Here is a 72,089-nt window from a genome sequence, read left to right on the forward strand (position 1 = left end):
GGACCTCCAACATTCTTAAGCCACTATGTGGGTAGAGTTCCATTCCTTGGGCCAGAGGATATCCACTCCTCAAACCCCACAAGAAGGCCAACCACCTCAGGGAGAGATTGAAAGGTCAACCCTTGTTCCACCTCAAAACCAAGGTCCACTTCTCAATCAAGAGCAAAGGGCATAACCACAGCCCAATGTGCCTTAAGCATCCCCATATCTAACTAGGAAGGATGTTGCAGTTATTAGAGGGTACAATTCTGATCTTCGATTCAATGAGTTTGATCTTTTTTTTCAACGGTTGAAGACAAGAGAAGAGTAGGGGCAATCAAAGCCAGCACCACAGGTAGATTAACAAACAAGATGGGGAGGCTACCCTCTTATACAAGAGTGGGTCTAATTCTGATCTAAAACTGAACCAATAATTATTGCTAAGACAACGGGGTGGGTAAGCCTACCGCCACCTTAAGCCAAGGGCTGCAAATAGCCAGGCTTAGTTGATAAATCTCATGCCAAAGGTTACACCTATCCATAGTCGAACCTCTCTTCTCGGCGAACTTTTGCTTGAGGCCAGAAAAGCAAAGAGTTGTGCTTACTTTGATATGAGATCTCCCAATGTTGAGGAGATGGCTTGAAAGCCTTATCCTATTAACTACACCCTCCCATTTTTCCAAAAGATGATGGTATGATTGGGAATGCCAGAGACCATATCAGGAGGTATATAGATGCTCTAATTACTCACTCTTATGACCAAGAGTTGAGACTTAGGGAGTTTTTTAAGTCCATGGAAGGTCAAGCTTTTACTTGGTATACTAGCCTTTTACCAGGTTCATTTCTTAGTTGGAATGATATGGTTATTCGGTTTATGAAAAAATTCTCTACTTTGGATGAAAGGCTACTAGATCTGCAGCAAGAGAGGCAGAGAGTCTCTGAGGGGTTACTGGATTACATTCATAGGCTCACAGACCTCTCGTTGATATACTATGATCCTGTGGAGGAAGAAAGATTTTTGGATATTTGTATTGTTGGTATGTCGTTTGAATACGACCCTTATTTGGATAACTTGCAAATCCCTATCTTCACAAGACTAGTGGAGGATGCTAGAAGAACCAGTATGTCAGTGAAGAAACCTTCCAAGGGCTTGACTTCACAAACCACAGTTGCTCCTAAACAATCTTGGAAGAAGGAGAGCAAAAAGATAGAGGCAACTATGGTAGAAGAGACAAAGAAGGTTACCAAAGGCAGGAAAAGGGAAAGAAGCAGTATTCGTCCTCCTTTTTCTATCTCAGCAAAAGAGCTATATAGCATCCTAGATGCCTGGGTGAAGGATGGTGTGGTGGTCTTGCTTGAATGTAAACATGAGTCAACAGAGGAGGAAAAGCGAGGTGCGCTTTACTGTAGGTATCATAGAAGGAGTGACCACCACACCATGAATTTCTATGCTCTAAGAAATATATTCCATGAGAAGGTGGCTAAGGGTGGTTTAGTCATCAAAAATGGAAAGCGTATAGGCCAAAGGATGCACATACCTGAGATAGCTATGATATCTTTCATAGGCTATGAAGACCTTATGGAAGACGAAGCTGTGAGCACAACTAGTAGTAATTCTGCACCTTCACCTATGTAGGATGAAGAGATGGCATTGAGAATCTAGCAAAATGATAAAGTTCATTCCTTTCTTGAAAGGATAGGCCTCAAAGCATAAGCTAGGAGAGAAGCAGCACAAACCTTGCCTTGGGTGGTAGAGAGAAGCCAGGGAATGGCTACTTCTGAAGAAAGTGTATTGTAGATAGCTTATCAAGAAACCAAGAAGTCAGTGACTTTCTCCTCAAAGGACTTTGCCAACCAAGCTATTGATGGCAACAGACCCTTATAGTTACCAGCTTCCTAGGAGCCTCCCAAATCAAAAGGGCCTTAGTGGATACTAGTGCTTCAACCAACATTTTTCCCCTCCCAACGCTGGATGCCCTGGGTATTCCGTGAGAGAAGATCATTCTAAAGCTGCTCCAGGTGTGAAGGATAAGAGCATCACAGTAGCACACCTTGAGGCATGCGTCCTTGAATTTGAGGGTAAGGCTTATCAGGGCACGTACTCTTATGCATGTGATGAATGGTGATACTTCTTACCATCTCATTTTGGGCTGCCCTTGGCTCAAGGCACACAAAGCTGTAGCATCCACATATCATCAATGTGTGAAGGTTATTTGGAAAGGCAGTCCTATGACCATCGAGGTTACTAAAATTCCTTATGATAGAGCAGAACTTCACCATGCAGAGGCAGCCCTATATTAGGAGTTCAAACCTGAGGAAGAAAACATGATCCTTCCTTTCAATGCCGCTGTATTAAAGAGGGAGGAGGAAGATGATGGTGAAGTTGTGGAACCTGATAGGCCTCCTAATATAAGAAAGATCACCAAGCCTGATGGCAAGGTGGTCTACGAGTTCTAAAGGTTAAAGGAAAGGGTTTGGGAGAATGGCAAGCCTAACCCCTTTGACCATACTCAATAGCCAAAAAGGGTGCATGTAGTTAGAGAACCCTTGAGAGAAGCCCCTAAATGTATGAACAACATTGTTAGGAACGTTCAAGAAGAACTCGTTGAGGTCAATCTCAACAATGAAGGAGAAGAAATGATGGTCAAGATAAGCAAAATTCTACCAAAGGAAGAAAAGAGAAGGTTGATAGCTTTGTTGAAGGAATACAAAGATGTTTTTGCTTGGAAGTATGAAGAAATGCCAAGTTTGGACCCCAAGCTGGTAACACATAAACTGAATGTCGATCTCAAGGCCAAGCTTGTGAAACAACTAGCCAGGAAGTATAGCTTAGATTTTGAAGAAAAGATCAAGGTCAAAGTGGGCAAGCTTTTAAAAGTAGGGTTTATAGAAGAAATCAAATGCCCAAAATGGTTAGCCGATATAGTTCTTGTGAAGAATAAAGGTGGGCAAATAAGGATTTGTGTGGACTTCAAAGATCTTAACAAGACTTGCTCTAAAGATGAGTTCCCGCTACCCAAGGATTTGTGTGGTTTTCATGGTTTTCATATTTGTTTATAACTCTAACATTCGATTTTTGCCCTTCAAGTATTACCCAAAATTCCTTGTTTGTCATGGAGGTTTGCGTTGGCTTCTTGGCCAAGCTATGGAGCTTCGTCTCCTTCCTGCCATTTTTCTTTTTGCTCTTCGTCCTTGGCCTCCATTAAGGTATCTATTATTTAAAACCTTTGATTTTCTTAATTTCTCTATCTTTTTGGTTGCTTTGGTTCAGTAGTAATTCACATACCCAATAGTTTTGTATGTGAAGTTGTGAACTGATGCAATAGAAGCTTATACCAGTATGTCTATGTAGGATTAGGTGTGGTCTAGTTTGGTTTAGGGGAAAAAACTGACTTTATTAAGTGGGGTAAAAAACTTGAGAATTTTTCCAAAAAGTATAAAGTGTTAGAAAAATGTAAATTTAATCTTTTTTTTTTTTAATTTAATGTGGGAAACGGAGACTTGAACTTTAAATGTCTTCTTTGCAAATTGTAGGAGGTGCTAACCATTTAAGTTGCAAAGATTTTGGCTGAATTTAATCATTTTAATGTAACAGATATAAACAAACATAATTAATTACCACATAATTACCACATAATTAATATATATACAAAAGAACCTTCTCTGCTAAAATATGCATATGCAAACACGCACACGTGTTATTAGAAAAGATATAACAAATAGAGAACACATAGAACTAACTTGATCCATAATGCACAGTGGAATCTCCTCGACTCCAGCTTTATAACTTTATTACAGTACATCCATTGAAATTACAGTACACTCACTGAAAGATTAAATACAACAAAATACTTAACTAAAAGTAGGATTAAGGTTGTCCTGCTTGTACTCCCAAGTAAAATAAGGATAATTTTACTTGCAGGTTTATTTTGCTTACATTCATGGTAAGAGTTGGATAACAAAATTTCCTAACTTGTTCTTTATTTTGCTTACACTCAAGGTAAGAGTAGGACAACAAAATTTCCTAAATTAATGAGGGTAATTTTGGAAACTTATATTTTATTTTTACAGGAAAAACTTGTACATTTCTAACTAAAAATCAATACATTAAATGGATTTCTTTTAAAAAGTTGAATTTTCTAAATATAACAAATAGTATGAGATGGGAGGGAGGTAATACGATTTTGAATTCCCTAATAATATGGAAAGCAAAATATACATTAGACTTCATATAATACTATAGTAATGTCCATTTTTTCACAACTGCTGAAATTGTCTGTTGTGATTCACCTTGGTCTACCACCTAAGTTAATGGACATCCCCATGTATCAACTATAACAATTTATATCAACATATGTGAAAACTATTGTAAATAAAATAGATATATCCGACATTATCTTGGACACCTCAAAACAATTAGCACCTCTCAAACCCTCTTTCACCTCTCACGAGATCAATGATAGTGTCACTTGTTTGATTATCATTACCAGGCAACCAGAGAAATAATCTTGTTTTTATATATATATATATATATATATATATATATAGCTTATACATTATGTTGGACACCTTATAACAACTAGCAAGTGTCAAATCCTTTGAAATCCTCACATCATCAATGACAGGCAATTATTTGATTGTCGTTGAATAATGTTAGAGACAAACCCAACTACAAACCCGAAATCACAACATTCCCAAGTGTCATGCCCTTAAATTTTTTTTCCAGCAAGTTATCAGGCATTTGAGAAGTATTTTCCTTGAGACAGAACTTGAATGTGAAGCAGCTCTTGAGAGGGAATTTTCCGTCGCAACGAACGGCACCACCTCTCTTATTGATGTAGCCCGGGTAGTCAACCGCATTAAAATCCACCTTCTCTTTCAAATATAGATCTGCTCTCTCTGCAAGCTCCTCGATCTTCCACCTATTATATGGACAATCATCTCTGTGCGCAACATGCACTTCCCCACCTCTGGTTAGCATATGACGGGCGCTGTTGAAAAATGCTTGTAACAGATTTCTGTGCATTCTACATCAATTGAAACCCAAAATCCCAAAGACAACCTATTAAATTTATCAATGGTAGAATATGAATATTTCACACTATGGTCACCACAAAAATAAGAAAATGATTTATTAAAATTAAATTAAATCCCAAATGCCACTGCACCATTTTGGTTCATCTGTTAGAAAAAAGTGGAACAATAACTCAAAAACTGTGCAGATTTAAGAACTCTTGAATAAAAGAGTGACAACTAATAAGATTATGTACATTGCAAATATAATTCCTGATGGATAAAGAATTGAAGATGGACAACTAACTTGTGTAAGAGAGGAAATTGGGTGTATATAGAAAAAAAGTATGTTGTATTTTCACACTTACTCTATAAGCAAATAGTCTGTTTCATTTAGCCCACAATGGCCTGCATGAGGAAAGTTGAAGATGATCACATCAAATTTCTTGGACATTAAGCTGGGATTTTGGTTCATGTCATATACATTAATTTCATACAGCACCAAACACCCTCTTCTATTCAATTCCGCCAAATGCGGTCCAGAGCTCTGATGCTTTCTCCTTAAAGCATCTGAAAGATTCAAATTAAAACAAATAAATTAGTATTATTTATACATATTAGCTAGAAGATCAGTACTATGAGGCAGATTAAGTGGACTTAATCTTCATCCATGCATCAGCATGCTTTCTCAGGATTCAAATTAAAACTAATGTCGGTTTTACCTTTAGAATGAAGACAAGTTGCAACCATGTTTCTGGCAGAGCCAAATGCTTTAGCTAAACATGCAGAAAATGAAAAGTTTCCTTCACCAACCAACAATATTTTCTGAGAGCTGGAGTAGTGCTGTATCTTTTTTTCTTTTTTCTTACCCATTGTATAATTGTATCAATCTCTCCCTCCCTCTGTAAATTTGCTTATACTTATAATCCATGGATAATGTGTATGTGCCCATTACCGATGAAAATGGTACAGAATCCTGTGCAAAACCAGATATCAAGGATGGAATATGAAGAGTCAATTAGACGTTCAATTTTGGTATTTATTATAGTAATTGGAGAGTAATTAATTACTACTATACTAATACAGTACGGAAACCCAAAACTCCAAGTACGGACCTTCCTGAATTGCTTGATTTACAGCGTTTGAATTGCACGAAGCTACCTTTAAAGTGAAGTTTTATTATTATTATTTTGATAAATATGGTAAAATTTGAATTTATAGGATTCTTTACCTGTAGAATGAAATGATCAATTGATTTTTTAGTGTGTGCTGGATTTGATCCTTATAACTCTATTTAATAATAATAGACTTTACTAATTGATCTAACTGAAAGTGAAGTTGTTACTAGTTGACAATGTGATAGTCCCACAGAAAATTGGTTGTCTCCATTTTCATTTTAAATTGAAAAACTCTATTTCACGTCTAAAATTTTGTTTATAGTCAACAGGAATTGGTTGGAGAGAATCCTAATACATATTCTAAATATTAGTTTTTTTTTTTTTTCATTCTAAAATAAAAAAATAAAAAAAATTATACAACGACAATAGACTTCACTAAATGATCTAACTGAAAGTAATGTTATTACTAATTGACAATGTGAGTCCCATAGAAAATTGGTTGTCTCCATTTTCATTTTAAATTGAAAAACTCTATTTCACGTCTAAAATTTTGTTTATAGTCAACATGAATTGGATGGAGAGAATCCTAACACATATTCTAAATATTAGTCTTTTTTTTTCATTCTCAAAAAAAAAAAAAATTAGTCTTTTTTTTCCTTTATCTTTTTTCGTATAGAAGATTATGGTCATTTTATAGCATCTTAATTATGTCATTCAATGCTTTATTTAAGACAAATTTAACACTTTTATCATTGTGGTGTCAGGTATGCTTTCTAGTCAAATAAAGTCTTTTGTGAAAAATAATACTTCTAATAACTTTAGTTAAAGTGACAGCACATTTTAAATATTCAGGAAAATATATTCCAAAAGTTCTACGACTTGATGAAAGTTAATCAAATTAGGCGAAATCTAGAAGTTGTATTACTATATATAAGGTTTGACAAGTTTGACCATAAATTCCAACCATCCGATCGAAGAAAATGTTGGACCAATGCATAGGTTTTTCAATTTACTTTAAAATGTGTATTCATTTGCAAAGACTAGTTCTAAAAGAAAGTGAGATACCACGAAAATATGAAAAATTTCACAGCTTGAAACTTTTTTTCCCCTCCAAAGTATTGGAAAGATTGACAGTGGTAAAATAATGTTGTATTTCCATGAGTCAAGTATGATTAGAAAAAAGAAGACACATCTCACCTCGCTGACTCATTGTATTCTCTCTCGTCTATCACTGCTGTGTCTTATTCGTCGACCATGGTTGTTTCTTCTTGGTTGGCCTTTACTGTGTCCTCTTGGTCAACCACCTGTTTCTTCGTTAACTGCATATCATCTTCTTCGTGAGCTGCTAGTGCTACTGCTGCTACTTCTTTTTCTTTTTGTCAAGCTTTAACTTTTAGACTTTTGTTTCCAAACCTTGGGTTGGTTCCAGCACCTTTGATTGACATTTCTTACTTTTTTATGTCACTTTACTTCTTTTGTTTGCTTGAGTTAGCCAGATAAGATGGGTAGGTCAGGTCATAGAGTAAATACTAGGTGTGAATATTTTTTTTAGTACTATTTTTACTTTTTTAACTCATCTTTTTGTGGTTCTAAAGTGTACACCAATCCGTGTAATATTTTATTCTCTAATGCATGTTTGTTTTGGTGATGTTTTTAAACTATATCCATTATTATTTTTATTTGTTAGATTAAGAGCATTTATGTTGGTGGGGTTATTTTTTTTTAACTATTTACAACTACAAAAAGTTATTTTATTTATTTTATTTATTCATTTTACATAACATCCAGCATCAGTGGATTTATTTTAACTTTCAACACAATAAAATAATATATCTACTATAATAGTAATGTGAACGCACAAATAAAAAAATAATATATAAGAAAAGAAAAAATATAAGAATAAAAGAACAATTACGTGAACGCACAAATAATATATAGCAATGTGAACACTATAAAAAAAGAAAAAAAATGAGAAAAAAAAGTGTGAATGCACAAACAATAGTAGTATGAACGCAAAAGAAGAGAAATAAGAATAAAAGAAAGAATAAAAATGAGTAAAATAATCAAAAGCAGTGTAAACGCACAAAAAAAAATTACCTTTCAGCTACCTTGTACATCCAAAAGTAGCTATGCACTGTAACTGTGGAACAAAAAAATATAGTTTTGCCTCCACCATTGTAAGGCACATTTTGGTATTTGGTAGTGCTAAAAATAGCCATATAGCTAATTAGTACCACCAATGTAGATGCTCTAATGGGTCAATGTAAACAGTTTTTTTTTAAATAAATATGATTAAGATTTAATGAAGAAGTAATTAAGGGTTTATTCACATTAAAAAAAAAATTAATGAAGGGTTTATTTTTAAAAAAAATCTTAATAATTTATTATGATTTTCTAATTGAATATATATATAGTGGTAATTTCAAAATGGTACACCAGTATTGACCGATACATCCATGCAAAAAAAAAAAAAATAAATAACAAATGCCTAAAGCATGTTTACCTAACAAGTAAGCAAACTTAGGATTTGTTTGAGATCTACTTATTTTGTTGAAACTTAAAATTTTTTGCTGGAAGTATTGTAGATAAAAGTAAAAGTTAGCTGAAATAGTATAACAGAACTCATGAATAGTACCAAAAAGTGCAATGGAGCCATGAATAGTAGCAAAAATAAACTGAATAGTAAAATAAGTTAGCAAAATTATTTTTTGCCAAACACACACTTATTGTCATTCCTAAGAAGATGAGAAAATACAACATTGCAGAACTAATAGGAAGCAGCTTGCACCCCATAAATCAAAATGATAAATTTGGTTTTGATGGGATAAACAAGAGGTAAAACTCCAAGGAATAAGACCTCCATGAAATTGAAGTGATTATGGTCAAGTTAAAGCACAACCAAAAACTTGATGTTGAATGATTTCCAAAAACACCTCATTCACGCAATTAATCTTGGGAACACCTCAAAGTAAGTGCAAGAATATGGAAAGTATATTGTTCTTAAAGTGAACCAATCGGGATGCTCACTTTGAGCACAATGTTACCAAAATCCACGAATAATTGATCCGAAATGTGGGAACTTTTTAAAACTACAAAAAAAAAAAAAAAAAAAAAAAAAAAAAAAAAAAAAAAAAAAAAAAAAAAAAAGGATCCTTTTGGTAATATTGTTCTAATAATGTTATTTGTATTTTTTAGAAATACATATGGGTGAAAAAGTGTGTGAAAATACGTATAATGTTATTTAAACAACGGTAACAAATAGACCCTCAATTTTGGTAGACTAGTCTAACTTCTGTTTCTTTACTTTTACTTTGTTCGTACAGAGGATAGGATGCTAAAGTAATGAGAGAAGCCAGCCACAACCTCTTTGCAATCCAACCTTTTCGTACAGAGGAAATGGAGGTTCCTGTTGGGTTCTTTGGCAAGCAATAGAGCTTCCTTTCTTTCCTCCCCTTTTTCCTTTTGTTCTTCGTCCTTGACCTTCTCATAGGTATCCACTACGTAAAACCTTTGCTTTTCTTAATTCTCTTTTCACTGTTTTTTCTTTTTCTTTCTTTTTGGTCGCTTTGGTGTACGTGATTGCATGAACTTCGGTTTCTTTAGCTTTGTATGTGAACTGATGCATTAGAAGTATAGGATAAAACTTAGAAAAAATACCTTAAGTGTTGTTCCTTAGGTTCTCCTTTTAAGATTCATCCATGTGGCCGCTTAACTAAAAAATACACTTTCATTCCATGAGAAAAAATCTACATAACATAATCTTAAGAAGTAAACCTAAGGAACAGTACTTAAATATTGTACCTAAGTCTTGTCCAAAAGTATATCCTAATATATATACCACTATGTCTAATGTAGGACTTCGTTTGGTATAAGCTATAAGCAAATAGAATCAATCACAACGTAAGAGCATTTGCAGTAGTGTAGCTATATTGCTATATTGCTATAATATAGCTACACTACTGCTAAAATGTTACTCCAGCAGTGGAGCTAAATCTAAAAATTTTAGCTCCACTGCTACAGTGCACATCTAAAAATAGATGTGCACTATTCATGAGGAGGAAAAAAAAAATATATATATATATATATATATTATTTTAATCCCCGGTGAGATTAAAATAATAACTCTCATTCTCTCTCTCTCTCTCTCTCTCTCTCTCTCTCTCTCTGAAAATTACTCTCTCTCACTGTGGTCTCCACTCTCTCACTCCGGCCTCTCACTCTCTCATTCCGATCTCTCACTCCGGCCTCTCACTCTCTCATTTCGATCTCTCACTCCAACCTCCCACTCTCTCACTTCGACCTCTCACTCTCTCATTCCGATCTCTCACTTCGGCCTCTCACTCTCTCAACTCCGGTCTGCCGCCGATCCACCCTTTCTGCCGACCCAACTCGCCGACGTGATTGAAGTGCTTGCTTGTGGTGGGTTTTTTTTTTTTTTTTTTTTTCTGTTGTGGATTGGTGTGTGGTGGTGTGGTGGTTGTGGTGGTGGTGGTGGTTGTGGCTGTGGTTGTGACCATGGCTGAGGAAAAAATGGAGATTTGGGTTTTTTTTTTTTTTTCCCCTACTGTGGACTGCTAGTGCTAGTGTTGGTGGTGTTGGTGGTGGTTGTGGCAGTGGAAAAAGATTGGTGATTTGGTTTTTATTTTTTTTACTTCCTGGTGGTGGTGGTAGTGGTGGTGGTTGTGGCAGTGCTGATGGTAGAGGTCGTTGTGGTTGGTTTTTTTGGGTAGTGGAATTTATTATTTTATTGTAGTAGTTATAATATTTTATTGTGGTGTTTATATTATTTTATTGTGTTGAAAGCTAAAATAAATCCACTGCTGCAGTATATGTATAGGTAAAATAGATAAAGTGACTTTTTGTGTAGCTAAATAGTTAAAATTTTGCCACCATTGCTGTGAATGCTCTAATTAAATATACAAAAGAGCTTTCGGTGCTGAAATGTGCATCTGCAATTACACATACATTAGTAGGGACACAAGTCGTGTGCATTAGTTTCAACTTAATACACGTTATAACTTTTTGTCTAGATTTGTATGTCTGTCTTTGCATTGTCAAAAAGGCACATTATATGACTTATTCTCATACTATGTATTAGTTATTAGTAATCAAATTCAATTGAATTTAGCATTGGTCTTTTTTGCCACAAACTGAAATTAAGAAATTAAAGTAGATTCTTATTTTTCTTATTAATGTTTATATTTGACCAAATTTTGTGTATCCATTTTCAACATTTATTCTGAATTAGAATTCTTGATTTCATTGAACATAATGAACATTATTTTACTTTTCCTTATCTATATTAATAGTTAACATGATTTTTGCCTTAGTAATAAAAATAATTTAGGATTTTCAAAATCCTAGTAGTAACACTACGCAGACAAACTAACCTCAACTCATTGAAACCCAAACATAACACAAAACACACCCTTAAGCTCGATCCTCTATTGACAATGCTAAAAAAGAAAACAAGAATGTTGTCATAGACAATAACAACCAATCTAGGTAAGAGCATCCACATACTAATCAAACACTAGGGTCTCGAAGAAAGACATCGTGGAAGGATCTAGAAGGTCGTGTCATTATGAACACCACTAGAGATAGTGTTGGGTCTTACCAAAGAGAAACACTTGCTAATGGTCAGTTGGAATTAAATGTAGAGCCCACCTTGTCCATATTTTGTGACAAATGCAGCAGATCAACTTAGTATTTTTATTTGTGTTTGTGGCCAGCGCATGGGCCTGCTCATGGAACATTAAAAGTGTTCCAACTCATTATGTAAACCCAAGTTTTGGGTCCATGGCTAACCCCAAATAGGTCCATTCTTTACCCTCTGAACCACTCATTCAATTTCCCAAACGAATATCCTTAATAAGCCTAATAAATCTTACGGGCCAGTTTAAAAACCAAATTGACCAAGTGTTTGGTCGAATATTTGATTTTGTGATATCTTAATCGAATCAAATATCCTTTTAATACGTGATCTTCAAAATGAAGGTAATTTTTACCTTCTTTAAGATGGATCCACATTTGAAATTCTTATGATTTGAAGTAATAAACTTAATCAACTTAATTTGTATCAACTTAAGCAAACTAGGTGTAAAAAGATAATTTTTTATAATCCCCGTATTACAATTCAATTGGCAATTAGGGAAGATAAAATGGGATGTCAACAAGAGTGTAATGTTCATCTATCAAATGATTTCAAATCGAACATCATATCTTTCTTGACTCCATCTAAGTATCTAACATCACAATACAAAGAATAGATAGAATAATAAAGTACATGACAAATCAATATATTTCAATATAATATTCAACACCCACGAGACAATGGATTTGGGTTCAAAATACCCAAATTGACATAACTTTCATGACTCAAATATACGGTAATATAAAATTAGGTATCACAGTATCCCTACGCAATATTATTATACACCTTAAAACAACACGATTTAAAATGAGCGACACTTGAAGTTTTCCATATATCAACTCTATGTTTTGGACCACTATGTCTTGGACCAATCCTGAGATTCCTCCAATTGTATCTGAAACCATACCACACCTAGTATGACATACAACTCAATCAATAGACTGAATATAAGAATTAAAAAAAAAAAAAAAATGTAGAAGAACATGTTCTACAATGATAAGTAGATGGTCAATTGTAAATGATGTATGTGATAATTGCTTAAAATTACACTATTGTCAATTTTTTTTTTTTTTGGGTATTATCACATCTATTTTATATTTATTTTTACAATTACAGTTAAACATGTTAGTTTGAAATTTTTCTTTGAAATATACTCATTACATGTATTTTTCTATTTTAGGATATTAAAACTGATCAGTTAATCATGTAGACATGCAGCCAATAGAGTCTGAGGGTCAAGATCAATCGAGGCATGGATTTTGAAGCATTACACAAGTCAAAAGGTGTGTGAAAATAAAAACAGCAAGAAAAAAATTCGTAAAATCCAAAATTGAAAAATGTCAGATTGATCTGATTCTTGTGGCCATGGAAAACATACTCGAAAAAATACAACTTTGTAGTTCACCACAAATTCAAAAATATCATTTTGGAGGTCAAAATTTATCTAGAAGTAGACAATAAAAAAACAAACTCTAAAAATTAAGGGATTTCCCCTTTTTTCTTGAGAGGGGGGTTGAGTTTTTAGAGGCACAAAAACCCTAGAACTTTTTACATCTTTTTTTTTTGGTTTTTAGCATTGTTTTATGGATTTATTTTGCATAACTATGTGTAGCTAAATCCCTAACTAGGGCTAGAGGTGAAGCCTAATATTTTTAACATGTGTTCTTGTGATTGTCTATGTGCTTTCTATGAATTGATGATTGATTTTTGAGATTGATTTTACTATTTTGAACCATTGCATGTTGACAATTTCTTAAGATTTAATCTGATTTTTACATATATCGAATGTTTTTGAACTCATTGATTCATTATGTTTTAAAAATATATCAAATACTTAATCTCCCTCAAAGCATGCCAATTGAATTATTTGCTCAATCACTCATATTCAATCTATTCTACACCTTGTTTGAGTGCTTAATTATTTTACCTTTCGATTAGGCGAGTTGACTCTCTACCCTAATTGAGTTAAAAATAATCCAAGGTCATATGATAAAACATTAGGTGGTGGATCTTTGAATCCCCAGTGTTTTTCTCCATTAATTTCTCTCGAATTTATTTTACTATTTTCAATTGTATGATCATTCTCCAACATAATATCCAAACCTTAGTCCAGGCAGGTAATGGCATAATCTTAGGCTAATGTTTAAGATGGGTCCAAACCGAATGAGTGTATCCATGAAAAGGTACTGGTTGCTCAAAAACAATTTTTTTTCATGCCTGTGCATATACTTATCTAAAGAAATATAGATAAAGGGTTTATAAAATTATTTACCTTATAAAAAATTGGAGCTAGATCATAGATTCAGTATATGAGCGACAACTAAATTTTTTTCATACCATTGAAGAAGACAGTCTCGAAAATCAAACTTATTATCCATATGCTTATAAATGCAAAATAGTATCGCATCTTCAGTCTGTCTTGAGGAAACCTCTCATGCATGCAATCTTAAAAATTCCTAGTAACACACCCTACACTTCCTATAGGGTTTACTTCTAGCATTTTTTTACATCTTTCAATTATTTCTTCAATGCAAGCAGACAATGTCATTTGGACCTTACGAAGTTTAAAAGAATAAGGGAGTGAGATTGAATGGGAAGAGGGAAGGAATGTGGTAGGGGCCAAATCTCTAGCATGAACTGGAACAAGTATAAGGATAACCAAATCCATTATCACTATGATAAATTTCCAAACCATCATTCTTCTCACACTTTAGAATTTACTTATTTATTTATTTGAAAATAAAAATAAAAATAACAAGTAGAACTTAAACCCTTGTGCCCTTTTTATACAATCTATGAATGAATTCTTAAAAAAAAATTATTCAAATAAGTGATGTTCAAGAATTGTGATTTTTAAATTTATAAACATTTTAAAGTTATTTGACTTCCAGTTTAAGTAATCCATTTTTTTTTTTTTTTCTTTTGGAAGTAAAAATTGTAGCCTATGGCCTTTGGATCATGTTTAAGTTAATTAATTGGCTTCCAGTTAAGTATTGTATTTTTCTAAGGGTCGTAAGTTATCAGAATAGTTTTTAGGTTAAAATGTATCATTTTTTCAAAGTAAACTCGTAATAATGCATAATTAAATGAACATATGAGAAGGCATGACTCACAAATCAAAAAACAAATTGCGTCAAGACACCCATTTTAAATTTAGAAAAATATATTGGTTCGGAAAGCACAATAAACAAGTTATATTTATAATTTTTCAACCATCTACCCTTTTTTTTATGGTTTAGATGGTTTTATTAAACCATCTACCTAATCCTCATTTAAAGGATAATCTATATGGCTAAAGTTATATGTTGTAGTAAGGATGTGTTTGGATAGTTTATTTTTTGCTAACTTATTTTACTATTCAGCTTATTTTTATTACTATTCATAAGCCCCACTGCACTTTTTGGTACTATTCATAAGTCCTCCTATACTATTTCAGCTAACTTTTACCTTTATTTACAATATTTTCAGTAAAAAGTTTTCAGTTTCAGCAAAATAAGCGAATCTCAAATAAGCCCTAACTATTCAATAACTTATGTTTATGGTGAAAGAAAACATTTTAAAATGAGTTGTGAAAATTATGATGTGACATTTAATTAGTAGGCAATAAAATAAACAAAGTCCATCAAATTATAATATATTTTTTTTTATATGGAAAATTTTAAAATATGAGTGCTGGTGGAGAAAGATATAATAAATCAAATGTGAATGCTTGAAAATGTGTGAAAACACGAGCTATTTAGACCTCCCAAATAAAAGTTACAACTCAATTGATTTTACTCTAACTTAATACTAAGTGTGAAATAGGGTAAATGCGAGCGGATAAACAAACAAGCTCCTTTAACCCATAAACATTATAACTCAACAGTAAAATGAAAGGTAAAAGAGTAGGGAAAAAGAATACAAACACAAAATAACACGCTAACGTGTTATCGAAGAGGAAACCGAAGAACTCGGCGAAAAACCTCTCCGCCGCCCTCCAAGCGGTAATCGATCCACTAGACAATCAATTGGGATACATGGGTTGGCAAGAGACCCTTCAAGCCTAATCTACCCGATGTACCTAAGCCCTCCAAGCTCCTACTCCAACAAGGCTTTTCGGAACCGTGTCTTGTCTAGCTCTTTGGATCCCGTAACAAGCTCCATGTTGCATCTACCATCCTTGGCTTCTTCCAATGCTTCCCAGCAATACCAAAACTTCACTGAACACTCTGAAAGGGTGTGGTAAGTGTTTGGTTATCAACCTCTCAATGATATGAAAATGGAGAGGTAGGAGTTGAGGAAAATCCACAAGCAATTGTGTAAAGGATTGTGGGTATAACAATCTCTAACTCTCAAGGTTTGTGGCTAGGGTTTTCTCTCTGAAGCACTCCTCAACTTTTGTGGATAATATGGGTATATATAGTGTGGGTACAGAAAATGTGTATCAAATAGCATAGTTTGGTACAACAAAATGTTTTGCAAGTGTCTCGCGGGAAGGCCTTACCCGCGAGCTACTCGCGAAACGTAGCTGTCTCCATCTGTCTTAACTCTTCGCATTCTAGTCATGTACAGGGCACATGCATCATTTTGCGGGATGCTTAGTCGCGAGCTACCCACGAAAACTCTTCTATCTTCAATTGCTTGAGTCTTCACACACTCTCTCTCTATCACACAACCCTTACAATTAAATCCCAAAATAAATACAGGGTACAAAAGATTGAATAGAATTACAATCAAATTTGGCATGGAATAAAAGCCAACAAAACACATAGTTGCAAATTACAACTTTACAAAGTGGCTTTCCATAGTAAAATAATGTCTATTGGTTACTATTTTTAGATAGTGATTACATCATTAGTTGATAATTTTGAGCAAGATCAACAAAAATATTAGTTCATTTTTAATATCTATGATAAAATTTAATTTTCTACAATCATCATCCTAATTCGTGTTCTACCTCACTTTCCTCTCATGAAAGAAAATTATTACTTGAACATAAAAACTGAGGAAACCCTAATTTAAATTGAAAAGTGAATCGGGACCAACTAAACCTTCCAAGCACCTTAAGGGTCTATTTGGGATCTGCTTATTTTGCTAAAACTAAAAACTTTTTGCTGAATTTATAATTAAATCCCACAATAAATATAGGGTACAAAAGATTGAATAGAATTACAATCAAATTTAGTACAGAATAAAAGCGAACAAAACACATAGTTGTAATTACAACTTTACAAAGTGGCTTTCCATAGTAAAATATTGTCTATTGGTTACTATTTTTAGATAGTGATTACATCATTAGTTGATAATTTTGAGCAAGATCAACAAAAATATAAGTTAATTTTTAATATCTATGATAAACTTTAATTTTCTACAATCATCATCCTAATTTGTGTTCTACCTCATTTTCCTCTCATGAAAGAAAATTATTACTTGAACATAAAAACTGAGGAAATCCTAATTTAAATTGAAAAGTGAATCGGGACCAACTAAACCTTCCAAGCACCTTAAGGGTCTGTTTGGGATCCGCTTATTTTTCTAAAACTGAAAACTTTTTGCTGAAAGTACTGTAGATAAAGGTAAAAGTTAGTTGAAATAATACAGTGGAACCCATGAATAGTATCAAAAAGTGCTTTGGAGCCCATAAATAGCAGCAAAAATAAGCTGAATAGTAAAATAAACTGGCAAAAATAATCATGCCAAACGGACACTAAATTGACTAAATTTAGACATTCATCTCATAATATGAATAGCCATCTCTATGTGCAACATGCACTTCCCCATCTTCAGAATCTTACAAGTGTTGTTGAAGAATGCCTATACCAACTCTTTGTGCATCCTATATCAATAGAAACTCTAAAATACAAATATAATATATTAAATTTAAGTTAAATCTTATTACACACTCCTTATTGCAAATTACCGTACGCACACCCTATGGAAACATGATTTCAGTTATAATTGTTTAATGGTGAAATCGTATTTTTAGAAAACAATTTTACAATTTTAACTGAAATCATTCTTGTACAAACACAGTGTTTAATTATAACTATTCTTAAACAAAAACTAAGATTTCATCTTTGGGAGAAGTAGGAGTATGAAGAAAACAAATCATTATTTAAGATTGAGAAATCAACAAAGATTCAAAAATAACAATAATACATAAAAAAAAAAAAATAATAATAACAATAATGTATGGTCAATGTTAACAACAAAATATAAATAAGAGAAAGGACATAACAATTGTTTCTTAACACATTTCAACATAATCATTTATTAAAAATATCTCGAAATTTTTTAAATCCTAAAACTCATTTATAAGTTATTCTATATTAATTTCATCTATCCATCGTGGACAAGTGGAACTTTTAGATATAGCATACTAGACACTTTGAGAGAGAGAGAGAGAGAGAGTTACATGCCTAGTTTTTCTTTAAATTTATTAAGTTGGGTAATTAGATAATGATAGGATAGATTGTTAGTTTAGTATTTGAATAAATATTATCTACTTATACTAGATAAATATTAGGTTTCTTTTGAATTTAAATCTTGGCTTATATAAATATTAGGCTTCTTTTGAATTTAAATGTTAGCTTTATCTTGTAAAAGCATCTATTTATATGGCTTGATGTTGATTAATAAAGTAACCTAAAAAATATTATTATTGAGTTAGTATTCACTTTGAAGATTTGGACTCTCTCGAAGTAGTTCATTTATCAATTAAGAGGTCTAAACCATCTTTAACCTGATTTAAAAGTTGTTGCATGCTTGAATTGTGTGAAGGTGAAATGGTTTGATTTTGTGGAGCTCCCATTGCTGCCCGAGTTTGCATTGCCCATCACTTTCCTTAATTAACTTCTCTTGTTCATAGAGAGCCAAATTCCTCTCTTCGAGTGCGCATTGCCCACCACCCTCTTTAGTTGGTGTCTCTTGTTCATATTTAGCCAAATGCAAGGATTTGCATATAACTTGCATTTTCTTGATAACTTTTCATTTGATCAACTGCTAAAGATTATATCTCTTTCAATTTCTCCATGCATTCCAACAATTGTTCCTTCATGCCTAGCTCTAATACCAAATGTTAGGAACTCATAGGTAGAACTCACCCTTGAAAATTGGCTTACAACAGGAGAGTGCCCAAAAACTTATAAATGCATGGTTAAGCTTACACTTAATCCATGTAGAACACTAATGTAGGACACAATTTACTATTTAATTACTGTAATTTATTAATTTTGGTATTTAATTTGTAATTTTCATTATTTTAGGTTTAGGGTATTATTTCCTTATTTTTAGGTTCTTTTAATGCTTTTTAGGTCAAATTTGGTTATTGTTATGGTTAGGTATTAATTAGGAGTTATTTTAATGCTTTTAATGTGTTTTTTAAATAATTATTCAATCAATAAATTCATACTTTTTTCTTTCTATTTTCTAGTAGATTCTAGACCCTTTCTCCTTGTGGATTCAAGGACCCTTATTTATTCAAGGAATCCTCGTGGATTCGAGGTTATTTTCAGAAGCAAATGTGTTTTGCTTCTTGTTTTCTAGAAGTAGACGTGTTCTACTTCTTGACGCTTCCACATCTCACATCAAACACTAAGATCATAATAAAGAGGCAACTATATTTTCTTTTCCTTGAAGCTATCTCCCTAAGTAGAATAGCAATTTCCCTAAACTCTAAAGCTAGAGACTATCACAAACTCTTTTATGTAAACAAAATTATGTTGTAATATCTCATCTAACACCTAATTTCAAATATATATATATATATATATATATATATAATAACTAATAGTCAAAACGTTTGACTTTTTATTGATCACTCCTCATTGCGCCACATGGCTACACAAATTACTGCCACGTAAACATTTAAAAACACAGAACAGTTGTGTGGCTTGATTCTTAGACCTTTTCACTATTTAACAAAAAATAATCGACTAAAAAAAAAACTGCCCAAACTAAATAGATGAATGAAATGAAAAACAAGGAGCGGAAAGAAAACAAACCCACGAAGAAAACAAGGACACACACTCCACTGGACCATATTAGAAGAGTAAAAGAAAATTTAACGTTGGCTTCAACTATGGAACAAAGAAAATTGTTAGGGGTTGTTTGGTACATGTTTTCAAACAACAATTTTCAGTTTTAAGTGCATGTACCAAACACCCCTTTAAAGTGGCAGACAAAAGTGGAATGGTAATAAAAAAGTTAGAACTAAAAAAATATTTTGAAAAAAAAAAAAGAAGAAGAAGAAAGAAAGCTAGTCCACTCAGCAATAGAATTTTGACCAGTTAAAGCCTCATTTCATTTTGTGGAATGACCGTTAAAGAGTCTTGAGTAGGAACATCAATGTGACGACGGGATGGTTTCAACAATTTCCTCCATATACTTCGACTCCGGATTGCAATTACAAGGGTAGCCACAATTATTTATTTATTTATTTTTCAAAATTGAAGTTATTGATCAACTAATCATACAATTAAGAGGAAACGAGTTATGAAAATTGAATGAAATGCCAAAAATCTAATTGGATAATTAATCTATATATAAAATAATAGGTGAAGTAGAGAGAGTGTGAAATTGAATTCCAAATTAGAACTCTAATTTTGTGCCATGTGTCTAGAATCTGAAATTGAAGTTGAATTTTGCATCATGTGGCTAAATGTATGTGGGCTCATTCTCATTAAAAACACTTCTATGTATCGGGTCAAGTGAGTTACTGTGCTAATTAAGTTTTTTCTTGATTTTGTAGTCAAACGTGAAAACCAAAGAGATTAATATCAGTGATAAGAACTTGGTTTGGGTACGTTGCATAATTTCCAAAAAGCTAGCAAAGCCAGAGTTTGCATCTTTGTTATAAATTGCTTACAAAGTTTGCATCTTTACATTTGTACTAAGTTTCGGATTAAAGTGCTTTCTTCTTGGTTCTGACACTGAGTTTTGTTTACTATTCACTTATAAAGTTTGCATCTTTACATTTGTTATAAATTGCTAATAGGTGATTAGATGCACATTATGCCTAAAATTCACTATTCTTATATTTGGCTTTTTGTTCAGGTTTGGCACCTATAACAATGAAGAAAGCACTACTGTGGACCGATGGATGATACTTTTTGCAAGCTGCAAAGGAACTTAGTGATCAATGGAATCTCACGCGAATTGGAGAGGACCCAACTGTAGATGTCTGGATGGCAGATGTGAGTCACTATGTTTTTAAAATGTTCAGTGAAGGAAAAGGTTATGAACAATGTAAATTTTTCGGAGAGAAATTTATTATTCTATATTTACGCAAGTTTGGTCGCCTTCTTGGAGTGGATCACTCCACCCTGTCTTTTAACTGGAATTTTTTATTCAGATTGTTACAATTTAATTCGAAATTTTATTTGAATTTTCCTATTGTTGTTACTATCATATATTATCATTCCAATTGTTCAATTAGAATCTGAAATTGGAGTCCAATTTTACTATACACGTGTAAAATCTAATTATTTTTAATTTTGCTGTCATGTGCAGAAGCCAATGAAATGAAATTAATAATACATTAAACACTCATACTTTGGGAATCGGTAGTACCAATCTAAATCCATTGAACCTGCTTCGTGATAATACAATTATAAAGGATGTATAAAAACATGCACAAACCCCTCTCTCTATAAAAAGAGATTGGAGAGAATTTCTTTTATCAGTCATGGAACTTCAGAGGTTTTTTCTTCACATAAATGCCCATCATGTTACAAAATGACCCATTGTAAAACTACAAAATGAGTACAACTCTGAGGGTTTTTTTTTTTTTTTTTTTTTTTTTTTTACTTTTAAATTTTGTAAGCTGCAAAAATTTCAATCACCAATAGAGATTGAAGATTCCAAAGCGTGAATGGATCTTTTGGATAAACATTGTCACCAAAGTTCATCTTTCTGTGTAAAATATATATACTACTAAGTTTTGTTAATGAAATTTTCTGGCTAATAATAGGAATTTAGACTTAACTGAGCCTTTTAAACATGAATAAACTCATGATTAATAATATATTCATTCCCGTGCGGTAGCACGGGGCTACATACTAGTTTCTATGGAAACGAACGAATGAACTACTTCAAAGTAACAGCCACATATACAATCAAGTTTATTGGGTTTTATAAATAGCAATTTTGGAAAAGATTCACGGGTTTTTTTGTATTTTTAAGAAAGATGAAAGAGGAGAAATTGGGAAGAAGTTACCAAATGAATATGAACCACTATTTATAACCAAAACATTATGACCCTTCAATAAGCACATTTTCATTAAATATGCACTTTTTTGGTTAGTAGACACATTTTCATTCAACAGGCACATTTTTGGTCAATAGGTACCTTTTGATTCAATAGACATTTCATTCAATAGGCACCTTTCATATATATATATATATATATATATATATCCAATATGAAGAGTTATGACCTTTCAATAGACACTTTTTGGTATATCCAATATGAAGGGCTATGACATTCCAATAGGCACATTTTAGCATATCTAATTTGAAAGGTTATGACCTTTCAATAGACACCTATTGCCATATATACTAAAACTTACCTTGTATATATCTATATATATGACACAAACTAAACTAGAGACACAAGATTCTATCTCTTATTCCTTCTCACAAAAAACTAATAAATAAATAACATTGCTTTCTTCTGCCTAACTAATAAAACTATGTGCTATTTCTTTCAATATATATATATATATATATTTTATGCATTTTTGCTTACTACTCCAACTCAAAAATAATGGCTTTTTCTTTTCCTAAAACTCATCTAGTAGCTATTCCCATGCATCGCACAGATTAGCGACTAGTGTATATATATATATATATATATATATATGGTTGGATTCAAGTTACACCTGGTGTAATTTTAAATAATGTTACATTACTCGATATTTTTTAATTTAATGAATTTTGACAAATCCACCGTTAGATTACATTATCTTCGTATATCTCCATACTTGCAAAATTTCAAGGTGATCAAAGATTAATAGCCACATCAATCAATTGTTTAAATTCAAGTTTTTGTAGTTTAAAATAATGCACAAAAGATGAGTTTATGGAATAAATGATAAATAATATCCAATTGACATGAAAATTTGTATGAATGTTAAGAACATATAAAACATGTATTTCAAGGATGAGATTTTCAAAATATGAATTCTAAATAAGTTATTGGGTGATGTAACATTGCTTAGAGTTATATCATGTGTAACTTGAACCCAACCTATATATGTGTGTGTGTGTGTGTGTGGGCACCACGCGTGGTTTGGGGAGTACGCCTCAACTGAATGGACCGAGGCAGAGAAAATAAGTCACCACCTAGTTTTATGGTCTAGGAACTATGAATACAACGTCCTTACGTGGAAGGACTTGATCTTACTATGAAAATATGAGTTCGGAGTTTAGGTACGGTCTTGGGAAGGTGTTAGGCATCCAAAACAGCCAGACTCATGGGTCGATTTCCACTCATTGTGTCTTACGTCTTAATACTATTAAAGGCACACTCAACATTGCATCTTAAACACACACACACTAGCATACATCTAAGCATACAACATGGCATTTCATCCCAAACTCTAACATACATCTATCATGGCAAGCATATCAAACCTAGCATACATCTACCATACATATCATCACATCACATCCAAGGCAGGGACATGCATATATCAAAACAAAAACAAAGGCAGCAAACAAATCGTTTTATCATTTAAAGCATGGCATATACATATTCATCAAAGGGAGATAAAGCTTTTATAACAAACAAATGTATGTTCATGTGAATTCATGACTTACCTTACTTACCTCATTGCATCTCAGCACCTATGCATCAATGAAAGGTCATGTGAATGCATGTTCATGGTATTAATGCAAGAAAATAAAAGAAAACCCTAATATAGCATGTTAAAAGCAAACAAACATTTAAACAAAGGAACAAAGATTTAGAAAGCATAAAAAGGAACAAAACAGTGGCATATGATATAGAAGAAACAAAGAAATAGAAGCAGAAAAACTCAGATTAGAGTTTTTAAGCACGAGTATGTGTGCGCATACATAGGCCTGCATACACAGGCCAATTGTATGCGTATGCATGCAGAAGCATGCGCACACAAACATGCCCTAAAGAACCCTAACCCAAAAATCAAGAACAGAAACTATAAATAAAAAAATTAAAAAAATATCTAGCAACCTAGCATGCTTTAACACATAAAACAACTAAAACCTAAACTAAGCAAACATAAACAAAGCAAGGAAGCAAAACTAAAACGAGATTAAAACCAGAAAATGAAGGAAAAGAGGTTAGAACATATACCTCACAACAAAAAGCTCTTTGGTTTGATTTTGATCATTTCCCTCAGTCAAATCTATTCGCAACTAAACAAAAATTATTAGTAAACTTCAAAACTCGAGGATCAAGACCAGAAAAGGTCTCAATCAAAATAAAATTGACTTGAGAATGTTTTGTGAAAAATTATGAGGATGTTTTGTGAAAAACTATCTCTTTGATTTACTATTTCTAGTAAATCTTAGGTTTTCCCTTAGGATTTTCTGTATGTGTTCAAAATGTGCCATGTATGGCTTTATATAGTGGGAAAATAGGGGTTTGGAACAACTCCCAAACAATATGGGATTCGTTCCAAACCTCAACATTAATGCATAAAAACTTGTCTTTTATAGTTTCTGGAACCCTAACTGCATGCGTAGGTTCGTGCCTGCTGCGTACGCGTGCATCAGACCTACGTAGGCAGGTCCTTGCTTGCATACGCAGGCTGAGGGTTTCCTTGGCCTTTTATTTTCCAAAAATAGATTTATTTTCTCATAAAAAGTTATATTTTCCATTTTAACATCTCCCAAGTCAATTTGTAACCAGATTGGACCCTAAACCAACCTTGGGCCTTAGATTTTTAGCATCATTGGGGAGCTGGGGCTCGAGTCGTAAGAAGTACAAAATGTGGTTTCTACAATATGTACATTTTATTTACCAAAAATTAAAAATTTTAAAACAAAAACAAAAACAAAAAAGGAGAAAATTTTGATAGCGTAATTTGTTTCTATTTTCTTAACTATACTAGTCGTAAACCTGTGCTACGCACGGGAACCTACATGTTTATGTGGTAGAATAAAATAATTTTTTTTTAGAAAATCTTAAATTGATTATGAAACTACAACATTTTATGACTTTCTTTTGTCTTACTTCAATTTGTGTTATAATTTAATGAAGAAGTCATTGCTTGAACGTACAATGACTTACAAAAAAAAAAATTGCTTGGCAGTTTCAAATATTGCAAAAAATAACTCAAAAATTCAAATATTAAAACTTTTTAAAAAATAACACGTGTACTAATAATATTTCCTTCATAAAATATTTCATATGCGCTGTCATATTATTCAAATATTGTGCTAGTCATATGCATAAAGTTTGGTGGTTCATGGTTGTATAAAAGAGTGTACCAAGATCATTTTTTTACTTTATCACCCAAAAAAAAAAAAAAAACTTTTTTTTAAAGTACATGAAAAACTATAAAACAAACTTTTTTTTTTTTTTTTCCCCTCACATTACTGAACAGCAAAAAAATATATAAAAAAGATATGTTACCCTCAAAAGAATAATTGAAGACTATAATCATTGAAGCTTGTCTATGGTTTCAAATATTGCAAAAAATTAAATTACTTATTAATCTTCAATTTGAACAAATTGGTAACACGGATTTTGAATTTGTCAGACTTGTGAAGATAATGTTCAAGGATTGTGTCTTTCATCATAAGGTGTGGCCCGTGAGTTGTTGACTACCATTACCTAAAACTGTTTACGTGTATGATTAAGAATATCGCCGTCCCATGTGCACCTATGAACCGGCAAGGGACTTACCTCCTCTTCCTCCCCCTCCTTCTCCTTCGTCCCATGTGAATTCTGACATAGATGGCCTTTGGTGTTGGCTGCAGTCTTTTTAATGGAAGAGACTGCGTGAGTATAGAGATTGGGGGAAGCTTAGAGATTTTAGAGAGAGAGAAGAAGAAGTTTTTCTGCATGAGGGAGTGATTTAGATTTTGTTTGAGACTTCAAACTAAATAATAATTTATTGGAGTGTTTGGCTGGGTGGATTAGTAGAAGGAAAATTGGTAGGGCCGATTGAGTGTTTTTTTCTTCAACCCACCAAAATGTTTCTTCCCGAATTGAAAAGAAAACTGAATAAGAAGACCAAGAAAAATAAATTTTTTAAGGTTTTTAATGGATTTTAGGCCACTGAAACTTATTGAAGCAATTGTCTCAAATAGTGTACTCAATCACTGGCATTTTATCTCACTACAATAGTGTACTCAATAACTCTCTAATTGTCGCATCGTGTGCTACACAAGTTGTACACTCTACACTGTACTTCACTGCTTGTGCTGATACATAATGTAATACAAATACAAATACAAATACAAATACATTCCTATGAATGTTCTTTTATGCTCACTGTGTACATAGTAATTACTCTCCAGCTGCTATAATAAATATGAAACTTGAACGTATGAGACTGCCTATACATATTCCATCCTTGATATCTGGTTTTGCATAGGATTCTGTACCATTTTCATCTATAATGGCCACATTATCCTTGGCATTTAAGCAAATCTACAGAGGGAGGGAGAGATTCATATAAGTGTACAATGGTTAAGAAGAAAGAGAAAAAGATTCAGCACTACTCCAGCTCTCAGAAGATATTGTTGGTTGGTGAGGGAGACTTTTCATTTTCCGCTTGTTTGGCTAGAGCATTTCGCTCTGCCGCTGTACAATGGGTAAGAAGAAAGAGAAAAAGATTCAGCACTACTCCAGCTCTCAGAAGATATTGTTGGTTGGTGAGGGAGACTTTTCATTTTCTGCTTGTTTAGCTAGAGCATTTCGCTCTGCCGCTAACATGGTTGCAACTTCTCTTGATTCTAAAGGTACAAACAGAGTTACAGAAAGCCTTAATTTGCCTCATAGTACTGATCTTCTTGCTGTTTTTATGAATAATACTAATTTATTAGTTTTAATTTGAATCTTTCAGATACTTTATTGACAAAGCATCGCAGTTGTGTACCACACTTGGAGGACTTGAAGAGAAGAGGGTGCTTGGTGCTTCATGAAGTTGATGTATATGACATGAAACAACATCCCACCTTAATGTCCATGAAATTTGATGTTATCATCTTCAATTTCCCTCATGCAGGCCATTTTTCTTGGCTATGTGAAAGAGACGAAGAGCTTAAAGAGTAAGTATATAAAGTGATTCCTTGGCTGTCCATTTGGTTAAGAAGGAGAAGGAATAATAATAAAAAAAACACACCTGTTTCTCTGCCTTTCTTTGTCTCAATGTTTTTACTCTGTCAGATTCCTATCCCATGATTGTATTAGAGATCGATGCTACTCATCAGGGGGTCCTCATTAACACATTTTAGTGTTAAATTCATTCACCATTAATTATTGCAATGCACATACTTGTGTTATTTGATACTCTTCAATTCAAGAGTTGTCTAATAAATCTGCACAATTTGATGAGAATGTTGCACTTTTCTTTAACAGTAAAACAAAATGGGGGAATTGGGTAGTTAATTATTATTATTTTTTTTTTAAATAAATCAAATTCTTAGTGTTGTGGTGTGCACTGTGCAGACAGTTTATTTTTATTATTTTCTGGTGGGAGAGGGGGAAGTAGGGTTCAAACCACAAAAGTTAGCCACATAAATGATATTATTATCACTGGATTATCATTTGAATCCCTTGATAAGTATAGAGTAAAAAATGCTACTATGGATAAATTTAAAGAGTGGTAACAATTACACACCATATATATGAGAATGATTTTAGTTAAAATTATAAAAATTGTGATTTCAAAATATGATTTCACCATTAAACAATTATAACTGAAATCGTTCTTTCACGGGGTGTTTGTACAGTAAAGTGCAATAAGGAAGTGTGTAACAAGATTTAACTTAATTTTAATATGTTGTATTTGTGTTTCGGGGTTTCCATTGATATAGGATGCACAAAGAGTTGGTACAAGCATTTTTCAACAGCGCCCGTAAGATGCTGAACAGAGATGGGGAAGTACATGTTGCACATAGAGACGACTATCCATATTATGAGTGGAAGATTGAGGAACTTTCTAAAAGAGCAGGTCTATATTTGAAAGAGAAAGTGGAATTTTATAAGGTTGACTACCCGGGCTACCACAATAAGAGAGGTGGTGACATCGAGTGCAACAAAACATTCCCTCTCAAAAGCTGTTTCACCTTCAAGTTCTCTCTCCAGAAAAAATACCGCTCAAATGCCTGATAATGATAATCAAACAAGTGCCAAGTAACACAGTCGTTGTTGATTATATGACAAGTGCAAATTGTTCAGAGGAAATTGTCCAACATAGTGTATAAGCTAATAATGTTATTTAAAAAAACATTGTTTATTTTGCTTTCCGTATTTTCAGGTTTTTTGGAAAAAAGACTTGGGCAATTTTTTAGGAGAGCAAAGTTCCAACTAATATTGTCAACGACGTGAGAATTTATCAACACATAGGTAATAGAAGTTAACTACAACAAATACCAAAAATAAGCTAGCTAGCAAGATACATAACATAGAATCTAAGAGACAAATCATCAAACACATTGGAGACATATATAAACTGCACGCAAGACTGATGTGGTTCAGCACTACGCTTAGATTCACGGTCTAACTCCAAACAATTCATTTTAATAAACAAGTTATAATGCACTTATACTCAAGTTTTTTCACACAACTTGACCCTACACATCAAAGTCGGTGAAATACAAGATTATCTTACGGAGTCTTTACAAAACCCAACTTCACTGCCATGAAAATTTTCAAACAATTTGTTTAAATATTTATCACCCAGAGGTGAGTGATTCTCTTTTCTTTTCTTTTCTTTTTTCATAAGAAGAATGAAAGCCATTATTTGTTAGTGATTTAGAATTAGATCTCAAAAGATTGATGAGATATAGAGGAATGTTACAGACATAAACTATTTTATAATATTTTTACAAATTATTGATATGTCCAACTTCTTATTAATTTTCATATAAGTCCACCATTAACATTACTTTTTCATTTATTTATAATCATGTTTTCTTATGGAATTAGATCTCAAAAAATTGATGAAATATAGAATAATATTACAGGTACAAACTATTTTACAACATTTTTACAAACTATTGATGTATCCAACTTTTTATTGATTTTCATATAGGCCTACCATTAACATCACTTTTTCATATATCTATAATCACTCACCACATTAGAAATTTGTAAAAAAATTTATTAAAAAAGTTTGTATATCTAGTATTACTCATGAGATATATATTGCATTCACTTTGTTATATGTTTTTTTTTTTCCCCTTCAATTTTGTCAAAGGAGATCCCTTCAATATTGCATTCGATTTGGAATTGAGAAATGGCTTGTTGTCCTCAATTCCATCCCACAAAACCTTGATTGAGTGAAGTACTGTAATGGAAAGACTCTTGGTCCATTAATTCCCTTGGAAAGTATAAATAAGTACCGTATAAAAAAGGTGAAGATGTAATCTTCAGAGTAAATTTTTTTAACTTATAACTTTTAAGGCTTTGTTTTTCCTCAAAAAAAAAAAAAAAAAAAAAAAAAAACTTTAAAGGCTTTGTTAATCCAATATCTTGATTTACCCTAATAGGCTGGGCCTCCTAATAGCCTAAAAGGAAGGAAAACAAAAAAAAAAAAAAATAAAAAATAAAAAAAAGTTTCAAGAAAAATGGCATATATAACTTGTGTTCTTATTTTATATATATATATATATATATAATTTTTATTTTAAGAATCTAATTTATAAGTGGGCAAAGTAATTTGAAAATTAACAGGAGAATGAACCTATTTTTTAGCCAATGTTTTAATGGAAGTTAAAATTGTATTTTTATCGGACTGTTTTTTAGTTTTGTCTCTCCTTAAATATAGGGATGTAAGAATATTTAAAAAAAAAAATGATAATTTTAAACATAAAAAATCCCTTAAATAATAGTAGAATAAATGAATACTAATTTTTAAGTACTTTTTAGAGCGGTATACGGTACTTCTTTTTTCCCGTATTTACGGTGAAATCCACACATAAAATTTATGGTAAAGCCCGTGATAAGAGAAAATACTATTTTGCTGCAAAATTACCTAAATATTTTCCTCTAGTAAGAATCCCGAGGGCTGCATATGTCTTTGTCTCATCTGTCTTTGGGACAGTTTTCAGTGTTCACGAACTACGACACCCATGTCCGCCACGTGTCAAACTGGGTGTCCATGTCTTGCCACGTGACTCTGCTTTTTCTTTTTTCGTTATGGAAAAACTTAAACTGCTTGCTTTGTTTCTTTTACTTTTGCTTTTGTTTGTAGGATAGGATCATAGTCATAGGATGCCAAAGTAAAAAAGAGAAAAAGCAATCACAACAAATTTCACTTGCAATCTTCTCGTACATATGGAGGTTCCTGTTGGGTTCTTGCGCAATCTATGGAGCTTCCTCTCTTTTCTCCCCTTTTTCCTTTTGCTCCTCCTCCTTGGCCTCCTCAAAGGTACATATATATAAAACCTTTTGCTTTTTCTTAATCCTCTTTCACTGTTTCTTTTTTTCTTTTTCTTTTTGCTTTTTGGTTGCTTTGGTGTGTAGCTTAATCTGTAACTAGTAGTTCTACGCGATTGCATGAACTTCGTTTCTTTAGTGTTGTATATTATGAACTGATGCAATAGAAGCATATATACCAGTCTATATATATGTCTGACTTTATATGTTGGTGTAGCCCTGTTTGGTATAAGCAAACACAATCAATCATCACATGATTAAGTAAATGTTCATCTGCAATTACACATATACATGAGTATTATTATAGAAAACATAAAACATATGAGCCAATTCGAAGACAAGGCTAGCTATAATAACATAATAAAATTGTTGAAAGAGAGAACACATAGAATTAAAGTGATTTGGAGTTTAGAGGTCCACATCCACATAAGAAGGCATTAACAATTACATCTTTAGGATTAAACTCTATATTACAATTAATCCATTGAACATTATTTATAGTATAGTACATCCTAGACTAACAATAGTTGAGCTACAAGTAAGATTAGGATTATTTTAATTGTATTCCAAATAAGATTAAGATTACTTTACTTGCATTCAAAGTAGGATAAGATACAATGAACATGGATAGTAGACTTGGACCTTGACTAGGATTGGATCTTGATTTCTTTAATAAATATAATAGATAGTTCATGGGCTAATAAATAATATGGTATGCATATGTTTATTTCACTTCAATGAAAAGTGAATGGAATTGTAGACTAATCCTTGTTAACAATTGATCCTCCTTTCACAGCTGCGCTTGTTGGACCAGTAGTAGTGGGCATCATATTTATTGCAAACTCAGCAGTTATAATTGGGCTGTGGACTGCACATTTTGTGTGGACTTACTACTGTGTGGCAAAGTATGTTTTTCTTGCTTGGGAAGAAAAACTCATATTTCGTTACTGAATTTTTACATATGTATATAGTTGTTACGTTCCCATGTTCTTTTATGTTTTTAGTACTTTTATCCAATGTACTTCTGATTAGTTACCTATCTTGTCCTATAATTTCAGAACCAAGAAGCTTGGGCTGGTTCTAAAGATTTTGGTGCTAGTTTCATTGCCAGTGCCTCTGGTCCTTTGGCCAATCTTTGGAATTGTTGGAAGCCTTTTAGGGGGAGTAGGATATGGATTTTTTGCACCCCTTCTTGAGACTTATGAGGCTGTTGGGGAGAATGTCACTGAGAAATTCTACCACTGTTTTGTTGTAAGTTTTTCTCTCTGGCTTTGACCTATTTGGACTAGCTATTTAGTGAATCCTGAACAAGAAGTTATTTTTGTATCAGAATTGTTATGAAATTGTTTTCACAATGTAAAGTGTTGTACCTCTGATTTGGTTGTTCCTGTTTGTAATAAACCCTGTTTTAAGGGGGAGGGGGGGATATATTGGCTATTGTCATCCTTATTATAACTGTGATCATTTCTTTTGAAGACACATAGTGAGTCACCTTTTTCTATGATGTATTTGTAAATTACATAAATACAACTAATTGTAGTTTAATAGTATAGCTTTGTTTATTATATCAAAATTCTTAACAAGAGTATCCCAAATAAGAGCCCTGATGAATTTTCTGACTTTACTATAATCCTCGATAAATGTTATTAAGTATTATTTCTCAATTGCTGAACAGTTTTATGATTCATCATCTACATCTTGAAATCATGGTGTAGCTTCATCATATATGCCCCATTGTTAAAGAGCAACAATGCTCAGTGTGTCTTGCATGAGTTTAATTGTGGCTTATTCATACCAAATAGTTGATATAATTGAGGCTTTTCTAAATTGAGTTGACCTTAAAGTCTAAGCAATTTGTCTGGGCGCTTTCTTTCTTTTTTTGGGGCACCAGGATGGATGTTGGTCAACAATTAAAGGAGCCTGCATAGTAGTACAGGATTTCACAGACTTCTGCTTCCACTCATACTTCTCCTACATGGATGAACTAATTGAGAAAGTACTTCCAAATGAAAAGCCTATGGACATAAAGTGAGAAATTTTCCTTTTGACACTTTCCTGTATGGTGACAAAACATAAATTCTTTAAGACATGGTCCACTTTTCCCTTGCTAGATTATCAAAATTGCCAAGTTGTTTGCTAGCAAGCCTAATTGGCGTACCAGTGGATGTGCTTTTAATTACTGCAGTTGCTCTCTGGAAAAGCCCTTACATGCTATTCAGGGGCTGGAAGAGGCTACTAGAAGACTTGATTGGCAGAGAAGGGCCATTCTTAGAGACGGTATGTGTTCCATTTGCTGGTCTTGCTATCATCTTATGGCCTTTGGCTGTTGTGGGAGCCGTGATCGGTTCTATTATTTCTAGCTTCTTTCTGGGACTCTACAGTGGAGTTATTGTCCATCAGGTGTGTTATAAGTTGCTATTCTCATCATGTCACTGAGTTTAGGTTATAATGCTGTAAGAATTTTATATGTAGATATGTTCCTTTTGTGTTAGTTTGAATATTTATCTGAAAAGTGATTTATAAAATTCCAGGAAGACTCGCTTCAAATGGGACTTGCCTACATTGTGTCTATAGTTTCACTGTTCGATGAATATGTAAATGATTTACTCTACTTGAGGGAGGGATCTCGCCTTCCCAGGTACACTTTGGAATGCCCTCTTTTGTTATTTACTGTTCCACCCCCCCTTTTCTTTTCTTTTTTTTCCCTTCTAAGAAGTAAAAAACAAGCATGTTTTAGGAACAGTTTAGTGAACGATTTTGCTGAAGATAGAGGAGATGAGATGAGAATATTGGAAAATTTGAAATCCAGCTCATGAGAAAAAAGTCTTTACATGCATTGATTTTGATTCTGAGGCATCCTTGTGACAGCCAGGCCTAAATACCGCAAAAACATGAGCCCTAGTCCTGAGAGAGAATCGCTAGGTGACAATGGTGACAATGACTCAAAGAATGGAAGTGAGAATTCTTACGATTCAAAACTTATATCAGAAAGATCAAGAACTTTGAAGTGGGGAATCCAACAATATAAACCAGTGCAGGTAAGGACTCATGACTCATGAGGTACTTTTAATTATTAAAAACCTTGTGTAAATTCAATGTGTTTCAATGGGTCAGGTATGGGACTGGCTGTTTAAATCCTGTGAGGTAAATGGTCGGATTCTTCTCCGTGATGGTCTGATAACTCCCAAGGACATTGAGGAATGCATTCTGAAGGGTAATTGTAAGAAGTTGGGCATCAAGTTACCTGCTTGGTCTATATTACAGTGTCTGCTTGCATCAGCAAAGTCCAACTCATCTGGGTTGGTGATCTGTATGTCTCTCAAACATTTGTTTTGACTTTCACATAGCTAACTAGAGGTCTAATCATGATCATGTAATTGAACATTCCAGCTGATGATGTGGAGTTGACGAGGATGAATGTACCAAGGGATAAAGTGTTTGAGTGGTTCATTGGGCCCCTATTAATCATGAAAGAGCAAATAAAGAAACTCCAGTTAAATGAAAATGAAGATATGTGCCTAAGAGAGCTTGTTATGACATGCAAAAATGAAAAACCCGAGGAGTGGGATGACACTGAGTTTGCATCCAGTGACAAAGTCAGAAGAGCACAATTGCAATCCATAATTAGAAGGTGCATTTATGAAAAGATTTTATCTGAAACAGTATAAGTCTTGGTGTCTGTTGCATAAAAAATAAACCCATCCAGGGTGCATGCAATTGAACATTTTATGAAGTATCCACAGTTTACCCAGTAAACTTAAGCTCTTTCATGTTATTAGTACATAAGCACTTTTTCTCTCTTCCTTTGGCAGACTACAGGGAATTGTAGCTTCAGTGTCCCGGCTACCAACCTTCCGACGTCGCTTTAGGAATTTGGTGAAGGTGTTGTACATAGAAGCAATTCAGGAAGATACTTCAGGAAATCATATGGGAGGAATCTTGAAAGCCAAATATGGCAACAAGAGCTGTAATCAAAGTGAAGACAAAAAAGAGATAGATGAAATTATAAACAAGGGAGACTATGGAAATCTAGTATGAATGAGCTGTAAATCTTTCATAGGATGTAGTAAAGCCTTGTGTTAACACTAGATTGGAATTTGACAAAAACAAAAGAAAATGGCTTTGCTGAACCGAGAGACCTGCTATACTCCATCTATCTTTGTCATAGTTTCATTCTAAGCTCCTTTTTTTGGAACTTTCTAGGCTATCTTTGTCATAGTTTTATTCTAAGCTCCTTTTTTATGGAACTTGCTAGGAAGAATTTTCTCTTTGGGAGTGAGACTTTGACAATGACATGGAAAACTGCATTGGGATTCTCTATGATTCTTTTTTTATTCCGATAGGTTGGGATGACAACATCTTGGGAAGACATCTTGAATAGTTAATATAACATATACATCTTGAATAGTTAATATAACATATAGAAACACAACTCAAAAGGCCTAGTTTTATTCTAAGCTCTTTATTTTTGGAACTTTCTAGGCTATCTTTGTCATAGTTTTATTCTAAGCTCCTTTTTATGGAACTTGCTAGGAAGGAGTAAGACTTTGACAATGACATGGAAAACTGAATTGAGATTCTCTACAATTCTTTTTTTATTCTAATTTTTTGGGGCGATAACATTTTGGGAAGACTCTTTAAATAGTTAATATACCATATAGAGACACTTAATTCAAAAGGCCGAAATCCAATGAGTATGAGTTTAACTATATTATATTAACCACTTATTTTTCTAATCATTATTCAACATGAGACTTCATTACTTAACCAACCACACTACTCACACTTGAATATTCGAACACAATTCTATAAAATTCTTAAGGTATCCTCACAACTAAGTATACATCTATTTTTGAAACAAGTGGATTGGAGTTTATCGCGTCATCAATAATTAAAATAGGCAAGAGTTTTTTTTAATTTAAATTGATAAGCAGACCAATGTATTGTCCTTGTCATATTTTTAGGCCTTGTTTAGGCTTGAACCTTAATTAGGTCCTAGAATCATGAGATGTGATAGTTGTTTGCCATCAGCTACCCTTTTTGACTTTGCCTTTTAGACAACTATAAGGTGACACTTATCTGTTGATATGGTCAATAGTCAATACAACTGGCAAGCTTGGAAAACCAATTTGAAATTCTCTCCTTTTTCCAGTAGGAAATTAGACTTGAAACTAATAGCAATCTGCTAAGCAAAAGAAGAAAATCTTATTCCCAGATTTGAAATCCATCAAATATATGTATATATATTATTTTTACATCATGCTGCATGTGATCAATTTTTTAGTTGGTCCAGATAGTGACATGGCAAGATCTTGATCAAAGAATTAGACTATTAAGTATGAAGTAATGGGGCATTTGAGAGATATGGCATGTTGTAAATTTTGTAAAGGATTAAAATCATGCACATTTCCAAGTCCTTTTGTTCTCGGTTTCAAATGGTTGACGGGGAAAATTTGATGCTAGAAATATTACAAATTTTACTACATACCCTTTACAAATTAATGTGTCATTAATCACCAAAAAAAAAAAAAGATACTGAATATAGATATTCATTTATTATGTTTTCGAAACACACCACACATTTCATGCCACATCCGTTTGTTAAGGTAATTAAAAAATTGTTGTGTCTTTAGGATTTCTAAGCTTAACAACAGAGGACAAACAGACTTGAAACTACCAGCTAGCAAATATCAATCTGTTAAACAAAACAAGCAAATCTTATTCCCAGATCTGGAATCCATCAAGATGTATGTATATGTATTATAATCTCATGATCATGCTTCATGTGATCAGTCGTTTATTTGGTCCAGATCTTGATCACAGAATTAGGCTATGAAGTATAAAGTAATGCGCATTTGAAAGATATATATGGCATGCTTGTAAAGGGTTTAAAATGATGCACATTTTCAAGTCCTTTTTTTACTCCCTTTCCCATGGATGGTTGATATATGAAAAATCAATTTCCAACAAAGCATTTACAAATTAACTTGTTACCAATTAATCACAAATAAATTTAAAAAATTAAATAAAAAATAATAATCCACCAATCATATTCATTACTGCATTACTTTGTTAAGGCTATGTACTAAAAGATTTAGTATCTTTAGCATTTTCCAAACTTAAAAACCGTTTGATATTGGGTGGACAAAGAAACTAAATATTATAGTAAAAATATGTAAGGACCTTCTGTCACAGATCCGTGGACATTTTCATAAGCCCTTCTGTTTCGGTGCCTCTGAGTTGTCAGCCTCTAAAAGGAGATTTTTTCTCCACAAAACAAACTTCCTTGTCTACCTCCTCCTAATTTTCTTTCTTTACCAAAAATCTGACAAACCGTTTCCCTCTGAATTTTCCATTGCATGTTTCATTTTCCAGAAACATCATTGCCCTTCAATCTTTTCAACAACATATTTTGATTGTTTCTGTCATTGGGGGGCTGCTTTTTCTTCTGTCAAAGCTCGTTGAAGTTCTCAGGTTGAGGTAATTATCATGCAAGCTTTTACGTTCATGCATGCTATGTTCATTACATCTCATGGTGCAACAAGAAAATTTGCTTGACAGGAAAATTCATGTATGCACAAACAAAAATGTATTTTACTCGTTCTGGTAGATCTCACTCAGTGCATATTCAATCACCACCATTAGCAGAGAAGATAACTGAAGAGCCTCCTGCAAATGTAATAAATAAAAACTCGGCTCAAAGCACTGTGACATGCGTGTACCAAGCCAATATTGCAGGCTATTGGCGTAATGTATCATTCATTTGGTGCAAGAACCTGATGAACCATTCTTTCACTGTTAAGGTTGATAGTATAGACGGTGATTTCAATTACACATGCAAGATTGAGCTTAAGCCTTGGCATTTTTGGAGCAAAAAAGGGTACAAGAGTTTTGAGGTTGATGGGAATCCAGTGGAGGTGTATTGGGATCTTCGTTCAGCTAAATTTGCTGGTGGTCCTGAGCCAAGTACGGATTTTTACATTGCTCTAGTTTCTGATGAAGAGGTTGTGTTGTTATTGGGAGATTACAAGAAAAAGGCTTACAAGAGAACAAAATCAAGGCCAGCCCTTGTTGATGCAGTGCTTGTTTACAAGAAGGAAAATGTATTCGCCAAGAGATGTTTCTCTACAAGGGCTAAATTCAATGAAAGGAAAGATCATGAAATTGTTGTGGAGAGCTCGACAACGGGACCTAGAGACCCCGAAATGTGGATTAGCATAGATGGGATTGTGTTGGTTCATGTTAAGAATTTGCAATGGAAATTCAGAGGGAATCAAACTGTGCTAATTAACAAGTTCCCTGTGCAAGTGTTCTGGGATGTACATGATTGGCTATTTAGTAGCCCTGGCATGGGACATGGTTTGTTTATATTCAAACCAGGTTCACCTTTAGATTCAGAAAATGAGAGCAGAGAGAGCAGTAGCCAAGGAGGTGGTGATGTTGACAGCGATTGCAGCAGCGGGTATTACTCTACTTGGAGTAATTTAACAGCAACAGCTTCGGAATTCTGCCTTTTTCTTCATGCTTGGAAGATTGAGTGAGATTTAATTATGAACAACACTTTTTTGCCAATGACAATGAACAGCAATGTTGCAAACTTATTAGTAATATTAATGGGTCTTAAACCCTTTTGTTGTAAATTACATATGTTTATCATCTTTCAAATTTTTCTTGGCCAGCACAGTTGATTTCACCCATATCATATATACCTAGCATGATAATTACAAAGGATCTTTCATCAGTTTAGTGTTGTCTAGGCTAGGATTTTCATGTATAGGGCTGCAAGCTGTGGAAGCTGTAGGGGTATGGATTCACAGATACATGCATATTAGATAGCTTTATGTACCAATTAAGAGACTAATTATATCTCAATGATATTGTCCAATTCTCTCTATGAGAAGAACCTGATTTCAAATCCCACTTATTGTAACAAAAAAAACCTTTGTGTGGATTATAGATCCATCAATTTAAATTCCACATATGTAGGGATTTTTCAGTACAGAACTTGTTGGAATTTGTCAGCATTGAACTTGTATATGTACAACATACAACATGAAGCAAGAACAACAAAATGAAACAAACTGTAGACGATAGACTTTGAGGACTGGAGCACGTTATAAATCCTGCCTCCTTTCTTCTATTTCTTTACTTTCATTTTTCCACATACACACCCTTTTTTTACATACAATAAAATTCCAATTTATATATGATGTCCGCTTCATAATAATTGTTTTTTATCATCATTGAAAAAATTACCTAAATAACTAGGCAATATTTTAGATCCCTAAATTTAATCACGGCTAAGTTAATTAAGGCTAATCAAATTCATGATTAACCAAATTAACTAAGGATGGAAATAAACAATTGCAAGATGTGGAAGTTGTAGGTGTATGGATTCACAGATAAGAGAGTTTACCAAACCCCACAGCCGCACCTAAACTGATCAAAACCGCCAGTAAAATGAAGTAACGCACCACAAGTGGCAGTGAAAAAAGTGATGTGTGATGTGTAATTCTATATTAAGAAAATTGCACAAAATCATACCGCACCGCACTCATATATATATATATATATATATATATTTATTTATTTTATATTAAATATATATTAATATTATATGAAGTAATACTATTATAAGAGATAGCCTTTCCACACCTGAACACTTGTTAGGCTGCTCTAAATCAGCCCAACATTTTAAGAATTAGCCCAAGACGAGTGACAGCTTTAGGTTGGGTCAATTCAGCCCAAAATTTTGAAAAGGTTCCTAACCCAAAACCAATCAAACTATACCACACATGTGAGCACAAAATTGAGATGCAGTGTAGTGATGGTTTTACTCAAAACCCTATCGTATAATGTGGTGATAAAAAAAAATACTAAAATTGCATTGAACCACACCATAAATATCCCTATTCACAAATAAATGCATATAAGGTAGATTTATATTTTGTCAAGAGACTTATAACTAGTAGCTGAACCAGAAACTTGTCATTACGGGGTCGAATAGAAAAGCATGTGATTATTTTTTTTCTCTAAATATAAACTGGTACTTTATATATATATATATATATATATATATATTGGAATGGAAACTACTTTCTAAATCAGTGTGTACTATATTTATATATGATGTATTTTACCCATTAAATTAGAATTCATGAAAAAAATGTAATAAACTTAACATTTTTTGTGTTATTTATAAATGAGATTTAGAATTGAAATTACCAGGATTTAAACTTCGGATTTGAACCCTTTAGAAACACGGTCAATTGAGTTACAGAACTTAAATTATACAAAATTACAAATACTATATTTTGTAAAGGAAAATACTTATCACCTAATAAATAAATGTATAGTCATATTTTGTGATTGATGACAGATTTGTGTGTAAACCCTTTGCGATAAGGTTTGTAATATTCCTAGCATCATCTTTTATAAACTAGTCAAAGATAAAGTCTAGGAAAACAACAGAAGGTTACAATATTTTCACAACACCATTATTTTTAGTTGTAGAGGATTTTTTTTTTTTTTTAGAATTAGTCGTAGTGGATTTAGATATAATATTTTATTATCTTATTTAATATCATTTTAACCAGGCTTACAATTTGACACCTTAATTGTTGTGGAAATATCGTGATATTTTGTTGTGTATTTTTATTTCTTGCAACTCCTAGTCAAATTGTCAAAAGTGAGATAACAAATTAAATTCAATCTCTACAAGTTTTATAGTTGCAAGAAACATTATTTTTCATCTATAAATATTATAATGTTACCGTCACAAATTATTTTACAACATTTTTTATAAATTACTAATATAGCAAATTTTTACTAGTACTTATCTGGACTCACCACTAACATCACATTTTTATTTTACTAATAATCACTCACCATATTAGCAGTTTATAAAATAATTTATAACTTTAGCATTTTTTATTTTTATTTTAACAAAATATCAAAACCACATATCTATAGTGGTGAGCAATTATTTTTAACAGTACTTGTCAAAACTGTATAATAGAACATAACAGACAGAGAGAGAGAGAGAGAGAGAGAGAAAGAGAGAGAGAAGGGGGAAAAAGAACTCAGCTCCTTTGTGTTGATCTATCCAAAATCATATGCCGATCTATCTAGAAATGAAATCAAATGCTGATCTCATCTGCTAGTGGAGTTGCTGTTTGTGTAATTTTTGTTAAGAAGATGAGTGCACTTTGTTACCTCCACTGCTTGCAAGCCAAACTGCTCCACCAGCCGTCAAGCTCCTCATCTTCCTTGCCCTCTCCGTGTCCTGCCCCTTACAGTGGCTCCAGAAACTTTTTTCAAGGGATCATTAAAAAAATTAAATCAAACAAAATTTAATTAAAAAAAAACTGGAATATATCAAGTTAACAACCAAAAAATAAAAACACACACACACACAAAAATACATGAAGTTTTAGAATTCCTTCTACAAGTTTTGATATTTTGAAATTATTACAAATAGGTCATTATGAGTTGTCATTATTTATTGTCAATATTTCTACATATAAACATTTTATTTTGTTAAGTTTGTATAACAATTTTATTTTTATGCAATTTAAATTATTTATTTGTTATTGTTTTTATATTGAAAAAATTAAATTAAATGACAAAACTCAACTCCCTAGCACTGCACAACCGCACTCATCCATATATAAATAATACACAAAGTGTCTACTTAACTAATTAAATGCTTGAATAATCACTAACTTTACTATCATTTTTGTTGAATCACTAACTTTATAATGAAAACTTTTTATAACATAATATCAATACACACACATAACAAACCCTCTGTATATCATAATTATTAAATAATATAAAGATATACTATATTTATATTATATGTATACGTTTACACACATCGCAATTCACACAAATAACATTAGAATAAAAAATAATAATAATGCACACAATCAATATCAAACACACTCACATACATATATAAAATTTATGATAAAAAGAGACACTCACAACTCACAAACACTCACCTTTTACTCTTAAAGTCGAAGACGCCGAGATGGTCAAGTAGAAAAGAGAGATAAGATGAGATTCATGAGAATGAGGTCAAGGATTAGAGGGAGAGAAAAGTCTGTGATCGGTGTTGTTGTTTGGCTTTGGACTTGTCTAATATGTGATCAAGGTATGTAAGATGTAAGTTAGGGTGTGCAAAAATTATTTTTAAGAGTATATATGTGTGTGTATATATATATGTATGTATGTATGTATGTATGTATATGTAGAGATTAAATCTTGTAAGGATGTGGTGTAAAACTCATGTTTTACTCTTCCAATCCTAACATGTCACATCATCTTATCACATATTTTAGAATAAGCACAACCACACCCAATCAATTCTAAAACTCATATATAAATCCAACCAAATTGGAAGTTTACTAAGATGTTATTAAGTGTGGTAGGATGTATTGAATTTTAAGTAAAATGCTATGTGGCAATCTCTTATTGGATGGTATAAAACACGAGTTTTACACCCCATCCTTACCAAATTCGAACTCATATATATATATATATATATATATATATATTCAAGTCACGGGGTTCAATTGAACCCTCTGGAAGGATGTGGTGTAAAACTCATGTTTTACTCTTCCAATCCTAACATGTCACATCATCTTATCACATATTTTAGAATAAGCACAACCACACCCAATCAATTCTAAAACTCATATATAAATCCAACCAAATTGGAAGTTTACTAAGATGTTATTAAGTGTGGTAGGATGTATTGAATTTTAAGTAAAATGCTATGTGGCAATCTCTTATTGGATGATATAAAACATGAGTTTTACACCCCATCCTTATCAAATTCGAACTCATATATATATATATATATATATATATTCAAGTCACGGGGTTCAATTGAACCCTCTGAATATAAAGTAGCGCCACCCCTGTCCCTCCCACCACCACCACCATGTCCACTACCAACATGTCCACCCATCGCAACCCTCACTCCATCACCACCTGCTTCACTCCACCTGATTTCATACTAGCTATGTTTACTACATCTTGGAACGTGGTAAATAGTTTTCACATGATATTTATATATTTTTTCACATGCTTGCTATACACACTCTTTGCAATAATGTTACATGCTTATATATATGTAAATGATATATTCACATGCTACGTATATTTATTGCCTGTACAAAAGCCAAGTATTCAAATTATATTTCAAAATGTGTTTAATTGTTTATTGTGTTTAAAGCATTATTTATTTATTTATTTTCTTCCTTTGCCATTTTGTTCACATTTCAACAACAATTCCAAGAGCTTTATAGCTCAACTAATACTTCATGTATATGGTCGTCTATGAAGTCATATATAATCAACCAACACTAAAGGTAAAATGAATAAAACTCAGACTTAACTCACTTTGGTCCCTCACTTGAACTATCATGCCTAACCCGAACACTCTTAGGTCCACTTTTGTTATTTTCAAATTGGGACTTTGAAAGAGCTAGGCGTATTTCAAATTGGGCTTATGTGGTTTAAGGGAAGGTCCAAATCAGATAGATGGGGCATTTTTGGGGAGCCGATTGATGAATTCGGGTTGGGCTTTGAGTTTTGTTCAAGCGTGAATAGAAAGAGGTATGGAGTGTGGGCTTTCATTTGATTTGTGCAAATATGTGATGGGGAACACAAATCTCTTCTCAGGTTCTTTAGAAATGATTATTTGTGGAGAATTAAGCCCAAAATTTCAAATGTATGAAAAATAAAGGCTAGCTTATAGTGTTTTAATAAGAGGGAAATCGATGCCAATAACTGAATGCAAACAAATGCTTAAAAACAACAAGTCTGAAACTTTAACTCATAAACAGCAGAAATAGGAAATTGAGAGAAATCGTGAGGAATAGAGGAAGAGCTCCCATGTACCAATATTTCCACCCCCAAATTTCAGAATAGTGAGAATCTTTGCTGGCTGAATGTCTATTTGCTCTAAAGTTTCAGCTATATGGGTAAAATGTAGCTCCACTTGTTTTAAGCTGAAGAGGGAGTTTTATATCAGCCTTTAGGTATCCTTAATGACTGGTTTTTAGGTTAAAAAATGAGATTATTGACCAATTTGACCCCCGAGGCGCTAAATTGATGGTTGATTCAAATTTGCTTTAATTGGGTAAAAGATTTAGTTTGCTTTATGCATAATTTTGGAAATAAAAGGGGCCCAAACTCAAGGGCTAATGTTTCCTAGTCATGGGTACTTATTAATTATTAAGCTCTAGTTTTCCCAATAAACCAATTAAAAGGTATATGATTATTTATAGGAAAGTCATTGATGCCAAAGAACATTGTTTACTAAAAAAGAAACAAACTAGACCATCAAAAATTAATTAAAAAATATATATATATATATATATATATCATCTATATATACATATAAAACCGAAGCTTTTGAAACTCTCACAAATTTCTACGTCAGCATAATATTTAAAAAAAACATATAAAAAAAAATGTAATAAAAATTTTCTCTAAAACCCGATGCTTTGCCTTTCCCTTGCGCGATGCTCTGCCATCGCTTCCCTGCCTTTCTCTACCAACTCCTCCTCTACCAACTCCTCATCGATCAAACTCATGGTAAACCAACAGCAAGCATCGCATCGCGTTGCATCAAAAGACCCACAAACACGAAAGCTTTGAAAAACCCGACTTTTTTCTATCCAACGTCTCTTATGCTCTTTGATAAATTCTTAACTCTTCGACAACTTCAGAAGCCAGAAATACTTCCTTAGAATTATCCCAAATCTGCCAATCTGATGCTTCTCTAATTCCTCTCAACCGGAGCAAATATTTTGCAAGTCTAAGTAAAATGGCATATTAAACTTAAAATCTCCAAAAAAACATAACATATTTAGAGTAAAACCATCAAAAAATAAACACCACTAACACAAGTTTTAGTCAAATAAACTAAAACCCATGTCATCGTCAGATTCCTCTGCAGGCTCATTCTTCTCTTCCTCCTTGGTAGCAGCAGCAGCAGGGGCACCACCAGAAGCAGCTGCTGCAACAGGGGCAGCGGCAACAGCAAACTTGCTAGGATCCTTTAGGTAATCCTTAACTTCCTCTGCTCTCGGTCTTCTTCGTTTTTTCTATCAGATCTTTCTCTGTTGGTTACCGCTTCTCTCTATTGGTTTTCTCTGTTGCCAAGACTTTTGTTTTGTAAATTTTGAAATGTAAGTACATATTGGAAGAGAACATGTGGAGGAGATAATATGAAGATTAAGAAAATAAATAAAACCTAAAAGCAACAAAGAATGAGTGGAGGTGAAAAAATGTTAGTTTAAAAAAAAAAAAATGGCTGTCAAATGTTAGGTACTGCGGTACTTTCCTTTTTTTTAATGTTAGGTACTGGGTACTTGAGATGAGATAATTGTAACAACAAAAATTATCAGGGATATTACAAATTTGGTTTTACTAAAATATACTTTTAGGGTATATATTAGTAAACCATTTTAGAAAATTTTTTTAGTGAAAAATTAAGTAGCTTAAAGAAGTTGAAAAGAGCTTAAGAAATGAAGGAAATACATTCTTGAAAAGTATTGAATAAAACTTGAAAATGTAAGCACAATTGTATATTTATTCTATTTACTAGGTCTTTTGTAATACTTATTAAACCAAATGTAAAGGCACATTATGATTATAGCAATATATTACTTCATAATATTACATGTTTCATCTTATATTAGAGTCAATTTAGCTTTCAATAATTAAAATTTGAGAAATGATTAAACCTAAACATGTTAGCGTTTGATTTAATTTAAAACAATCCTGTGCATCGCACGGGTTAGCGACTAGTCTATATATATATATATAAAACCGAAGCCTCTGCTAGTACCACAATTTTCCACGTCAGCACAATATTTAAAAAATAAAAAATAAAAATAAAAATAAAAACATTATAACACCTCAAAACCCTAGCAACCTTACCCCTCTCTCAAGTTAAGAAATAAAACCCTAGCAACCTTACCCCTCTCTCAAGTTAAGAAATATAAAGCCATAGTTTCTGCAAACTCTCTCTCTCTAAACATAAATATCAAATTCAACCCCTTTAATTTCTCTTTATATTTTTTAGGCTTCTATAGAGTTATAGTGAGTTATGCTGATTTTGTTTTTTGTGTATGTGTGTATAGATGGTCATAATACTCCGGTATTCCAAGAGAAGTTTGTATTTTTGTTAATTGAAGGCCTTAGAGAAATAAGTGCTACAGTTTGGAAAAGCAATACAAAAGACAATTTCATTGGCAGCGGAAAGTAATTACTTTGTCTCATATTTTTGTTTTTTGAATTGATTTTGTGTGCTTTTTAGACCCTTTTGGATCAATTTTGTTAATTGAGTGTTTTTTTTTTTTTTTTATAGGGTCCAATTGGGGAAGGTTCTTTCAAAGGGCTACGACGACCGCACTTGGTGTCTGTATACTAATAGTGGGGGGTAAGTACTATAAATTACTAACCCTTTTAAGTGTATTAGTTAGAATTATTTTCAAATGATTGTACCAATAAAAGTGAATGTGTATAAATTTTGTTTAACTATCCCGTGCATCGCACGGGTTAGCGACTAGTATTATATATAATAAAAGGTGGGTTTAAACGCCGTGGTTATGCCAAGTGGCTTCACCAAATTGCAGAAATTTTAATAAATTTTTAGATTTTAAGAATAGATATATATACATATTTTTTGGATAAATATGACAAACGCCGTGGTTACGCCAAGTAGTTTCATCAAATTGCAGAAATTTTAATAAATTTTTAGATTTTAAGAATAGATATATACATCTTTTTTGGATAAATATGACAAATCAAGTAATGAAAGAAAAGTAGTATTTGATTTACAACTATATCAGTTGTATTTATCTAAAATGTTATCAACTAAGTCTAAAATCAATAGACTCTTCATCTGATCTTTTTTTTTATTTAAATTATATTATCATGTGTAACAAAAAAACAACATAGTACATGTAAAAACAAAGTATTAGATGAAGATTTTGGATAAACATACTTCCTATGTTAATTATTCTTCTCTTATAATTCCTAAAATGATTAGAAATCTAATTTCCACACGATTGAAAATTCTCTCACTCTCCATCAAATTGCAGAAAATTTTTTAATTTTTTTTTAAAATAGACATTTTTTTTTGTTCTTATCTTCTTCTCCTATAATTTTTAAGTTGAAAATTTGATTACAATCCAAATTCTTCATCTAATAATTTTCTTATTATAATTTATAAGTTGATAAATAATATCAATTTGATTAAAATCCAAAATCTTCAACTTATCCTTATTTTACTACGTGTATAAAAAAAATAAAAAGCAACGTTGTACACTTTAAAAAATCAGCAAGGAAGTACATGTTGAAAAAAAAAAAAAAAAAAAAAAAACAGCAACTACTCTTAGTATTTAAATAAAACACTAAATTCTTTGAATTTCCTCCTGCCACTTTTTAAAAGATTTAAACTTCAACTTTACACTCCCACAAATTAGACTAACATTAGACTTTTTATTCATATCAATTTCTTCAATGTGGAGTGTATATATACTAAATAATTTATAATGAATATGTACTATACGGTTCTTTTTCTTTATACTTCTCTTCTTCTACCTACAACCTTTTAGGTATGTATTTGGTTGCTCTAATTTTTTTTCATTAAATCGAATAGGTTTTGTGTATTTTTTTATTTTTTGTTTAACCTAATTTGCTTATAATTTATACAATTTATATGATTATGGTTTGAGAATTAATAATTAAATATGCTTCGGCATGATTTTTTAAATTATTTTTTGTTTTATGACATGGGTTCTAATGGTGATATGTTTCTTTCATCCTCTCAATTTTGATTTAGAGAAAATTCTTCTTTTTAGCTTACAATTAAGCATGTTTTGATAAAAAATTTGATTATAAATTCTTCATAACAATTTGATTTGTTTTTTCCTGATTGAAATAGATTTGGCTAACTATTAGAGTTGTACACTTTGATCTATAAAAGAAGTCAATCTGTCCATTTAGTTTTTATTTTTATTTTTTTATCAATCATTAAATATGGTTTGACATGATTTTTTGTCAATCATAAAATTTTATAATAAAGAACAATGACAAACAAGAACAAGGATATAGTGTACAAAGAAGTATTCAACAATCTCCCAAAGATACAAAATTCTCATTAGAGCACAATTGGTAGGTTACAAAATAATAATTTTATTTGGTGTTATCATTTTATATTTGATAATTATTATACCAATTTTTTTTTTCCATTTTTTATTATAATAATTATTTGAGAGATTAATGTTTATCAAATAAAATGTATATCCTATAAGTTTATGATAAAACCGTGCAACGCACAGGCCTTTAACTAGTATATATATATATATATATATATTAATAGACTCAGAGAAAGTTCAAATAGAACCTGAAATTATAATTCAATGTTGTGCCATGTGTCTAAATTTATGTGGAAACTACAGCATAATTATCCACTTAAATTTGTGTTATTTATCCACTTAAGTTTTTTAATCTTTATGCCAAATGAGTTAATGAGTGCAACATACTAAGAACCTAATATTAATGAACTATCAAATTTATTAAAAAAAAAAAAAATCAATCACATATACTCAATAAAAAAATCACTACACAACAAGGATCACCACACGTTCTATCTTATTAAAAAAAAGATCATAAGTAGTATTAAATTTAGGTAAGAATTTTAATATGTGACTAATTATGTTTACTTTTATGATAAAAATTGTGTTTGATTTTAAATGTATCCATATGTATGTCTGTGTTACATGCTATTGTTTTAATAATTTGACTAATTATTTATATTTTTATGATAAAAATTGTGTTTAATTTTAGATGTATCCATGCGTATGCATGTATTACATACTATTTTTTAAAATAATGACTAATTATTTATATTTTTATAATAAAAATTGTGTTTAATTTTAAATGCATCTATGTGTTTGTATGAGTTACATGTTAGTAAATAAATAAAACAAAAACAAAGCTAACAACAAAGGAATGAAATGAAAGTATGCAATCTATTAAACAAAACAAATTTACATCTAAAAAAAATTAAACAAAACAAATTTGGACCAAGATTGACAATAGGCAATAAAAAGGCCCAATACTATATCCACGACCTTAAGGCCATGATGGCTATGTACCAAGAGCTCGTGCAAAATATTCTGTCTATTTTAGTATAAGAATCTATTTTTTCTATTTTACATGCTCACTTTTCAAAATATCTTACATCAGATTATCTATTTCACACTACATTTTATTAAAATATCAATTTTTCTTGATTCTTAAAAAAAATTTCTCTTTCTTCGCATACAACAACCATCATCCACTCTCTTCTTTCATCATCAAAATACATGAAGAAAAAATAAACAATTAAATACAAAATAAATAATGTCAGTGTAAATTTATAAGGTTACTATAGCAAACTTGTAAATTTACAGAATTATACATGATCTAATTTAAGTCATTTTTAGGCAAAATTGTGTAAATTATACACATTATTTTATTCTACATAGACTGATGGGAATGCTCTAGCTCAAACTATTACAATCAACGAATTCAAAGGGTATATATTGCAAAGTCATCAATGCTATTCTTATTTGACTTTTTAATTTTTACCTGTTGAAAAAATAATAGAGTAATTAAAATTCTCAAGTTTGTACCAAACTTGAAAAAAAGAAATTTTATTTTTGCCAAGGTTTACAAGAATTTTTTTATTATTATTATTTTTTTTATATAAAGAAAACCTGAAAACGACTTGTTTTAATTTTTACATTTAAAATAAAAAAATAACCGGAATTCACAACATAACACCCAAGCTTGAGAAAAATAAAATAGACCATCATGGCCTTCCTAGACTTTCATGCACGCCTGAAATCATCATGCAAGGCAAAAAAAACACTAGTAGAAATCATGGGCCTCATAGTCGGAATTGCATGAAATTTGGCAAACTGAAACAAAACGGCCTTCTGAGCAATAGTCATCGCTTTGCCACAAGGTACCTCTTGAAAATGGCGAACTCCTTCATGTAGGGCCCGAAAACTGCAATTTTGCCATTTATAGTAATTTTTGTTTTCTTAATAACTTTTTGCTCAAAATTCAAAATAAGGTCCCGCTTGTTTTGGGACGATCCTTAAGATCAGTAGTTTATGATTTTGCATTTAACTCAATTTTGCCATTTTTGATAAATTTCGATATTTTGTCACCTAATCGCGTAATTAGTGCGAATTAAGGTTTCAGACGATTTTCTTAGTATTTATATGTTTTGTAGCCACCAGAGGCAGAATAGACTATTTTTGAATAAATACAAACTTTTGTCAAATTCTTTCTCCGGTGGAATCCAATTTATCTACTTGTGAATTTAGAGAAAACTCTCGTGGATTTGAAATTTACTACCAGAAGCTAAGTTTTTGTTCCATCAAAAAAGTATTGTACGTGCTTTTTTCAGGCTTTGGTGACATCAGCATGTAACTTGGAACAAGCCAAAGCACTAAACATATCATGGGAAATCAAAGGGCATTTATACTCCGCAACAATGCAATGCACCTTAAAGTTAAACGCAATGAATAGTCTTTGGTTTGAACTTGGAAGAGAAGGGGAGCAAGGCTATTAGTGATTGACCATATATAATGGTACAACTGTGATTGACATATATAAATTTGTAGATACATAGAAAAATAATGGTACATTTTTCAGGCCAAATTAGTGATTGACATATATAATGTTCACTGTTTTCTAGAGCCACTTTTTTTTCTTTTAAAGAAAATTTTTAATAACCACCTAAGAAGTACAACTGTGTATTGTAAAAACATTCACATCAATCTCACCAATTTAATATTTTAGCAAAAAATTATTTAAACTCAACCGAAACAAGGGTGCATTAATCTCACTAAATTAATTAAAGTTTTTAAAGAGGATAGTATCATCTCTACATGCAGTGAGCCTCTATTCTCGCTACATTAAATTTCAATGTTGATAAAGTATTGAGACTGATGTATGTGTATGAAAATAAAGATAACTAAACAAGCAAAAGTAAAATTTTTTAGATTAATTTAGCTAAATATTTAAAGAGATTAATGTGAATGCTCTAATAATGGCTAACTGAGATTTAGTTTAAAGAGGAAAAGATTAAAATATAAAACATAAAATAAATTTAATTCCGAAAAATGTTAAGAAAGGAGTATAAGTTACAAAATTAATAAATAAATTGATTTCCAAAATATATAACTTAAAATATAGAGGGTGTTTTGTTTTTTTATTCTTACTGTAGATTAAAAGATATTTACAAAAAGTAGTCAATATGGCTGGAGGGTCATGGATTTGTCGATAGCGGTGCGAGATGGCCATGGGTCCGTTGTTGCCAGTCATGATGAGAGAGAGCGAGAGATCTGCTGTTGTGTCTCGCATTGGCTCTCTAGCCCCAATTTAGCCTTAGGTGGGTCAAAGTTGTCAATATGGCTCTCTGTGGATCTTGATGGGTTTGTCCTCATCGGTGATGAGTGGGGTGGGTCTTTTGTGATGCGTAAATTGCTTTATGCCTTTGAGTAACTTATTTTTTGATCAATCTAAAAATATTTTCTCATTTACCATTATTTTCCATCAAATCAAACGCCCCCAAAAATGGTGAAAATATTTTTAGTCAAAACAAATGCAGTCTTAGAATAACTTAAAAGAATAATCAAAATATAACCAATTTAGAGTTTGTTTGAGATTCGTCTATTTTGTTGAAACTGAAAACCTTTTGCTAAAAGTATTGTAGATAAAGGTAAAAGTTAACTGAAATAGTATAATAAAATCTATGAATAGTACCAAAAAATGTAATGGGACTCATAAATAGTAACAAAAATAAGTTGAATAGTAAAATAAGTAGCAAAATCAATCATGCCCTACTTAAATAGACTACTTAATTACTTAAGAATAAATTGAGAAAATAAATAAATACACAAGTATTAAAATTTGACACCATACTAAAGTATTTCAAGACATTATCTATATACTTTGATTTCCTTTTAGAATATATACAATATTTAGGCTTTGTCTGGTTTGCTTTAGGAGGGGTCAAGAAGTGTTTTAAGGGGTTAAAACTCTTCTAGCTGGAATTGCCAACGATTTCGCAACTTGGCTAAAGAATTTTAACAGGAACTTAAAGCTGAAAGCAATTTTTAACTTAAAAATTGAAATTCAGTTCTTTTAGGAAAAAGCACTACAATTCACCAAGTATTGCTGAAAGTAATTTTTCAACTGCTAATGACCTTCTATTCTGTTAAATCGTATTATCAGTTCCTTAAAAGTTAAAAGTGAATCTCATCAGCTACAACCCAATTCGGCAATCACAGGACAAACAGGAATTTTCTGGAAGAATATTTGGGGCTAATCAACTCCAGCTAAGGTGAGAAATTTTATTTGAACGGCCTGCAAAAATGCTATTCCCACAAAGGCCAGCCTTGCTCACCGAACTGTGTTTGATGATCCAACCCGTGACATGTGCCGTAGCGGTCCGGAAGATGCTCTCCACGCATTGTGGTCCTGCACAGGTATTTAAGAGGTTTGGAGAAGAGATTCCCCAGTGGGACTTTCGTTTGATGCTATTTTTGATAGCTTTTCAAAGTTAGTCCATTATGTTATGGAATCCAGGACAACGTTGATCTCTTTGCTATGATTTCATGGATGATCTGGTTTAGAAGGAACAAGCTTTGGAATCCATCTCAGGTCTTCCCCATTAACTCAGTCTACAAGCAAGCTCAGGACTCACTTTCTGAATTTTTGCAAGCTCAACCACGGCCTACACTTGCCCCAAGTTACTTGGATTTTACCTTCTACAACTAACCATAAAAAAATACCCTTCTCTATATATACTTTTGATAGGTACCCTTCTCTCTCTCTCTCTCTCTCTCTCTCTCTCTCTCTCTCTCTCTCTATATATATATATATATATATGCATGCAAAACACTAGGAGCTAAAGAGATTAGTCAGAACATTCATGTAATATAACATGCACAATCTACGATAACCATGACAAATATATAAGTTATTCCAAATTTGATATTATCTCTACAACTGCAATAAGGATAATCTCCCAGTCTCCAAAAAGAAAAAGAGAAATCTCCCTAATCTTACCAAATGCGGTTCCGAGAAAAATAGTAGGCACCATCACTATGGGAACAGCTTAATGTTAGACACAGCCATAATTTCTGCTTCCACAATTAAAGTGTCATTCACAAGAAAACCCTTCAATGCATCATTGAGATTCTCTAGAAGCAAAAATTGCGAAAAGCCCCGGTCTTTCATTGATTTAGAAAACCAATGTTTAGCTGAAAGAAAGAGAACGAAACAAAGTTTACAGTGGAACAAAACAAGTGAAGGAGAACAGGAAACACATACATAATGAGGAAACTCAGGTTTAACCATAGCTCTGGTAGAATATCAAGCAAATTGAGAAACAAAACCCCCACCGGAGCCTATATTTTCCCAACGTTTGAATTGAAAATATGATTAAAATATTCGATTTACCCGTTTTTTCTACATGATTTTTGTTGATTTGGTCCCTTATCCGTAATTTGAATTCTGCAAAATATTTGAGATCCGATAGAAGACAATCACATGAGCAGAGGTAGACAGAAATCGCTTCCTTTTTATTAGAATCTCCTTTAGGATAAACCAGTATCTTCCTGGATTCAGCTAAAAGAATTAAAAATGATAGTGCAAACACAATAATAATGGAAATAACACAGAGAAACCTCACCACTATTAAAAAGAACAAAATAATCTCTCTCATTTTCAATGTGCACAAAGAGGCCTATTTAAAACAATTCATATTATTAGCCTATTCATCACCACTATTAAAAAGAACAAAATAGTCTCTCTCCTTTTCAATGTGGGATTAAACATTTTTCTTAACTCCTCATCTTCCATATTCACTTACACATCTTTATTTTTATGTTGTAATATTTATTCATTTTAATTCATTAATATTAAAATGCTCCAACAAAAAATAATGCTGATAAACATAAAAATTTACTTTCCTTTTAATAACAATAAAAGTGCAACTTCTAGTAATAAAATACCATTGTGAATCTGCAACAGTGAATTCTTGAGAATAAGATTCTTCATCTAATGCCGAGAAGTTTTCAATCTTCCAAGTCAAAGTACCATTAGCAGGTTGTTTTGTCATGGAAACACACTCCAGTTTGCTACTATGATTATGAACAAAAACCTCTACACCAAATAGGCAACAATCATTGACAAGGTATCCTTGAGAATCATCATTGAAAGTATCCAAGGGAAGAAATTTGGTAAAGCCCCATTCAGTCTTCATGTCATGAAATCTTTTAATTGAACCATCATCAGCATCTGGACAAAAGATGATATAGAAAATAAATTTAGGGAACCATTATACATACATGCATATTTATTTGCATCAATTATGAGAGAGCAAACCATGAATGGTCAAGTACTTGTCCCGAATCTGATCAAACACGAACAATTTGAAGTCGACATAAATCTCCCAACCAAGAGGAAGATTTTCTGTCTCTACAATTGCTAAGTAAAGGGAGATATGACCACTCCCATTCATTTTTTTGTTTCCTTTTGGATAGAGAGACAACCTCCTGTAAAAGAAGACAAACCTCTTGACAAAGAAAACATTTATATTTTAATTGAAAAAATAATTAAGAGGGTAGAGCATTATGGTCCACCATTTGTGCCCGCAAGCTTCAAAAACACCAGACTCATACTTTTCCGCATTCTTGGACAGTATAGAGTATGACTCTATCTTAAGCATGTAATGAGTTGGAGGTAAATGTCTTTTTGATCTTGTGATTGCTGCAAATACATTAGGAATATTTAAAAGGCAATCTTCTAAATATTGACTAATGACATATAGATTGGGGTTCGGAAATGTTTTCAACCAAGCAGTACTAAAGCAGAATCAATGAACTCAGAAATTTTAAAATGAATAATGCAGTACTGGTTCATGCAAATGCAGAAAATGTCATTTTGTAATCTATCACATGGAATGTTATTGATAGCTAAATACATTGTCTATTCATTGCCTAGCCTCATATTCTCTACTTGATCAAGACTCCTACAAAAAATATTTTGGAGTCATACATACTTCTTTTGGGGGGATTCAAGCTGTTAGTCCAGTGGTACCAGCACCCTCTATAATGTCCAGTATATGAGGTTTAAACCCAACCTCCACCATCTCCCCCCACCACCCTCCATTTTTACATGGCAAAAGATAATAATAATAAGACCATTTTGACTCTTCTTCTTTAATGATTTTCAATCATCCAAGTTGAAAATACAATGATTTAATTGAAGTACAGTGATAGAATCTGATTTTAAGTTTGGACATGTCATACAAATAAACATAAAATATTTTGGGATCATAAACAACTGCAGACCTGTTACATGAAAACCTTTTTTCCCCTTTATATGGATACTTAAAAGACCATTTTGACTCTTTTTCTTAAATGGGTCCCAACCATCCAACCTGAAAATACAATGATTTAATTGAAGCGATAAAATCTAAATGTCATGTTTGGACATGAAATACTTCCTGAAGTGCAAAACACATTTAGAAAGTGCTTATTAATCCTAAATTGAGCCATTTTCTACAAATAAACAAATTTTAACTATAAAAAAATTCATTATCGTATATTGGAACTTAACACTTTAATCCTTCTATTCCCAAAACCTACAATGTCATCCCTATCAAAATAGTCACATAGGATATAACATGAATAAAGACCCCAACTCGAAAGTAGAAACACATAGGTAATTCTATAGGTTCAAAAAGTAGTTCAAGTCTGTCTCAGTCTTGTGTTCACTCTCCATTTTTTTTTTTTTTTTGGATAATCGTGTATAGTAGCTTTTAGAAGAGATTAAGCAGCGTCGTACTTAGTGCACAAAGCTTCTACTTTTGCGGGGTTTTGGAGAGGTCATAGTAGACACCAACCTATTTTCCAGCAAAAGACTATCATACACTTCTCATTTGAGATGCCGACTTCAATTATGACGATTCTAACGTTTATCACATACAAGTACAACTACAGCAAAATATTTGCGGGCTCGACAGATTGATTCAAAAAAAAATCGAACTTATTATAATTGCTTAATTCTTTTTAGAAAAGAAGTTGGGAAATTCATATAACTCATATAGAAAAATAAATAATATTCATGATGTACTTTTATGAACACTGAAATGAAATGAACAAGAAACAGAGCATGATAGACTCAAATTTTATAATTGTGAAGAGGAGGGAAAAGAGAACATACAGAGTTCGTCGCAGAAGTTGGTAGTAGCAGAGTCGCCAGACTTCATCACTTCAAAATTTTCTGGTTTCTGGAAATCCTCTTTTTGAGAAATTTTTTGATAATTTGCATCCTTTTTATATAAAGGCGCGTTTGGGGGGTCGGAGGTAAATGTCTTTTTTAAATGATAGAAAAAGAAAGTAAAAAAAAATAGTGCTTGACAACTTTGTGTTGGCGTCCCCACAATCTGTACTGACCGTCTATGACCCTATGAAAACGGAAAAAACATTCGAGGTAACTTGCATGCTAGCATTGTTGCTGGAAACAATATAATAAGTTAACATGCATTAGAAACGAAATTGCAAATTAACAAATCGAGTTTTAAAATCTCCATTTCCATCTAAATATCGGGGCTCAAAGATGCGATTTCCACTTGCTGATGTGGAAGTTTAATGCCACATGGATTTCGAGTCTTATAGACTCAAGTTTTAAAAATGCAAAACAAAGTCTTTAAGACTCAATTTACGTCGGCCTAAATATAAAACACACAGATCTCACTCAAACACGTTACTCCTCACAAATGGTGAAGCCAGGATTTGAGTTGAGGGAGGGCAAAATTTATATATGATATAGGCACTTACACAAATTTTTATGTGAATATATAATATTTGAGACAAATTTGAAAAATTAAAAGCTATTCATTTAAATACTAAGTGATATTTAATGTAAATAAAAAAATTAAAAAAAAAAAACTCTACAAACAAAAAAAGTTTATTCATAATATTTTATTTATCTATTGAGATATTTCTAACATGAGTTATCTTTTTTTTTTTTCCTTTTTTTCTTTTTTTTTTAAGAGCCAAAACTCAAGTTATAAATGCAACTATTAGTAGTTAGATAGATACTGAGTGCAATATATGTGAATTGCTATTATTTTGGTTAATGCGTTCCCATAAAATGTTCAAATTATAAAATGGTATGGACAAACTAAAAAAATTTCAGTGCAAGACATGCTAGTGGAGGACTTAAGATTCCTCAATAGTTCATTTAGAAATTATGCTCTGTTTCAAGGTTAAAGAAACAAAGTGGCATTTAAAAAACCCAAAAACAAAAAATAGGCAAGGGTATTTAATAATTTAGGTATTTTTTTGGGCGGGCCAAGCCCCCCCCCCCCCCTCCACCCCTGCTTCTCACACTGCCTTTAACACTCCTTACTACTGACTCACCCATAACACTCCTCACTGCCTCATTGCTCACTCACCCATAACACCCACACTTCTCACACCACATTGCCTCTGCTCTCACACCACATTGCCTCTCTCTATCACTGCTCCTCCCTCTCAACAAATTTACATCTTAGGTAAGGGTTTGGGCTTTATTATCATTGCAATTGGGTATTATTTATTGTTAGGTGTGGGTTAAAAACTTTGCCTATTTATTTGGTAGATACTTAACATCACTTAGTTAAGATACCATGATATTGTGAATATATACAACTTTGTTTTGTTAGTGTAAATATTTTGAGTATTTATTTGCATGGTTTTTGTTAGCAAAATTTATTCAGCATTTCTAGTAATGTTAGGCTCTTATCAAGAATGTGTTTTTATCATGATCTTACAAGGATTTTGGCTTTTTTTTTTTTTTTTTTTTTTAAATTATTATTGGATATGAAATGGGTAGTCTTAGCATGATCGAAAAAGGATTTGGGTATGAAATGGGTAGTCTTAGCATGATCGAAAAAGGATTTGGGTATGAAATGGGTAGTCTTATCAGAACTAATTTGAAGACATTTTTTTGTCTAACGTACGAATATGTAATGAAATTCATGCTCTTTGAATGAATTGAAATTTGTACTTTGAGTAGAGAAAATGTTGTATACTTTAACTAGATAAAATGTTTTGTAACTAACATAGTACACTTGACTCTAACTGGTTCACAATGACTGTAATTGATATAATCTTATATTATGGGGGGCTGCTTAACAATGCCAATGTGAACAAGGGCCGAGTATAAAGTGATATTATACTCAAATTCATCATAGGTTGAAGACCCTTGATGATTTGAAGATGATAGTTATGGAAGAATTATGTGTGAATCCTGTTGTGCACAACATACAAATTACTTATCATTGTCCACATGAAGTCCTCAAGCACTGGATTAATTACAAGTATATGGTGATAGAAGTAAACAAACATGTAAATATCATGTTTGACAAGATGGAGAGAATAACCCAAGTAAGTGTTATTAAGTTGTACATAAAGTTGGAGCCACATGCAAAAGTTGGAGCCACATGCAAAAGTTGGTGTTGAGGAAATCTAACAAACAACTACAAGTTTACAGTTTACAGTCCCAGATGCTCAACATGAGTATTTTACACATGTAGAGGATAATGATGATGATGATGATGAAGACTATGTTGATGAGACTGCCATTAATGGTGAAGATTTTTTTGATAGAGATGAGTATGAAGAGAGGATTGAATGAGACAACTTTGAGAGAGACATTGATGACCATGAAATTGAACCCAATGTTCATGATGATAAGATATTTGACTATGGTGAAACTGATGCAGACAGTGTTATTAGTGTCCAAAACATTACAAACACAATCCCTACCTACACACCTCTTGCCTTGTCATTCTCTGCAAATACTTGGGCAAATATGGTTGATCCGTCAAATATTGAGATACCATTTGTTTCTACTTAGAAAGAGGTGATGAATTTTAGCAAAGGGTTGACTTTTGCCAATAAAGTAGAGGTGAAGCACACATTTACAATTTATGCCCTCAAGAAAGACAAACATTTTGTGATCAGTAGGTCGACGATGGTGAAACTTTGTGCGTAATGCGTGGATGAGTCATGCAACTAGTATGTCATGGCATTCATGAAGCCCGAACTCCACGGATTATGGATGGTCACCATGTATGTGAGTCCTCACACGTGTATAACGATTGGGTTACGAAAAGATGGTGAAATGATGGATTCTAATTTTATTGCATCAAACATCCTTACGAAGTTAGGCGAGGATCACACTACCCCAATTAAGCATCTCAAATCTATCATGGGGTCGAAATATGGTGACCATAAGCCTTTTTACTATAAGGTATGGGATGCGAAACAAAAGGCGATTAGAAAGATATTTGGGAATCAAGAAGAGTCTTACCAAAGGTTGTAAAAGTTGCTACTGGCATATGTTGATTAGGATACAGATACCCGGGTGTTCTATCATATCATACCCACCAATGTAGATGACACTAGATTTTTGCATTATTTGTTTTGGTCTTTCGCTCTATGCATTGATGGATTCAAATATTGCAAGCCGATTATCAGTATTGATGAGACCCATTTGTATGGTAAATATCAAGGAAAGTTGTTGATTGCAATGGCAACCGATGCTAACAATAAGGTATTCTCTCCCGCCTTTGCCATTGTGGATATCGAGTTAGGGTCCAGTTGGGGGTGGTTTTTGAAATGCCTCAGAAATACAATAGGGGATGTGATACCTATCGAAGGCATTTGCATAATTTCTAACCAACATATTGATATCAAAAACACTATTGTAGCCTGGCTTAGGGATGAAAATGGAAGAACACAAGTATTTCACAAATATTACCTTCGACATGTCGGTAGCAACTTCAACACACATTTTCAGGACTCGATTCTAAAGTCATTGGCATTGAAAGTGGGATATGCTACTCAGGCAATTAAATTTGATAACATAATGAAGTCCATTAAGTAGGCGAAAATTGAGGCCATTAGGAGCGAGCCTATGGAAGGCAAGGCAAGGCAAAACCCTATACGCCATATACATACCTAATGAGCGAGCCTATGGATATGTGGACCCAGTCACATGATGGTGGGAGACGTTACAAGGCAATGATAACCAATATATCAAAGTGCTTCAATGGTGTACTGAAAGGAGCATGAGGCCTTCCTATTGCTGCAATGGTTGAGTTCACTTGGTCCAAACTTGTTGCATATTTCCATGACCGACACAAAGAAATTACTTATGATTGTTTGAAGGGTAAGAGATGGAGTACACATGCCATGTCCACATATTTGAAAAGTGGGTGTAAATCAGAGAAACACTATGTCAGGTCATTTAACAATGAGCACGCAATATATCAAGTAGTTACTTCACACAACATCTATAACATTGGAGGGGGAAACCACAGTTATGAAGTTTAGTTAATGGAAAGAACATGTAGTTGTGGGAAATAACAAAACATTAAGATCCTGTGTTCACATGCAAAAAAGTATGTGATGTGCAAGGCATTAATTCGACCACACATATTCACCCATGTTATAGTTTGGAGTATGCCATTAACACTTATTCAAATGCATTTGCAGTTCCTAAGTCAGAGTCATTATGGAGGGATGCTATGGGGCCAAAGTGGTTGCCTAATCCAAAACTGTCTAAAGGTCGACTAGTGAAGTCAAGAATAAGGAATGAGATGGATGGAGTCTGGTGAGAATCGGGGAGCTGAAGGGAGGAGTTTGATTTGATAGAGATTCAACCCAAGCAGACATGTTGACTATGTCATGCTTCCAAGCATAACCGCATAAAATGTCCGAAGTCCCATGGTGCTTCCACAAGCAATCATGTTCTAAACTAGGTAGGTGATACATGGCAAAAAGTTCTAGATCGATTAAATAAATGTAGTTAATTCTATGTTTACCTAATATTTACTATCTGTTGAGAAAAAATTTTTCACACCACATGACTTTATTTCAGTGGCAACCCACACCACATCAACATTATCATGGATTTTGGAAAAATCTCTTTTAAAGCCTAAAAGAGTCCATATTTACACAAAAAGGTGTCAAAGCCCATGGTCCAAAACCCATGGCAATATTATCTCATCAAAGCCCATGGTTCAAGCTTTTGGCACAACATCTCATTTTCGCCTCATAATCCAAGCTCATAAGTCTCATCGGGGGAATTTTGGGAGTTATGGTTTGGAGGGCCATGAAGTATGTTCAATAAAGCTCCGGTGGTTCAAAGTTGATAAAGGAAAACATATTGCTTCGCATGTCTTCTCCAATTCCCTGAACTTTGACTAGTCAGTGTGCAATAGGTAGCATTTGGTAAGCCTCTCATATCACATAAAACTTAAAATGATAAAACTCCCCATACTCTTTACATAAAAAGTAATGTTCATCATATAATATAAGTTTAAAAATGTAATCATATTATTTCATATAAATTATATTTTTATATTTATTTAAATCAATCCTAAGCACATGACTAAATCTATATTAATATCTCATATCTGGCATTAAATGCTCTCCTTGCTTTCCAAAATTTGGTCAAAACAAAAATAGACCATAATTACATCTCTAAAACTTTATCAAATATCAACCAACTAGTCTATTACTTACCAAAATTATATATGGACTAAACATATAATGTTCCAAAAAAAGAAACTTAGCCAAAAATACCAATAATAATTTCAGCAGAAATTGCCTTAATTCCAGCAGAAGCTACAACAGCTCCAACAGAAACTGCAACAGCTCCAGCAAAAGCTGCAGTAGCTCCAGCAATTGCAGTAGCTCCTATAGCACCTTAGGCAATTGACACATGTCCAAAAGTAACATCATCAACTCATTAATCCCCAATCCCAGCAACTTGCTGCCATGCCCAATCCCAGTAGTTTGCAAGGGTCCTATAAAAGAAATCATACCATTTTAAACTAAGATCCTTAGCCTCCAGTTGCAATACCAAAAATAGAAAGATCCATAAAGGTTATCTTACCATTTTTAGCCATACCCATGAATTTAATGCAAATATTTTCTCTAACAGAAGACCTAACACAGCTGTGCTACTACTGTAGACCTGATAGCTGCAGCGGATACTGCTGTACTGCTGCAGCAGCAGTCTTAAAGTCTCAAACTTTCTTCTTTTGGCTAAAAACCAAAAACCCACTAATGAAACCACTTACTTTGTCAAAAAAATTTCCTTATTTGCTAAATTTCCTTTCAACTAGTTCTAATTTAGTTACATACTTGGCTCTATATAAAGAGGAACAAGCCACACAATAACACACACACTATCCATCCCTCTCTCATCCTCAATATTCTAAAACTTCATTCATTTTGCTGCCATATCTCTAAACATCTCCATATCTTTCTTCATCTCTTTTACAAAATCTCTCTTCTTAGATAACACCTATTACACACACTACTACCCATCTCTCCCACACTTTAATATTCTGAAACTTCATCATTTTGCTGCCCAAAAACACATCTCCATCTCCTTCTTTATTTCTCATACAAAATTGGGAGGAAGCAACGTAACCCATGACATAACACAAAAACCACTCCAGCAACAACTATAATCTCATGTATTTACTATATTTAATCTCAATATCTCTCTTACTTCCCTATATTTTACAAACACATCCCTCACAAAATATCCATACATACTTCTCATATATCTTTGAATTCCATGTCCCACAAAGTAATTATATACAAGATCCATATTCAACAAAGTATCTACATATAATTCCTATACGTATTATAAACACCATATCTCACAAAACATATCTATACATACTTCTCATATATTTTTGAACTCCATGACTCACAAAGTAATTATATACAAGATCCATATTCAACAAAGTATCTACATATAATTCCTATATGTATTACAAACACCATATCTCACAAAACATATATTTTTTTTACCATCTCCATACACCTTAAAATATACCAAACACTCTTCCAAGAACATATTACAAAAGCCCTTCTCATGGAAGGCAATATTACTCATATTTGACTAATAACTAAAAGAGCATTACACGGGGAAAATCATTTAATTGTATGACAAAAGGGATAAACTTAACCGACCTATGCACATGGCTGGACATATTCTCTCTCTCTCTAGTTGCATCCATTTTTCCCCTTCAATTATGAAGTCACCATGAAAGGACTCATAATATCATATTGTATCGCTAGACTCATTTTATCATGCTACTAAAATATTATAAGTCCACTGATATTATACGGCTGGAACCACAAACTATGAAGATAAGTCATTATATTTTTACCTTCAAACTTATATTATTAAGTATATTTTATTCATTATCATTATACCACTCAACTAATATTGTTATATTGCTGGAATGTTAACAGCTCATTGACACCATATGGCTAGAGTCACAAATCATATAAAGAATAAAGTGATGCTATACAGTTGGAGTTAGAAACATACAAGATAAGTCAATATCTCTCTGTCTTCAAGATTACATTATTAAGTATATGTTAACTCATTACTATTGCACCGCTGGATGCAAATTACTTTAATATTGTCTCACTATTTAATAAAGATGGATTCACTAATGCTTCATTAATAAACACATATATTAATAAATTGAATCCATCTCACTACCAGACATATATTATTCGGACATAAACCACCGCTGGACATATATCATTTGGACATGAACTTCCATTGGACATATATTACTTAGACAGGAACCACAACTAGATATGTATTATTTGGACATATACCATTGCTGGACATACCTTATTATATTGAACATGAACTAAACTGTAGCTGGATATGGACTATTTTAGACTCATCCCATTACTAAACATATGACACGTAATTAATTACTTTCTAATATTGGACATCACTTAATATACATAATAATAATGTTCAACTAATCATTTAATCAAAGCTATTCAATTAAATATATTATTTATTGAAAGTTCAAAAACGTGTATAAACACCTTTGAACGTTTAGACCCCCAAATTACAACTTAACCAATTCAAGCTTTATATCAAACAATTAATGTGCGGAACATGAACAAAAGCTTAATACAGAATTGATAAACAATCTAAGCCAATTAAAATCACATTCACAGCAGAAAATAAAAGGCAAAGATAAAGGGAAGAGAGATGCAAACACAAGGACAACACACGATGTGTTATCGAAGAGGAAACCGAAGCCCTCGGCGTAAAACCTCTCCGCCGCCCTCCAAGCAGTCAATAATCCACTAGAAAATGTAGTTGGGATACATGAACAGCAATAGACCCTCCAAACCTAATCTACCCGATGTACCTAAGCCCTCCAAGCTTCTTGCTCCAATGAGGTTGCGCCGAACCTTTTTCTTTTCTAGCTTACCGGATTCCGCTACTAGACCGTAGCATCCACCATCCTTGGCATCCTCCAATGCTTCCCAAAGCTCCAAAAGCACTCAACACTCTAAATTGGTGTGGGTAGGGTTTGGATAGAAATCTCCTCTCAATAGGTATGACAATGAGAGAGGGAATGAGAAGAGACTACAAAGGTTTCTCTCTAAGAATGAGTAGCTCTCTCTAATTGGGTGGGTGTTTTGAAGAAACCTCTCTTAGGGTTTTTCTTTCTGAATAGCCACACATATCTTGTGGGAATGAGGGGTATTTATACTGGTGTGAGAATGGAATACGAAGAGTCAGTTTTTCCAAAAACAGGGCTGGCTGGCGACTTGACCTCGCGACTTGACTGAGTCGCGAGTTCAAGTCGCGAGCTAACTTAATGGCCAGTCTGGATTTTTGTCGTGTAGTGCTCCAGGTGGCGTGACTGTTCAGCTCCCCTGCATGCTCTGCACGTGAGCAACTTTTGGCGGCTTGCAAGCCGCGAGCCACCCGCGAGTCCTAGCCGCGAGTCTCTGCTTCACTGCACTGTCTTGAGCATTTCTTCACACTCTCTCACACACTACCCTTACATGATTCCCACCTAAATACAAGGTTTCTAAGTGCTATATTACAAGCAAATTTGTCATGGAATAAAGCCAACACATGGTTGATTAAATTCAACCTTACAATCTCCCCCTTTGGCTATTCCATGACAAAACACCCTAAAACAGACTCTAGACTTAAACGTGAGTTTGGGAACAATGGCAAAACTCACTCACACCTAAATCTAGAAACTGTGCAGCTCTTGAATCATATGAACATGAATCTCCTGAAACACAACAATACACCATGATCATTGTAAGCAGAAAATCATATAATGCATATGAAACAGGCAATATGTGATCAAGCAAAGATGGAGTTAAGAAACAAACCATAGCTTGATCAACCAAGTGAACACCACAAGGTAGTGATCATAGTGCTCATTCACACTTGGAATGAACACAAGGACATACAAGTTAACAAGCACAAGACAAGGCAAGACACTTGTATGTTCAACACTCAACCAATGCATAACACACAAGGTATATGCATCTAGGAACAATCCTACAAGGGCACAAGAGTGACAGTACATAAACCAAAATGCAGAACATTTATATTAAAGTACTGATTTCAACAAAACATAAAAGGCTGCATAAAGCATGGTACAAACCATAAAGCCTACAGATATGCATAAAAAAAAAACCCTAAAAGCTTACAAAAGCACATGGGTACAAACACAATATATTGAATAAAAACTTAAACAATATAAACTAAAAGTGCTTAAAATTTCTCCCCTTCAAAGTGATGAGAAGCTGTGATGCACTTGGAACATATATATACTTGTACCCTGAAACACTTGCACAAAACACATTAGACCCTCAAGGTAAAGCAAGTAATAAAAGACAAGTATAATATAACAAGTATAGAAATGACTACAATGATCACATAGCAAAGCAAATGATCATCTGAACATGCATTCAATGAAGCATAATAACATAGAGATATATGCATGTCCAAAGCACAAACATGATGCAATGAGAACACCAAAGCATAACACAAAGCACCATAAAGCCAACAAGAAAACAAACAAAACAAGGTTTTCTAGTTAACACAATGTCTTCTCCCCCTTGGTATATGCATCTCCCCTATGGAATATCTCTCCCCCTACAAATGTGCATGGGAAATAAAATTTCTCCCTCTAAGGATGTGCACAAGAGTCATATAGAAATGACAAAATACTTCGAAACATTTTCTAGAGTATACTCTCCCCCTTTTTGTCAGGAATAGACAAAGGGTCAAGAAGAAACGAGGGCAAGAGATGAAGGTATGAACAATGCTAATGATGCATGAGGGGTGCAAGATGAATGAGAAAATGAAGCTCAAACCTAAGATAAAGTAACATGCTACAAAGTATAAGGTAAGCATGACATGCTAGGATGAAGAAATAAGGCAAAGACCAATGCATGACAAGAGTAACAAAAGTGTGTGCAAGAGGTGGCTAAGTGCAATGCATGTCCAATGCATGAAAAATGCACATGTGGGGCAAAGTGTGCAAAATACACAACTAATGAACCAAACATGTTCCTAATGAGGAAACATGAGAAACCCCAAAGTTTGGTACTCATCGGAGTCCAAACAAGCGAGAAAATGTCTAAGAGGCATTTTATCAAACACCTAGCATGCACACTATGAACAATAATGTGAAACAATGCATGAACATCATGAAATCCACCCTTAATACATGTTCTTTCTGCCACAAGGGACCAACATCCAATGCATATCAACAAAAGAAACCAATCCTATGAAGAAAATTGACAAAAAAATAAGTTTTCCCAACCCCTATGATGAAAATCCCAACCAAGAGCACAAAACTCTCCAAAACATAATCTAAGGATCAAAATCAATGAAAAGAGTTTATAATTACCTTAGAGATGTTAATGGATTGAAAAACCATTCAAATTGGTTGGGTTTTGATGTGAAAATATTGAAAGAGGGGTTTTAGAGAGGATGAGAGAGGTTTAAAACAAGTTTCCCACGAAAAAGCTCTTTAAAAAGCTGATTCTGGGCGACTCACGACTGGCGAGTCGCGAGCCAAGTCGCGAGTGAGCCGCGAAACCTCTCTGTATGAACTCGCGGCTTAGACTCGCGGCTTGCAAGCCGCCAAACCGAGTAGCCAAAACTGGCAGCTTGCTGGCAGCTCACGCAAGTAGCCAAAATGAGTGGCCAAAAAATCTGACACTTGTTTTTCAAACCAGAACATGTTTAAACATTGAAAAAACATAGTAAGCACTAAACATAAACACAAAAAGAGATAAAAATCACTTCCAAAAACATATAAAATGATCAAAAATATTTTTGGATTAATCCATATAAGATTGAGCACACACACATCACATTTAGACAAGTACAATTTAACAAATGAATAAGACATTCATTGAACATTAGGCAAGTGTGTTATGTGTGTGTATCAAATGTGGAATAGTCCTTAGTCTAGAGTGAAACTTCAATGATCAATTCAATCAAGTCATACACAACTAGTACTAAGTCAAGTGGTCTATCTCAATTATAGAAATGAGCATATATGACCTCCCACAAGAAAATGATTACATATGATGAAGCTTTTCATTTGGCTTCTTTACAATTCATAACATTTGATCATTTTGAATCAATACAACTCATTTTGAGCAATACATCTCATTTTTGAGATTGATGCCTGAAATTTTTGATATTTCAAATTGATGAACAAGCCTTTGGCTTTTTGGGCATCATACATTTTCATATAAGTCGCTTTCCCTTTTTCCTAGTCGAATACTAGTATGTGTGACGGCTTTTGCAGCTCATTATCTCTTTTCATTTTGAGATTTACATTTATTGAGCTCTTTAAACAATAAAAATAAAAGAGTGGGAAGAGATATAAGCACGAGTCTACGCATGTATCAAAACCAACATGACTATTTACAAATCATTCATGACAAGCTTGAAGATCGATTTACAACAATCACACAAAGATGTCAAGATTTTTCCCACAAAGATATAAGTGCAAAAATAACAAGCTAAGCTCGTAAATGCACAAAGCCATTTGTACAAAGGTATAAGGCCAAACTCACATGTGATATGTGCTCAAACATATACGATCAAACTTTTTGAATTTTTCACTTTATATGTGGTTTTGGATGTTTTACTCACACAAAACTGAAATATAAAAGTAAGATCAAAAACAAAACAATGCATAAAAATAGATGCAAGATGCACAAAATGCATGAAGTTATGACATTTAATGCATGAAGGGTCCTACAAAGATCGAAAGAATTAGATCAAGGACCAAAAGAGCAAAGGCTCAACCATAGGAACCCTTCCTCATCCAAACGGAACGATTGTTTGGAATGAGTGTCTCAAGGGAAGTGAGACGAGGGTTAGAAGAATGAGAACCGGAGATGCACATAGACAAGGAGGTAAGAGCATTAACCACTTTCTTCAACAACTTACCATTTTCCATCCAATCCGGTTTAGCTTTCAAAGCACAACTTCCAAAAAGCTCAAGTTTCTCTTTTCTTTTGATTCTCTTAAGAGCTTGAAACTTAGAGCAATGAGGTCTTAGATGACCAAAGGCACAACAATGGTGACAAACAATATGTTTAGGTCCACTAGGCCTTTTGGAAAGGGATCTAACAACAAATGTTTGTTCTCTTTTTAACTTGGGGCATTGGGGTCTTATGTGACCAATCACACCACAATGGTGGCAAGTTGGAACAAACTTAGATCCATCCAAAGCCTTAGGTTGAGACCTAAACGAAGGTTTTGACTTAACAACCTTTCTCTCCACCTTTTGATTTCTTTTATGTGGAGGAATGTACACCGATTTGTCCTTTAAGGTAGAACACACACTAGGCACAAAATCGGGTACCACAACATGATTGCAACAAATATTATCATCCATTTTATCAATGGGTTCAGCAATCAAACACTTGGCATGCATCTTAAGAGATTCATTTTCACATTTAAGATCATCAACAAGTTTGTTAGACAAAACAAGTTTAGCATCCAAGTCCATATTCAAACATTCAAACTCTTTCAGCTTTTCAAGAGAAATTTCAGCAAGTTTTTTATATTTCTCAACCAATTTGTTGGATTCATTGAGCTTAGCAATCAAATCATCCTTTTCACAAAATAACTTGCTCAAATTCTTTTGAAACTTCTTAGCATTTTTCTTCAAGAGTTTGTCAATAACACCCATGGATTCAAATAACATGTCATCACACTTATGAGGATTAACACTCATAGAGGCATTTTCACAAACATGTGGCATGTTACATTCATCACCAACCAAATCATGCAAAGAGTCATACAAAGCACAATCCATGGCAAATAAACACAAGGGGTCAAGGATCACACTTAGGTATTTAAACCACAACAAGTGTACCCGCTCTGATACCAATTGAAAGTTCAAAAACGTGTATAAACACCTTTGAACGTTTAGACCCCCAAATTACAACTTAACCAATTCAAGCTTTATATCAAACAATTAATGTGCGGAACATGAACAAAAGCTTAATACAGAATTGATAAACAATCTAAGCCAATTAAAATCACATTCACAGCAGAAAATAAAAGGCAAAGATAAAGGGAAGAGAGATGCAAACACAAGGACAACACACGATGTGTTATCGAAGAGGAAACCGAAGCCCTCGGCGTAAAACCTCTCCGCCGCCCTCCAAGCGGTCAATAATCCACTAGAAAATGTAGTTGGGATACATGAACAGCAATAGACCCTCCAAGCCTAATCTACCCGATGTACCTAAGCCCTCCAAGCTTCTTGCTCCAACGAGGTTGATTAAATTCAACCTTACATTTATTTATTTCAACCATTATCATGATTCTAAGACTTTGGGCTTTATCTATTTTGTAGGCTTAAAAATGCACCAAAAGCCATTGGTCTATATGGCCCAATGCTGAGTTCCAGATTGAACTCCCCAAAGCAAATCTAGGCCTAGCAAAGTCACACCTCAAGTGGAAGACACATGGCTACGTGCAAAAACCGCCCCCAACACTATCTTGTCTCCTATCGTGGTTATTCTACATTTTTCAAGCATGCTTCCATGAATGACATTTTTGTTGTACATTGTAGTACTACTGACCACCGATCTTATCAAAATTGACTACGTTGTATCGGCACAATTAACTTTTTGGTTTTTGCTGAATGTACTTGTAATCTAACTATTCTCTATCCAATGTACCTGTTTCAAGTTTATGAGTTGAGTAGTATGATTAGGTGTGCGTTTGGCTTCAAATTAAAAAAGCCAGCTTATTTTACTATTCAACTTATTTTTGCTACTATTCATGGGCCCCACTGCACTTTTTGGTACTATTCATAAGTCTCACTATACTATTTCAGCTAACTTTTACACTTACCTACAGTACTTTCAGCAAAAAGTTTTCAATTTCAGCAAAATAAGCGGATCCCAAACAAACCCTAGAACTGTAAGCCTGGTTGGACATGTTTAGAATGTTGATATATTGAGAATGCCTTTTGGTGTAATTTAAGTGCATTTACATTGTAATACAACTTTGTTTATGCTTCTTTGTTTCTGTAGTTTCTCCTTCTCTACCTCTCTACCTCTCTGTTTTTGTAGTTTCTCCTTCTCTACCTCTCTACTTCTCTGTTTCTATAATTTCTGCTTCTTTGTTTCTATAGTCTCTGCTTCTGCTTCTCTATTTCTATAGTTGCTTCTCTATTCTTGTTTTTGTCTCTGTTTCTGTTTCTGTTTCTGGTTGTTTGCTATTTCTATGTGTTTCTAGTGTTGCCTGCATGTAAAAAGAAAAAAAAATAAAGAATTCTCAGTGGAAATCGAGTCTGTGAAACTCAAGTTTTATATACTCGAGTTCCACTATTTTCTTTTTAGGAAAAAAAAAAAAGAAAAAAGAAAAAAAGCAAGGCATCTCTCTGTGTGAAAACCCAATTTAGCAGAACTCAAGTTCTATATGTATATTGAGTAACTGAAACTTGATTTGTAAAGCTCAAGTGTATAAAACTCGAGTTCCACTGAGTTTTTTTTTTTTTTTTGAAAAACAGGGCATACCGTGTGAATTTTCCTGCATGACTTGATTTAGCAAAACCCAAGTTCCACTGGATTTATGAAAGGAAAAGAAAAAAAAAAGCCATTTCCAACAAAAGTCATTTCCCTATATATTCATAATCAAACACTGCTTGTTCACATAATATGACACATCAAAAAGGCATTTTCTATATCACCACTACTTTTCCATAATATGACACATCAAAATACTAGAGAAATGCGTAACTTTGTACACTTGTTCACATCAAAATACTAGACTAATGCCTATCTTTCTACACATGCAACATCAAAGTACTAGTAGTTACAATCTGTGAACCAGCTGTTACATTAGAAAGGCTATATTATCAACCAATAGTTAGAATCTTTGTCAGGTACCTTTTTTGAAGCTTATGTTGTCTCGTATAATATTTGCTTTACGGAGGAGAAAATCTTGCATGTCCTTGGTCAGATGCCTCGTGCCCAGCTTTGTGTCCATGTTTGTACCATCTGTCCCACATGAAGGTGCCTTTGATATGCGTTTCGGCCAACCTTCTAGCTTTGCAGGTAACCCAATAGCCTGCTTAGTTTGCACATGATATGTAGTTGTTGAGCTTCGCTCTGAACATGGTCTAAATGGGGTGGGTCCATGGTCGAAGTGGGGCCAATAAAGCTGGTGGATGGGAGTGATTCATGGTCTATATGGCCACTGGTGTAGAAGGGTGGTTCCTTGTGCATGACTAGAGGGGTTGGATTGAAATCAATACCCAAGTCAAAGGATGGAATGGGTGAAAACTCAAGAAATAACATGGGGCGGGTGGAGGGATGTCGGGCCCAAGATATGGATATGGGGTGGGTGGAGGGATGTCAAGGCTAGGAGATGGATGACGGGTAGGTAGAGAGCAATCAGGGCTAAGGACAACCTGAGTGGTTGCGCCATGGCCACATCCGGCAGGAGCTATGCTCGTGCTTGGCCTCTCAGTACCCGCTGCCTCAAGAGTTGCTGCCTCATTAGTCAGGGCCTCAGCGATATGACCATGTACATGGTCAATCTCATTCAATGCCTCCAGCACATCAATAATGTCCTTGTAGTCTAGAGTGCCCACTCTATGATGCCTCAACAAACGTAGGTATCCTTTAATCTGCAAGTACATTACCACTATTAGTAATACAATACCGAATCATTATATCTAAAAAAGATTTTCCAACTATCACAAATCAACGGAATTTCATCAAAAAATAAATGGATTTGAAGCACTACATTAGTATTAACAGGTTGGGAAATTTCCTAGACCATCACAAACTGATGAATAGTATGAAAACATACAAGTAGCATCGTTGCCGTCCACATTGCCCTCCCTACGATGTAGTATGTAGGAATGTCGCTTAATTCAACTTCATACGGTTGCCATAACACCTACAGTAACCAAAAAACAAGTAGGCAACACATTAGGCAACTTTCCATTTTTTTGAGTAAGAGACAATTACAATGTGTATATTTCAAAGTTCACCAAAGTTATATCTTGTTTCTAAACATGTCAAAAACACATTTTGGTATCTGGTCCAGCAGCATTAAAGCTATTTGCTCGTAATATCGAAGCAAAAAGACATTGGAGGGCCTATTTTTCTTGCTTGGCACCCACAACCACATACAATCAAGAACAAGGGGATTAATATCTACAACTTTCCTACAAAAATACTCTTATGATTAAAACCCCAAAAACACATTTTAAAATTTT

The 72,089-nt window shown here is 33.2% G+C and overlaps 5 protein-coding genes across 6 annotated transcripts; 3 read left to right on the forward strand and 2 right to left on the reverse strand.

Moving 5' to 3' along the window:
- Positions 1-4,533: 4,533 nt before the first annotated feature.
- Positions 4,534-7,595, reverse strand: LOC115987996 (uncharacterized protein At4g26485-like). Its single transcript, XM_031111618.1, has 4 exons — positions 7,308-7,595; positions 5,715-5,968; positions 5,361-5,562; positions 4,534-5,006 (listed from the first exon to the last, which is right to left on the reverse strand). Exons 2-4 carry the CDS (start codon positions 5,863-5,865, stop codon positions 4,649-4,651), a joined length of 711 nt encoding a protein of 236 aa, XP_030967478.1. The 5' UTR covers positions 5,866-5,968; positions 7,308-7,595; the 3' UTR covers positions 4,534-4,648.
- An 18,736-nt stretch (positions 7,596-26,331) lies between these two features.
- On the forward strand, positions 26,332-28,143 carry LOC115983226 (uncharacterized protein At4g26485-like). Its single transcript, XM_031105864.1, has 3 exons — positions 26,332-26,697; positions 26,802-27,006; positions 27,775-28,143. Exons 1-3 carry the CDS (start codon positions 26,547-26,549, stop codon positions 28,067-28,069), a joined length of 651 nt encoding a protein of 216 aa, XP_030961724.1. The 5' UTR covers positions 26,332-26,546; the 3' UTR covers positions 28,070-28,143.
- A 2,019-nt stretch (positions 28,144-30,162) lies between these two features.
- On the forward strand, positions 30,163-34,610 carry LOC115983227 (uncharacterized membrane protein At3g27390). 2 transcript variants are annotated; one of them, XR_004089918.1, is made up of 10 exons: positions 30,163-30,332; positions 31,137-31,245; positions 31,399-31,591; positions 32,232-32,368; positions 32,452-32,740; positions 32,872-32,978; positions 33,213-33,378; positions 33,455-33,639; positions 33,731-33,971; positions 34,153-34,181. XR_004089918.1 is itself a non-coding variant. In XM_031105865.1 (10 exons), the coding sequence occupies exons 1-10, from the start codon at positions 30,239-30,241 to the stop codon at positions 34,376-34,378; spliced, it is 1,758 nt and encodes a 585-aa protein (XP_030961725.1). In that variant the 5' UTR covers positions 30,163-30,238; the 3' UTR covers positions 34,379-34,610. The 2 variants fall into 2 exon arrangements, 1 of the variants encoding a protein (XP_030961725.1); XM_031105865.1 differs by having other exon boundaries at positions 33,455-33,650; positions 34,153-34,610.
- Positions 34,611-36,639: 2,029 nt separating this feature from the next.
- On the forward strand, positions 36,640-38,113 carry LOC115983228. The gene is made up of 2 exons (XM_031105867.1): positions 36,640-36,820; positions 36,902-38,113. Exon 2 carries the CDS (start codon positions 36,910-36,912, stop codon positions 37,879-37,881), a length of 972 nt encoding a protein of 323 aa, XP_030961727.1. The 5' UTR covers positions 36,640-36,820; positions 36,902-36,909; the 3' UTR covers positions 37,882-38,113.
- A 14,238-nt stretch (positions 38,114-52,351) lies between these two features.
- On the reverse strand, positions 52,352-55,757 carry LOC115987830 (MATH domain and coiled-coil domain-containing protein At3g58270-like). The gene is made up of 6 exons (XM_031111434.1): positions 55,664-55,757; positions 54,079-54,205; positions 53,822-53,991; positions 53,449-53,734; positions 52,895-53,052; positions 52,352-52,695 (listed from the first exon to the last, which is right to left on the reverse strand). The coding sequence occupies exons 1-6, from the start codon at positions 55,707-55,709 to the stop codon at positions 52,538-52,540; spliced, it is 945 nt and encodes a 314-aa protein (XP_030967294.1). The 5' UTR covers positions 55,710-55,757; the 3' UTR covers positions 52,352-52,537.
- Positions 55,758-72,089: the final 16,332 nt, after the last annotated feature.

The sequence above is a fragment of the Quercus lobata genome, chromosome 4 (genome assembly GCF_001633185.2).
Source record: "Quercus lobata isolate SW786 chromosome 4, ValleyOak3.0 Primary Assembly, whole genome shotgun sequence".
NCBI classification, from domain to species: domain Eukaryota; kingdom Viridiplantae; phylum Streptophyta; class Magnoliopsida; order Fagales; family Fagaceae; genus Quercus; species Quercus lobata.

Coding starts and splice junctions, on each gene's coding strand:
- LOC115987996 (XM_031111618.1), bottom strand. CDS start 5,865: ATGGGTAAGAAAAAAGAAAAAAAGATACAGCACTACTCCAGCTCTCAG. Junction 5,563..5,714: donor AACTTGTCTTCATTCTAAAG/GTAAAACCGACA, acceptor TGAATCTTTCAG/ATGCTTTAAGGAGAAAGCAT. Junction 5,007..5,360: donor ACAGACTATTTGCTTATAGA/GTAAGTGTGAAA, acceptor CAATTGATGTAG/AATGCACAGAAATCTGTTAC.
- LOC115983226 (XM_031105864.1), top strand. CDS start 26,547: ATGGGTAAGAAGAAAGAGAAAAAGATTCAGCACTACTCCAGCTCTCAG. Junction 26,698..26,801: donor AACTTCTCTTGATTCTAAAG/GTACAAACAGAG, acceptor TGAATCTTTCAG/ATACTTTATTGACAAAGCAT. Junction 27,007..27,774: donor AGAGACGAAGAGCTTAAAGA/GTAAGTATATAA, acceptor CCATTGATATAG/GATGCACAAAGAGTTGGTAC.
- LOC115983227 (XM_031105865.1), top strand. CDS start 30,239: ATGGAGGTTCCTGTTGGGTTCTTGCGCAATCTATGGAGCTTCCTCTCT. Junction 30,333..31,136: donor CCTCCTTGGCCTCCTCAAAG/GTACATATATAT, acceptor CTCCTTTCACAG/CTGCGCTTGTTGGACCAGTA. Junction 33,379..33,454: donor AACAATATAAACCAGTGCAG/GTAAGGACTCAT, acceptor TCAATGGGTCAG/GTATGGGACTGGCTGTTTAA.
- LOC115983228 (XM_031105867.1), top strand. CDS start 36,910: ATGTATGCACAAACAAAAATGTATTTTACTCGTTCTGGTAGATCTCAC.
- LOC115987830 (XM_031111434.1), bottom strand. CDS start 55,709: ATGAAGTCTGGCGACTCTGCTACTACCAACTTCTGCGACGAACTCT. Junction 54,206..55,663: donor CAACTTCTGCGACGAACTCT/GTATGTTCTCTT, acceptor ATGTATTTGCAG/CAATCACAAGATCAAAAAGA. Junction 52,696..52,894: donor AAATCATGTAGAAAAAACGG/GTAAATCGAATA, acceptor TCTTTCTTTCAG/CTAAACATTGGTTTTCTAAA.